The sequence below is a fragment of the Stomoxys calcitrans genome, chromosome 1 (genome assembly GCF_963082655.1).
Source record: "Stomoxys calcitrans chromosome 1, idStoCalc2.1, whole genome shotgun sequence".
Lineage (NCBI taxonomy): Eukaryota > Metazoa > Arthropoda > Insecta > Diptera > Muscidae > Stomoxys > Stomoxys calcitrans.
In genome coordinates, this window is record NC_081552.1 from 267,136,044 (window position 1) to 267,208,132 (window position 72,089).

At 39.0% G+C, this 72,089-nt stretch overlaps 6 protein-coding genes across 6 annotated transcripts in view; 3 read left to right on the top strand and 3 right to left on the bottom strand.

Annotated features, from left to right (window-relative positions):
* The window catches only part of LOC106091897 (arylalkylamine N-acetyltransferase-like 2), a 705-nt gene extending 699 nt beyond the window's left edge, over nucleotides 1–6 (bottom strand). Inside the window, exon 1 of the mRNA XM_013258590.2 lies at nucleotides 1–6. This exon is cut by the window's left edge and continues 699 nt beyond it. Coding sequence (XP_013114044.2) covers nucleotides 1–6 — 6 coding nt within the window.
* Nucleotides 7–7,144: 7,138 nt separating this feature from the next.
* On the bottom strand, nucleotides 7,145–8,294 carry LOC106091901 (arylalkylamine N-acetyltransferase-like 2). The gene has a single exon (XM_013258595.2). The coding sequence runs from the start codon at nucleotides 8,153–8,155 to the stop codon at nucleotides 7,493–7,495; it is 663 nt and encodes a 220-aa protein (XP_013114049.1). The 5' UTR covers nucleotides 8,156–8,294; the 3' UTR covers nucleotides 7,145–7,492.
* A 5,570-nt stretch (nucleotides 8,295–13,864) lies between these two features.
* On the bottom strand, nucleotides 13,865–14,741 carry LOC106091900 (arylalkylamine N-acetyltransferase-like 2). The gene has a single exon (XM_013258594.2). The coding sequence runs from the start codon at nucleotides 14,688–14,690 to the stop codon at nucleotides 14,052–14,054; it is 639 nt and encodes a 212-aa protein (XP_013114048.2). The 5' UTR covers nucleotides 14,691–14,741; the 3' UTR covers nucleotides 13,865–14,051.
* Nucleotides 14,742–29,450: 14,709 nt separating this feature from the next.
* Nucleotides 29,451–30,416, top strand: LOC106091902 (uncharacterized). The gene has a single exon (XM_013258596.2). The coding sequence runs from the start codon at nucleotides 29,568–29,570 to the stop codon at nucleotides 30,234–30,236; it is 669 nt and encodes a 222-aa protein (XP_013114050.2). The 5' UTR covers nucleotides 29,451–29,567; the 3' UTR covers nucleotides 30,237–30,416.
* A 7,830-nt stretch (nucleotides 30,417–38,246) lies between these two features.
* Nucleotides 38,247–38,612, top strand: LOC106091898 (uncharacterized). Its single transcript, XM_013258591.2, has one exon. The coding sequence runs from the start codon at nucleotides 38,247–38,249 to the stop codon at nucleotides 38,610–38,612; it is 366 nt and encodes a 121-aa protein (XP_013114045.2).
* Nucleotides 38,613–41,298: 2,686 nt separating this feature from the next.
* Nucleotides 41,299–41,970, top strand: LOC106091899 (arylalkylamine N-acetyltransferase-like 2). The gene has a single exon (XM_013258592.1). It carries the CDS (start codon nucleotides 41,299–41,301, stop codon nucleotides 41,968–41,970), a length of 672 nt encoding a protein of 223 aa, XP_013114046.1.
* The last annotated feature ends 30,119 nt before the right edge of the window (nucleotides 41,971–72,089 follow it).

Sequence of the window (72,089 nt, forward strand, 5' to 3'; positions counted from 1 at the left end):
ACACATGGCAGCAGAAGTTTAGAACAAATTTAATAAGCTATTACCAAGTCAAGTTTTTATATTAGTTTTAGTTAATTTCTTTATTTAAATTAAATTATCTAGCAACTTTGGGGGAACTAAATACTACTTTGAACATGATTTGGCCGTGTTAACTCAATATTTATACGATTTCATTTTCATTTGCAAAGTAAGGAAGGAAATAAATTATTCGCATAGTAATTTGCAATGCGGGTAGTTGCTTCTCCCTGGAAGTATAATTTGTGGGATACATTGACTGCAAAAATATCAATGAATAATAATTAGGTTGCCATCTAAGCAAGAACATTAAAACAAGTAAAAACGTGGCTGTACCGAACTTTGGATACCCACCACCATGTATATATTAATCATCCTATTATAACTTCACTGCCACATGCATAGTTATATCCAATCTAGCTGACCCGGGCCACTAATTGGTCACTAGTGTTGATATCAGATATGTGGTCTACTCCCACATACCTTTAATTTGAGCCCCATATTTCCATAGTCGGCAAACATGACTGGCTTGGGGGATGTTTTGGGTGATGGGCGGCCACTCAGTGAGTTGGTCTTCAAAATATATATCAGATTCGTGTTCCACTTTAAAAACCCTCCTATTTGAGCCTAATATTGCAATAGTCAGCAAATAGACACTTTTCCCGAATATTGATATCAAATTCATGCTCTACTCCCAAAGACCTTTCATTTGAGCCCCATATTGCAATGGACGTAAATTTGTCCCCTTATGGGGGATGTTTTGGGTGAGAGGCGGCACCCCAAACACTTGGTCCTATATTTGGATATCAGATTCTAATTCTACACTCAAATACGATTTATTTAAGCCCCATATTCCCATGGTTAGTAAATAAGGCCTGTTTGGGGGGTGTTTTGGGGAAGGGATGGATCCCCAGAAATGTGGTCCCACATTTGGATATCAGATTCGTATTGTAACTGCAAATACCTTTCATTTGAGTCCCATATTGCCATGGTCGGTAAATATGTCCGATTTAGGGGTGTTTTGGGGCTTGGGGTAGTCCCCCTAGCACTTGGTCCGACAATTTGTTATCAGATACGTTTTCTTATCCTAAATACCTTTCATTTGAGTCCCATATTGTCGTGATTGGTCTAAATATATGTTTGGTAGGTTTTAGGGTGGGGCAGCCCCCCTAGGTACCCCATCCGAAATTTGGATACCAAATTTTTATTTTTAGGGTACTATATGAGAGCACACAAAATTTCGCTTAAATCGCACCACCCATCTCCGAGATCTGGCGTTTCTGAAAATTAGGATAAGGGGGAGGGTCCGCCCCCCCTTTCTGAGTCCATAAGGAACACACAAACATACAAACAAACAAACTAACAAATCTACAAACAAACAAAAATTGATTTTTATATATAAGAAGAAGATGGGTATGGTAGTGGAGTTATAATAAAACAGAATGATTAATATTCTCATGGGGGTGGGTATCCAAAGTTCGTCACGGCTGAACTTAACACGTTTTTATACCCACCACCGAAGGATGGGGGTATATTCAATTTGTCATTCCGTTTGCAACACATCGAAATATCAGTTTCCGACTCTATAATGTATATATATTCTTGATCAGTGTAAAAATCTTAGACGATCTAGCCATGTCCGTCCGTATTTCCGCCCGTTTGTCTGTTGAAATCACGTTACAGTCTTTAAAAATATAGATATTAAGCTGAAACTTTGCACAGATACTGTTTTGTCCATAAGCAGGTTAAGTTCGAAGATGGGCTATATCGGACTATATCTTGATATAGCCCGACCCGCCAATTTAGGGTCTTAGGCCCATAAAAGCCATATTTATTATTCGATTTTGCTGAAATTTGGGACAGTGAGTTGTGTTAGGCCCTTCGACATCCTAATTATACCCTCCACCATAAGATGGGGGGTATACTAATTTCGTCATTCTGATTGTAACTACTCGAAATATTCGTCGGAGACCCCATAAAGTATATATATTCTTGATCGTCGTGAAATTTTATGTCGATCTAGCCATGTCCGTCCGTCTATCCGTCCGTCTGTCTGTCGAAAGCACGCTAACTTCCGAAGGAGTAAAGCTAGCCAATGGAAATTTTGCACAAATACTTCTTATTAGTGTAGGTCGGTTGGTATTGTAAATGGGCCATATCGGTCCATGTTTTGATATAGCTGCCATATAAACCGATCTTGGGTCTTGACTTCTTGAACCTCTAGAGTGCGCAATTCTTATCCGATTGGAATGAAATTTTGCACGACGTGTTTTGTTATGATATCCAACAACTGTGCCAAGTATGGTTCAAATCGGTTTATAACCTGATATAGCTGCCATATAAACCGATCTTGGGTCTTGACTTCTTGAGCCTCTAGAGTGCGCAATTCTTATCCGATTGGAATGAAATTTTGCACGACGTGTTTTGTTATGATTTTCAACAACTGTGCCAAGTATGGTTGAAATCGGTCCTTAACCTGATTTAGCTGCCATATAAACCGATCTTGGGTCTTGACTTCTTGAGCCTCTAGAGTGCGCAGTTCTTATCCAATTTGAATGAATTTTGGCACGTAGTATTTTGTTATAATATCCAACAACTGTGCCAAGTATGGTTCAAATCGGTTCATAACCTGATATAGCTGTCATATAAACAGATCTGGGGACTTGACTTCTTGAGCTTCTAGAGGGCGCAATTCCTATCCGATTTGGCTGAAATTTTGCAAGACGTTTTTTATTGTTACTTTCAACAACTATGTCAAATAAGGTACAAGTCGGTTCATAACCTGATATAGCTGTCATATAAACCGATCTGGGATCTTGACTTCTTGAGCCTCTAGAGGTGGCAATTATTATCCGATTTGCCTGAAATTTTGTACGACGGATTCTCTCATGGCCATTAACATACGTTTTTATTATGGTCTGAATCGGTCTATAGCCCGATACAGGTCCTATATAAATCAATCTCTCTATATTACTTCTTGAGGCCACAATTCTTATTCGAATTGGCTGACATTTTACACAGGTCTCAAACCTATAAATTTAATTGTGGTCCAAACCGGACCGGCTCGCTCTAATAGCAGAGCAAATCTTTTCTTATATCATTTGTTTGCGTAAAAAGAGATGCTGGGAAAAGAACTCGACAAATGCGATCCATGGTGGGGGGTATATAAAATTCGGCCCGACCGAACTTAGCACGCTTTTACTTGTTCAATTTGGCCCAGAACGTATGAGATTTGGATATAGCTGCCATATGGACCGATCTCTCGATTTAAGGTCGTGCGCCCATAAAAGGTGCATTTATTGTCCGATTTTGCCAAAATTTGTGACGGTAAGTTGTGTTAGGCCTTTCGATATCTTTCTTCAATTTGGCTCAAATCGGTCCAGATTTGGATATAGCTGCCATATGGACCGATCTCTCGATTTAAGGTTTAAGGCCCATACAAGGCGCATTTGTTGATTGATGTCGCCGTGAGACAGTGAGTTGTTTTGGGCCCTTCGAAATTCTTCTTCAATTTGGCTCAGATCGGTCCAGATTTGGATATAGCTGCCATGTGGACCAATATCTCGGTTTAAAGTCTTAGCCCCCTAAAAGGCGCATTTATAATTCAATTTCACTGAAATTTTACACAGTGACTTATGTTAGTCTTTGACATCCGCGTCGTATATGATTCAGATGGGTTTATTTTTAGATAACGGTACTAAATAGACCAATATTTTGTTATACGCAATTGAACAATGTCTTGTGCTTATAAGTATTTGGTCCAAATCGGAACACATTTCGGTATAACTGCTATGGGGCATAAGGTATGTATTTTCACCAGATTTTGACGAAAGGTGGTTTACATATATATACCCGAGGTGGTGGGCATCCAAAGTTCGGCCCAGCCGAACTTAACGCCTTTTTACTTGTTACTTATTTATTATTTAAACCATAACCTTTTCTATGAACTCAAGTATCGAGTTATTTAATACTTGTGTTGCGAAAGCAACTAAATAATGCTTAATATGTTTAAACCATAACAAATAACAAAAAACCTTTCATACATGCCCTTGGTGTTGTAAACAGCTTATAATACATTTTTAACTTATATCTTATATATGAGAATGATGGTCAATGTTTTTCTTCTTCTCGCTTATTGTTATTTTTAAACCCACCACCATATGATGGGGAAGTATACTTATTTCGTCATTCCATATGAAACACCTCAAAATATGCGTCTAAGATCCCATAAAGTATATATATTCTTGATCGTCATGACATTTTAAGTCGATCTACCATGTCCGGCCGTCCGTCTGTCTGTCGAAAGCACGCTAACTTTCGAAGGAGTACTTATTATTCGTGGAGGTCGGTTGGGATTGTAAATGGTCCAAATCGGTCCACGTTTTGATAAAGCTGCGATTTAAACCAATCTTGGGATTTGATTTCTTGAGCTTCTAGAGGACATAAGTTAGGTTAGGTTAGGTTTAAGTGGCAGTCTGCCATCAGACTCACTTAGACATTTTCGTCCATTGTGATACCACAGGAACAGAAGAAGAAAGATGCCTTCTAGTTCCTACCAGTGAACCCATGGCAGCCGGTTGTACGTACCGGATTGACCCGATGGAGATCTTCATCGGCAAGGGCTGCCGCCTCAGTGAACCAACCAGATCGCTTTAAAAAGGCCAATAACTTGCGAATGTTCACATCGGCTAAATCAGACAGGTTCTCAAAGAAATGAGAATCTAAAGTGCAATTCCTTCTAACTGCTAGTGCGGGACACACACACAGATGGTGTTCTATAGTCTCTTCTTCTTCGATGTCCTCACAGCTTCTGCAAAAGTCGTTACTGACAACCTTCAGTCTGTCAGCATGTTTTCCGATTAGACAGTGACCTGTCATGACGGGCACAATGACTGAGACGTCTGTTCTAGCCAATGACAGCAAAGCAGTAGACCTCTTCAAGTCTAGATGAGGCCACATAGTTTTGGAATGCTAACAACACCTTATTTGTGTCCATCTATCATTCGTTGCCCTTCGGGCCTGGTTCTGAAAACTTAGCTTACATGTCGCTAGAGGCAAACCCACAGATTTCAGTGTCCCGGGAATGTGTAAGGTAGTTCCTAGTCTCGCTACCTTGACCGCTTTACAATTCCCTGGGATATCTCTTTGGCCCGGCACCCAGAATAGGTGAATTTTGAACTGTTCAGCCATCTCTAGCGGTAAGGTCACGAACAGTCTTCCAGTGTAAGAAGTAGATTAACGCATTCTCTGAGGATGGGAAAATCCGCATCGTTTGGGTGCCGGGCCAAAACGCAGTAAGGGGAAATGAAAGGGCAGACGATTTGGAGTTGAAGGCTAGAGGACTGCCATCAATAAACTTGGTTAAACCGAAGCCTTTCGGGTCGATGCAGTCCGAGTTAAGGGAGTGGGCGACGAATGCGCATGCAACATTGTAGTACAGCGAAACGGTCGGTAGGACGGCGAAAATCCTATGGGGGATCCAGATCGTGAAAAGACGAGGCTATTACTGAAAGGAAGCATTAAGCAGGTCAGTATAGCTATTGGTATCATAATGCGACACATAGGACTACGAGCTCACTTTTGTAAAATCGGTGCGGCAAGTGATAGCCACCATGGATTGAATTTGTCGAGTTCTTTTCCCGGCATCTCTTCTTAGGCAAAAAAAGGATAAAAGAAAAGATTTGTTCTGCTATTAGAGCGATATCAAGATATGGTCCGATTCGGACCACAATTAAATTATATGTTGGAGACCTGTGTTAAATGTCAGCCAATTCGAATAAGAATTGCGCCCTTTGGGGGCTCAAGAAGTAAAATAGAGAGATCGATTTATATGGGAGCTGTATCAGGCTATGAACCGATTCAGACCATAATTCATGAGAGGATCCGTCGTATTTCAGGCAAATCGGATAATAATCGCGCCCTCTAGAGGCTCAAGAAGTCAAGACCCAAGATCGGTTTATACGGCAGATATGTCAGGTTATGAACCAATTTTAAACCATACTTGGCACAATTGTTGGAAATCGTCGTGCAAAATTTCATTCCAATCGAATAAGAATTGCGCCCTCTAGAGGTTCAAGAAGTCGAGACCCAAGATCGGTTTATATGGCAGCTATATCAAGTTATTGACCGATTTGAATCTAATTAGGCACATTTGTTGGAAATCACAGAAAAACACGTCGTGCAAAATTTCATCCCAATCGGATAAGAATTGCGCCCTCTAGAGGCTCAAAAAGTCAAGACCCAAGATCGGTTTATATGACAGTTATATCAGCTTATGAACCGATTTGAATCATACTTGGCACAGTTGTTGGATATCATAACAAAATACTTCGCTCAAAATTTCATTCCAATCGGATAAGAATTACGCCCTCTAGAGGCTCAAGAAGTCAAGACCCAATATCGGTTTATATGGCAGCTATATCAGGTTATAGACCGATTTAAACCATACTTGGCACAGTTATTGGGTATCATAACAAAATACTTCGCGCAAAATTTCATTCCAATCGGATAAGAATTACGCCCTCTAGAGGTTCAAGAAGTCGAGACCCAAGATCGGTTTATACGGCAGCTATATCAAGTTATTGACCGATTTGAATCTAATTAGGCACATTTGTTGGAAATCACAGAAAAACACGTCGTGCAAAATTTCATTCAAATCGGATAAGAATTGCGCCCTCTAGTGGCTCAAGAAGTCAAGATTCAAGATCGGTTTATATGGTAGCTATTTCAGGTTATAGACCGATTTGAACCATACTTAGCACAGTTGTTGGATATCGTAACAAAACACGTCGTGCAAAATTTCATTCCACTCGGATAAGAATTGCGCCCTCTAGAGGCTGAAGAAGTCAAGATTCAAGATCTGTTTATATGGTAGCTATATCAGGTTATGGACCGATTTGAACCATACTTAGCACAGTTGTTGGATATCGTAACAAAACACGTCGTGCAAAATTTCATTCCAATCGGATAAGAATTACGCCCTCTAGAGGCTCAAGAAGTCAAGACCCAATATCGGTTTATATGGCAGCTATATCAGGTTATAGACCGATTTGAACCATAACAGTTCTTGTTCAATATTCTTTGTTTGCCTAAAAAGAGATACCGCGCATAAAACTTGACAAATGCGATCCATGGTGGAGGGTATATAAAAATCGGCTCGGCCGAACTTAGGACGATCTTTCTTGATTTTATTTTAAACGGTTGGCTCAATCTATAACTCGGTTATATATAAAAATTTTATTGCAATTGTAATGAGTACTTGTGTTGGTGTAAAAAATAACAGTCATGAATCTTATAACTAAAAACAGTTTTCATGTATTTCTCACTTTGCTGTCACAACGAAATTCTAAGCAACAAAATTTTCTCTCAGTATATATTTTCTGCTCTATTTCATTTGAGTTTTCTATGGCACTCTTGATAAGATTTTTGGAAATTTCATATCTGCTTAAAGTGAGAAACACCATCGATGGACAATTTGTCAAAGCCGCACAGCGTATGTCTTACAACACTCATGGGGAGGTGGGGGGGTAATGATTGGCCGCTGGTTTTCATCGACATAATCTCTGTAGTAGGCAACATTCACACAATCCCAACCAAGTCGCTCGCACAATTTAGCCGAATAGTAACTGGTACAGTCGGCCGTTAAGAGTGCATAATTCAAGTTTTTTCCCAACTTTTGCAGCTCGCTCATTAATCGGCCTCCAATGTTGTGGCCACGCATTTTGCCATCTACGCCCAGAACATGCGCATGCAGAACTCTTTCGACACCATACCGTTTGCAAACGCTTGCGTCGCGTTCCACATAACCCAAGAACTTGAGGATTACACCCCACTTTGAGCCACCTTCCTGGGCGGCCTCTTCAAAGATATGTTCGGCCTCATCGGGACCTTTGGGGCCCGCTAAAACAGCCCCCACAATCTCTTCGCTTTGGGCGTGTACTGCCATCAGACAGGTGCCATGCTGAATGTTGGACATGTTGAAATCTTCATCGGCTTTGTCTTGTTGCTTTGGTGTCGTTCCCACAGTAAGAGGTTCCTCGGTGTAGTAGTGGATACGACAAAAATCCAAAACACGCTGACGATCGTCTGGCTGGATGAGGCATATGCGGTAATCGTTGTCTGTCATATTAGTCGACGTCATATTTCGAATACCTCTATAATTGACCAGCTGTTTTGCTAAGAGATGATGATATTGTCTCGCAGTCAGCGGCAAAGGCAGTGGCAGTGTAGCAGTCAGTGACCGATGAACGAGCGATACGCAATGCTGTTGCTGCGACCAGACCGTGAATGATACTAAACGTGGGCATAGCAAAATGCTGCGGAGACAGCACATGTTGACGTGAAACGAGAGAAAGAGAAATTCTATAATCGCATGTTTTAATTTATGAAGAGACTCGTGTGCCAGATGGAAGAAATTTTAAGAGAGCTTTGTCAGCATTTGTTGAATGTTTTTTTTTTTGTGTAAGTGTTTAATATGATGACGTAGCACAACGTGCTGTTCTATACATACACACCGAAAAAATTTTAATTAACCATAAACGAAGTTTTTGACAACGGAATTTCATTTGTGAAAAACGATAATTTGGAAGATCTTTAATGATGAATTAATCAAAGAATTTTTGACGAATACAAAGTTTTTCCAAAGTGAGAAAGTTACCGTTTGGCTTAGTGAATTGAAAACTTCTGTCACCAGTGAAGAAAACTTTCTCACTATAGTGAACTGTTATCAATTGGCACACACCCTGAGACGCTTAATCGGCAGATTGTTCTGTGTAGTTTTAATACAACTGACTGCTGCAATTTTAAGGTAAATCGGAGGAAACATAGCCTTTTTATGAAACCAAGACACAACTGCAAAGGGATCAATCTAGAATAAATATTTTGATATATTGCAAAAAAAATTACGGAATACTATTTAGTAAAACCCAAATATAATGATTACCCTTCCCCTTCGCAATACTCTGTGGTTATGGTACGAGCATGTTCATTGATTCGGCAACTGTCAGCAAGAAGACATGTTGCAGCATTGGCTTCTGCCTTATTGACAGCTGACAGCAGCAGCATTGCAGTCTATAAAATGATTGTATCAAAGTGTAACATCATTTGGCACCGTACATACTTGTGTCACTTACATTCGAGTACACTGATGAAAAGATGGTGCCTGGCAAATACCTGTTGGTATTATTTTATTCATCTTAGTGACAACTACTTTAAATACCATTTGGTATTACTCCAAAACCAGACGAATGGTGTTGCCGTCGGGGTGGAAACTCAATCAATGGCTGAATAAAACGAAGCGAGTTTGTCCAGATGTAACTTTATTTTTTGAAATTATTTTACAATGCACAAGCGAACTAAACAACATTGTGCTGTGGAATGATCAAGTTACAACTAGAATAGTATTAAAGCCATCACGGTTTGGTATTAAAACCAATAACTATTTGGTAATAAATCTAATACCATACGGAATTTTTCATTTCAAATTTTATCCATGCAAGTTGCTATTGTTTTGATGACATAAGGAATTGCTTCACTATCAATACCGTTGGTTCCGAAATAATCAGATTTGGTATCAATTTTTCTATTAGTGTATAACTTATGGAAAATCTTAAGAAAATTTAAAAGCCATAAACCCTTTTGTACTTCCACACACACACACACACATGTCGCATGTCATTACAGCCGTACCCTTTACTTCCCATTGATTGATGAACGTGCTGCATTTACAGTTCAGTTCATTCAAAGCGTGTGTGGAATACTTATTTGAAGGCTAATCGAGCACATGTGACAGCTCCATCTAAGAACTACAAAATGAAATGGAAAGAGTTACATCTAAACTGAAGTTTTAAAGATATAACATTATAAATATAAATGTACCCTAATTTGAGATACGGAATGGTATAAACTAACGAAAGAGCTGAAAAAGTTTAATTAAACGCATGCTAAGTCCGGTCGAACGAAATCTAGGACACACCACCATGGATTCTGCAAAAAGCTTACCCTTGTTAACTCAGTTTCTATTTTCCAAATCGGGCAAGAACTAAGGCTTCTACATCCAGAAAAATTAGTCTGCTGATATCAGCAAACACTGTCTGCTGACATTAAATTAAAAATGTTAAACCTTTTTAAAAAGTCCATTCAAAATTTCTGAACTTCTAAACAACTATTTTGGGCTCCAGACCCTTTATCGGGAGATCGGTTTATATGGCAGCTATATCTAAATATAGTCCGATTTGAATCATATTTGGATCAGATATCGGGAGGCCTAAAATACTCACTGTTTCAAATTTCAGCAAATTGGATGAAAAATTAGGTTTTTATAGGCATTAGACCCTTTATCGGAAAATCGGTCCATATAGCAGCTATATCCAAATATGATCCGATTTGGCCCGTTCAAGACGTATCTATGCCAAATTTCAGCTCATAATCTCAATTTTTGAAGCCTGTAAAGTGATTACAACAGACGGACGGACAGACACACGGACATCGTTAAATCGTCTTCGAATTTTACGACTATCCGAAATATATATACTTTTTAGGTTCGATGTGTTGCAAACGGAATGACTAAATGAATATATCCCTATCCTACGGTGGTGGGTATAAAAATTGGTAAAGATGTTGGAGGTCGCAGCATAAATTATCGTAGAAATCTTCTGTCAAATCGGTTAAGAATAAAAGCTCAGAGAGAAAATCGAACGATCGGTTTATATGGGGGATTTATTAAGCAATGGACAAATTTGGTTCAGGTGTCATAGTAGAAATCATAGAATAAAATTTCAGTCAATTCGAACAAACATTTTTGGCTCAAGAAGTAAAATCAGGAAATCGATTTATATCGTAGCTATATCAAATTATGGTCCAATTCAGATCATATTTGGGATGGATGATGGAGGTCATGTAAGTCATGGTGCAAAATTTGGTGTCAAATCGTATAAGAATTGCGTTCTGCTGAAAATGGGAAAGCAGACATTACTGCTATTTTAGCAAACATGATGCTGCTGTAGTTGCAAATAAATCGGTCAGCTAAATCAGCAAAAATTAAATCTGCCGTTTTATGTCCAAAAATCCGCTGACAAAAATCTTATTTTATTTGTCTACCCACTCCGTTTGCAACACATCGAAATATCCATTTTCGACTCTATAAAGTTTATATATTCTTGATCAGCATAAAAATCTAAGACGATCTAGCCATGTCCGTCCATCCGTCTGTCTGTTGAAATCACGCGATTTAGGGTCTTAGGCCCATAAAAGCCACATTTATAATCCGTTTTTGATGAAATTTTAGACAGTGAGTTGTATTAGGCCACTCGACATCCTTCGGTAATTTGGCCCAGATCGGTTCAGATTTGGATATAGCTGTCATATAGCCCGATCCGCCGATTTAGGGCCTTAGGCCCATAAAAGCCACATTTATTATCCAATTTTGATGAAATTTGGGACATTGAGTTGTGTTAGGTCCTTTGACATTCTTCGTCAATTTGGCTCCTATCGGTTCAGATTTGGATATAATTGGTATATAGACCGATCCTCCGATTTAGAGTCTTAGGCCCATAAAAGCCACATTTATTAACCGATTTTGCTACAATCTGGGACAGAGAGTTGTCTTAGGCGCTTCGACATCTTTTTTCAATTTGGCTCAGATCGGTCCAGATTTAAATATAGCTGCCATATAGACCGATCTCTCGATTTAAGGTTTTGGGCCCACAAAACAAGCATTTATTGTCCAATGTCGCCGAAATTTGGGACCGTGAGTTGTGTTAGGCTCTTCGACATTTTTCTGCAACTTGGCCCAAATCGGTCCAGATTTGGATATAGCTGTCATACAGACCGATATCTTGATTTAAAGTCTTGGCCCCATAAAAGGCGGATTTATAATCCGATTTCACTGAAATTTGACACAGTGACTTATGTCAGGCCTTTCGACATCCGTGTCGTATATGGTTCAGATCTGTTTATTTTTAGATATAGCTACTAAAAAGACCAACACAATTGGACAATGACTTGTATTAATTAGTATTTAGTCCAAATCGAAACATATTTCGATATAGCTGCTATGGGGCATAAGGTATGCATTTTTCGCCGAATTATGACGAAAGTTGGTTTACATATACACCCGAGGTGGTGGGTATCCAAAGTTCGGCCCGGCCGAACTTAAAGCCTTTTTACTTGTTTTGATTACTTTATGTATTTTTTAGAAATTATGTTGGAAGAGTTGTTTTTAATATGTGAAATTTTACTCTAAAGAAGATACTTTGTCCATGCATTGGCATACATTTCGACATGTGGCTGAGATCGCTAAGTGGTGATATAAACATCCACTGAGACACACATTTACATTTGTATTTTATTATACCCACCACCATAGGATGGGGGGGGGGGTGAAATTTTGCTCAAATACTTAACATCGATGAAGGTTGTTGAGGTTTGCAAATGTCCATATCGATACAGATTATGATATAGCTCCCATATAAACCGATCTCCCGGTTCGACTTCTTGAGCCCTTCCAAGTCCTAATGTTAGGTTGATTTGCCTGAAATTTAGCATGTAGTGGTTTGCTATGACTTCCAACAACTGTGTTAAGTACGGTTCAAACCGGTGTATAACCTGATATAGTTCCCTTATAAACCGATCGCCCGATTTGACTTCATGAGTCCATACAGGCCACAATTTTTGTCCGATTTGGTTGAAATTAAGCATGTAATGTTTTGTTATGACCTCCAACAACTTGTCAAATACAGTCCAAATTAGTTCATAACCTGATACATCTCCCATGTAGACTGGTCTCCTATATAAGCCGATCTGCCGATTCGACTACTTGAGCCCCTGGAAGCCCCAATTTTTGTTCGATTTGGCTGAAATTTTGCACGTGATGTTCAGTTATGACTTAAAACAATTGTGCAAAGTCCGGTCCGAAACGGTCTATAACCTGATATAGCTCCCATATAAACCGATCTCTCGATTTGACTTCTTGAGCCCATGGAAGCCGCAATTTTTGTCCGATTGGGTTGAAATTTTGCATGTCATATTGCGTTATGACTTCCAACAACTGTGTCAAGTACGGTCCGAATCGGTCTATAACCGGATATAGCTCCCATATGAACCGATCTGCCGATTCGACTTCGATTGGGTTGAAATTTTGCACGTGGTGTTAAGTTATGACTTAAAAAAACTGTGCAAAGTGCGGTCCGAATCGGTCCATATCCTGATATAGCTCCCATATACACCGATCTCTCGATTTGACTTCTTGAGTCCTTACAAGCCGCAATTTTTGTCCGAGAAGGCTGAAATTTTGCATGTCGTATTCCGTTATGACATCCAACAACTGTGTCAAGTACTGTCCGAATCGGTCTATAACCGGATATAGCTTCCATATAAATCGATCTCTTGATTTAAATTCTTGAGCCCTTACAAGTCTCAAGTTTTGGCCGATTTGGCTGAAATCTCGCGTGCGGAGTTACACATTCCTACAACTCTGTCGAGTACGGTTCTAGTCGGTCTATAACCTGATATAGCTCCCATAAAAGCCGATTTCCCGATTTGACTTCTTGAGTCTTTATAAGCGGCAATTTTTGTCCGAATTGGCTAATATTTAGCATTTGGTGTTCTGTTACGACTTTCAACACCTGATATATCTGACTTTGCACGCTTTTACTTGTTTTAAATAATAATGTTTTTATTTTTATAAAGTTATTTTTATAAGTCTCATTATTGTAATTTTTTTTTTTAATTTATGTTTTAATTGCTAATATTTGATATTTTATTTTTAACAAGTAATAAGTAGATTACAATTCAATGCTTGTTTTTCAAATTTAACAATTATGCTTTATTAGCACATAAATAAATTATTTTTAAAAATAGCACTTACAAATAAAATGTATATAAAAAAAATAACAAAATCATTCGTAAATATTTTCTGGTGAACATTCTAACGATTTCCAAAAACATCACTTTCAAAATTCTCAAAGAAAAAAAAATGAACAAATGTTTATATCAATGAGCTTCGCCAGAACGGGCAAACAAAGTTTGTTTAAAAAAAATCACAGTCGCAGGGCATAGGATTTACAGCTGACATGTGGTGCAGGGGGGCTAAATACAGGCACATTGTGCTCATCAACAAATTCCTTATAGTGAACGGTGTTGATACAGTCCCATCCCAATTTCTCTTTGATTTTTGCTGAATAGAAACTGCTGCAGTCGGACCTTAGTAGTTGATATCCTTTAGCCTTGCCTATATCACGCACTGCATTATAGAGACGACCTCCCAGATCTCTGCCCCTCATGGACGAGTCGACACAGGTGCCAACTATGTACAAAATGCGTTGGACACTATAACGTTCAGCCACTTTGGCTTCGTATTCAATGCGGGCAAGGAGACTCAATATCTTGCCCCATTTGGTATTCCCCTCCTTTTTGGCTTCATGAGCCAGGTGGTCAGCCTCATTTGCTCTTTGCGGTCCCGCAATACAAACTCCAACTGCTTTATTCGTTGTCCTGTCTATGGCCATAACGCAGGTGCCATGTTGTATGTTGTCCAAAATGAATTCCTCATCGGCGGGAGAGGCCGTGCCAATAGGTTCGAGGTTGCCCGTCAAGGGTTCATCAGGATAGAAGTATTTTCTTAAGAGTTTCGCGACTTGTGGCCTATCCTGCTTCGTAACGACCTTAAGTTCGATCATTTCGTTGAGTTTTTCTACCGGCGCCTTTGGATTGGAATCGCAATTGACTAATAGAATGTTATGTGCGCTTTGAGATGTTAAATGCCAACTGATGGTCGATGACAATTGCGAGCTTTTATTGGAAGCGAGGGAAATTCTGGTTCTGCTGTTGCATTTCGCTTTCAACACTCTCTTATCAGTGAAATTTAGATGGCTTTCAGTTGGAATACACGTTCGCTAAAATAACAATGCCTTTAGAAATGAGGCAATGGGTTGTAGAACTTAGAGAAATGCAATTCTGATAGATTCCTCTGCGCAATAAGACCTGGCGAATTTTCTAGAATATAAACATCATTCACATTGCTGCTTGCTTGTGGGCACTGTCTGGTTGCATATTGTGGTAGGTCTTTCGTAAGCTTCTGCCATCGTTCATCGTTCAAGCTGTTATCGGTGGCAGGAGTCTACATTCTCAGAAATAAATTACGACTAATTTTTATACCCACCACCGAAGGATGGGGGTATACTCATTTTGTCATTCCGTTTGCAACACATCGAAATATCCATTTGTGATCCTATAAAGCATATACTCTTGATCGTCGTAAAAATCTAGGACGGTCTAGCCATGTCCGTCCGTCTGTGCGTCTGTCTGTTGAAATCACGCTACAGTCTTTAAAAATATAGATATTGAGCTGAAACTTTGCACAGATACTTTTTTTTGTCCATAAGCAGTTAAAGTTTGAAGATGGGCTATATCTAGTGGCTCAAGAAGCCAAAATTCAAGATCGGTTTATATGGTGGCTATATCAGGTTATGAACCGATTTTAAACTTATTTGGCACAGTTGTTGAAAGTCATAACAAAACACGTCGTGCAAAATTTCAGCCAAATCGGATAGAAATTTCGCCCTCTAGGCGCTTAAGAACTCAAGACCCCAGATCGGTTTATATGACAGCTATATCATATTATGGACCAATTTACACCATATTCAGCACAGTTGTTGGAAGTCATAACAAAACACCACGTGCAAAATTTCAGTCAAATCGGACGAGAATTCCGCCCTCTAGAGGCTCAAGAAGTCAAGACCCAAGATCGGTTTATATGGCAGCTATATCAAACCATGGACCGATTTGGCCCATTAAAAATCCCAACTGACCTACACTAATAAAAAGTATTTGTGCAAAATTTCAAGCGGCTAGCTTTACTGCTTCAAAAGTTAACGTGACTTCGACAGACAGACGGACGGATGGACGGACAGACGGACGGACATAGCTAGATCGCCTTAAAATGTCATGACGATCAAGAATATACATTCTTTATGGGGTCTTAGACGAATATTTCGAGGAGTTACAAACAGAGTGACGAAATTAGTATGCCCCCATGGCATACCCATGGTGGAGGGTATAAAAACCTTCTACATATCCTAAAGCTTGCGGGCACTTGCAGTAGGTCTTTCATAAGTTTTTGCCATCATTCAAATAACCCCTCATCTTCTATGGTAGTAGTCAACATTCTCAGAATACATTGCCATTGTACTAAACTAGCACTTATTATCCATGCACATTACTTTGCATTGAACAAAAATAGATATCGCCTTTGTTATTTCTTTGACTGACTCTTTGAGTTAAACTTCTTATCATTTAACAATTACAATGAAACAACTGATATGTAAGTACTCGGATAAAATGCACTTTATTTACAAAACTGATAACAATGATTGATTGTGATTGTTTGTCATTCAGCCTATCTAAACACTTATAGGCTTTTAAAACAAAATACGATACTAGAAAAACTGAACTTTTTCAAATATGTGTACGATTCTATAACTGGGCTAGGTTGAGTTGAAACAAATAAAGGCGTACTATGTTCGGACGGGCCGAATCTTGGGAAACCATCACCATGGAGTCTACATCAGGAGCTTTATCAGGTTATAAACCGATTTCGGCCGTACTTGACACAGTTGTTGAAAGTCATAACAGAACACCACATACAAAATTTCAGCCAAATCGGACAAAAATTGCGGCTTGTATGGGCTCAAGTAGTCAAATCGGGAGATCGGTTTATATGGGAGCGGTATCAGGTTATAGACCGATTCGGACCGTTCATGACAGAGTTGTTTTAAGTTCTAACAGAACACCGCATGCAAAATTTCAGACAAATCGGATATACATTTCGGCTTTCAGGGGCTCAAGAAGTCAAATCGGGAGATCGGTGTATATGGGAGCTATATCACGTTACAGACCCATTTGGACCGTGCTTGACACAGTCGTTGGAGGTCATAACCGAACACCACATACAAAATTTCAGCCAAATTGGACAAAAATTGCGGCTTGTAAGGACTCAAGAAGTCAAATCGGGAGATCGGTTTATATAGCTATACTTAAATCTGAACCGATATGGCCCATTTGCAATCTCCAATGACCTACATCAATATTAAGTACCTGTGCGAAATTTCAAATGGCTAGCTTTACGCATTCGAACGCTATCGTGATTTCGACGCAGGGACGAACGGAAGGATATGGCTAGATCGACTCAGAGCGTCGAGATGATCAAGAATTTATATATTTTATGTGGTCTTAGATGAATATTTCGAGGTATTACAAATGGGATGACTAGATTAGTACAGCCCCATCCTATGGTGGTGGGTATAAAAATATATTCAACATAAACAAGTGAAAAGGCGTTAAGTTTGGCCCGGCTGAACTTCGGATACCCACCACCTCGGGTATATATGGAAAGCATCTTTCGTCATAATCCGGTGAAAAATGTATAATACTAATTAGTACAAGTCATTGTTCAATTTTGTAGGACAAAATTTTGGTATTTTTGATAGCCATACACCAAATATAGACCATCTGAATCATTGACGACACGGATGAGTCAAAATTCAACTAAATCGGATTTTAAATGTGACTTTTATGCGGCCAAAACCTTAAATCGAGAAATCGGTCTATACGGCAGCTTCATCCAAATCTGGACCGATTTGCGCCAAATTGAAGACGAATGTTGAAGGGCCTAACACGACCATTGTCCCAAATATCGGCGACATCGGACAATAAATGCACCTTTTATGGGCCCAGAACCTTAAATCGAGGGATCGGTCTATATGGTAGCTATATCCAAATCTGGACCAATCTGCGCCAAATTGAGGAGACTGTTGAAGGGCCTAACATAAGCCACTGTCCCAAATTTCAGCGACATCGGACAATAAATGCGCCTTTTATGGCCCCAAAACCTAAAACCGAGAGATCGGTCTATATGACAGCTTTATCCAAATCTGGACCGATGTGGGCCAAATTTAGAAGAGATATAGAAAGGCCTAATAAAACTCACTGTCCCAAATTTTGGCCAAATCGGACAATAAATACGCCTTTTGTTGGCCCAAAACCTTAAATCCAGAGATCGGTCTGTATGGCAGCTATATCCAACTCTCGATTGATCTGGGCTAAATTGAAGAAGAATGTTGAAGGGCCTAACCCAACTCACTGTCCCAAATTTAGGCGACATCGGACAATAAATGCGCCTTTTATGGGCCTTAAACCTTAGATCCAAAGATCGGTCTATATTGCAGCTAAAGGGTGATTTTTTTGAGGTTAGGATTTTCATGCATTAGTATTTGACAGATCACGTGGGATTTCAGACATGGTGTCAAAGAGAAAGATGCTCAGTATGCTTTGACATTTCATCATGAATAGACTTACTAACGAGCAACGCTTGCAAATCATTGAATTTTATTACCAAAATCAGTGTTCGGTTCGAAATGTGTTCATTCACCGTAACGTTGCGTCCAACAGCATCTTTGAAAAAATACGGTCCAATGATTCCACCAGCGTACAAACCACACCAAACAGTGCATTTTTCGGGATGCATGGGCAGTTCTTGAACGGCTTCTGGTTGCTCTTCACTCCAAATGCGGCAATTTTGCTTATTTACGTAGCCATTCAACCAGAAATGAGCCTCATCGCTGAACAAAATTTGTCAAAATTTGAACACATTTCGAACCGAACACTGATTTTGGTAATAAAATTCAATGATTTGCAAGCGTTGCTCGTTAGTAAGTCTATTCATGATGAAATGTCAAAGCATACTGAGCATCTTTCTCTTTGACACCATGTCTGAAATCCCACGTGATCTGTCAAATACTAATGCATGAAAATCCTAACCTCAAAAAAATCACCCTTTATATCCAAATCTGGACCGATCTGGGCCAAATTAAAGAAGGTTGTTGAAAGGCCTAACACAACTCACTGTCCCAAGTTTCAGCAAAATCAGATAATAAATGTGGCTTTTATGGGCCTAAGACCCTAAATCGGAGGATCGGCCTATATGACAGCTATATCTAAATCTGGACCGGATAATAAATGTGGCTTTTATGGCTCTAAGACCTTAAATCGGAGGATCGGTCTATATGGCAGCTATATCCAAATCTGGACCGATCTGGGCGAGATTGAAGAAAGATGCCGAAGGGCCCAACACAACTTACTGTCCCAAATTTTGGCAAACTCGAATAATAAATGTGGCTTTTATGGGCCTACGACCCTAAATCGGAGGATCGGTCTATATGGCAGCTATATCCAAATCTGGACCGATCCAGGCCAAATTAACGAAGGAAGGGTCCAAAACAACTGACTGTCCCAATAAATGTGGCTTTTATGGGCCTATGACCCTAAATCGGCAGATCGGTCTATATGGGGGCTATATCAAGATATAGTCCGATATAGCCTATCTTTGAACTTAAACTACTTATGGACGTAAAAAGAATCTTTGCAAAGTTTCAGCACAATATCTCTATTTTTAAAGACTGTAGCGTGATTTCAACTGACATACGGACGGAAATGTCTAGATCGTCTTAGATTTTTACCTTGATCAAGAATATATATACTTTATAAGGTCGGAAATGTATATTTCGATGTGTTGCAAACAGACTTAAAAACTGAATATACCCCCATCCTTCGGTGGTGGGTATAATAAAAAGACAAAACAAGATCGGGCAGAGATGGCTAAGTTGGGATACACCGAAGGAAACAATGATTGTTTTTGAGAGATCTCATTACGAAATTTCACATTTTGTGTACGGCCAATCAGATATGAACTTAGCCATTTTAACACCGAATTACTGAAACCATATAAATCTAATTTCAGCATCAGAAGTGTATCGAATGCTTTACTAAAAGCCGTGTAGACGGTATCAGTCTGTCTATTGCCCCTGAAAGCATCATTGACAAAACATATAACAGATTTGTTATGGTTGAGCGTGATTTTGTGAATCCGTGTTGACATGAAGAGAGCAATGAGGAAGCCTGATGAGAAATAGATGCAGTCAATATCTTTCCCATTAACTTGAGAATAGCACAAAGTATGTATTTTGTTGCTTTAAAATTAAAATGAATGCATTTGCGCCCCCTTAATAGTGAAATAAGGCCACACAGTAAAATGAAAATCGTCCCCAATCAGTCTATATGGTAATTATATTCTAGTAATTTCCTATCTGGACCATATTGAACAAGGAAGTGCTGCTGCTCGGCTCTCATTTGTTTAAGACGCTACATTCATACTCGATCTCAGCGAATAAGTCTATAAGCAATATTATATCAAATTTGCTAAAACAACATAAACAATATCCATTTAGGAAAGAAAAAAAAATTAAATTTTCCAAACCTCACTAGAAATTTTGTGATGTTTCTCCAGAATAGTATTTTTGAATCTAAACTCAATGAATACGAAATAATATTCAAAATGATGGAATGGACAACTTGTGACTTGCTACTCACTTAAGTAGCTTACCCAAAACAATAGAAATTGCCATTGTGAAACGTGAGTCTGTCTTCTTTCGATGACAATAAACAAACTTTCCGACATTAACTACAACATAATGATGCTATTTTTCTTAATTTATAACTGGTTCTACCATTCATTTGACACAAATGTATATTCCGAATTTTATTTGACTTAAAATTTTTGTCACCAAGAAGCCGTGTTTATTGCACACGAAGCACTGGCTAATTAACATAAATGCTGCGTAAAAACAAGTCTTCATCGTTTGTATTCTAAACACTCTGGTAATGAATAATTTTGAAGTTTAACACGTTTAAAACTGCATTATTATCATTATTATTGATGGGACAGACGATTGAATAAATATGGGCAGACTCGTCTATCGATATGCGGGTGAGCTTCTTACTATGTATAAAAATTAATCCAGTTATGTCGCGTGCCTTTGTGACACGCTGGATCTATTTAAATACAGCAAGAAACCAGTAAGGAAAGGCAAAAGTCGGGCGGAGCCGACTATATAATACCCTACACCTACCCTACAATTATAAATTCGGGCAATATTGAAATATACATGTATATGAGGGCTATATCTGAACCGACTATTAAACAGATCGTTTGAAAATTGTTGTTACTACGGCCATATACAATAAGTGCAAATCTGGTGATAATAAGGTAGGGTGCTACATCCAAGTCTGAACCGATTTTGATGAAATCTAGCAGATACGTTAAGATCAGTAGCAAACCAATCAGTGCCAAATTTTCTGCAGATCGGTTGAAAATTGTAGCTTCTATGGTCATTAAAGTGGAAATCGGCTGAAACATCTATATGGTAGCTATATCTAAATCTGAACCGATTTTGATGAAATTTCGCACATATGTTAATATCTGCCAGAAAACAATCCGTGCCAAATTTTGTGCAGATCGGTTGAAAATTGTAGCTTCTACGGTCATTAAAGTGGAAATCGGCTGAAACATCTATATGGTAGCTATATCTAAATCTGAACCGATTTTGATGAAATTTTGTGGATATGTTAAAATCAGTAACAAAATAGTCCGTGCCAAATTTTGTGAAAATCGGTTGAAAATTGTAGTTAATACGGTCATTTAAGTGCAAATCGGTCGATACATATATGTGGGAGCTATATCTATATCTGAACCGATTTTGATGAAATCTTGCAGAGATGTTAAAATCAGCCAGGAAACAATTCGTGCCAAATTTTGTGCAGATCGTTTGAAAATTGTAGCTACTACGGCGATTTAAGTGCAAATCGGGCGATACATATATATGGGAGCTATATCTAAATCTGAACCGATTTTTACCAAAATCAATACCGTTCGTCCTTGGGCGAAAAAAGTTATATATGCAAAATTTCGTGATGATTGGATAACAAATACGACCTGCACTTTGATTACAAAAATACATGGACGGAAGGACGGACGAACAGACAGACGGACATGACTAAATTGAATCAGAAAGTGCTTCTGAGTAGATCGGTATACTTATCAGTCTTGCTCTTCTCCTTCTGAGCGTTGCAAACAAATGCACAAACTTATAATACCCTGTACCACTGTGGTCGTGTAGGGTATAAAAAGTCTTATTCGACTTTTCTAAAAGATGAAAAATTGTTTCATACATATGCTGCAGCCAATGTTGAGGCCACCGCAGCGCAGAGGTAAGCATGACCGCCTATGACTCTGAACGCCTGGCTTCGAATGCTGGCGAGAATATCAGAAAAAAAACTGTTCAGCTATGGTTTTTTCTACATAAATCTGGCAACATTCCTGAGGTACTATGCCATATAAAAACTTCACTCCAAAGAGGTCTCATACTGCGGCACACAATCGGTTTATAACCTGATATAGCTGTCATATAAACCGATCTTGGGTCTTGACTTCTTTAGACTCTAGAGGGCGCAATTCTTATCCGATTGGATTGAAATTTTGCACGACGTGTTTCGCTATGACTTCAAACAACTGCAAATCTTTTCCTATATCCTTTTTTTTGCCTAAGAAGAGACAAATGTGATCCATGGTGGAGGATATATAAAAGATTCGGCCAGGCCGAACTTAGCTCGCTTTTACTTGTTTGTTTTTTATATGGTAAGAATATGGAAATGGGATTGGACAACCCTTGTGTTGCAATCTGTCAACTGACAGCTCTAATGTAAAGCATGACATTTTTTTGGTTATAAGTACTCAGAACGTTTTGACATACGAGCGCTATTTGTGTTGTTTACAGTAAATTAAAAACATAGTCTCCTCCAAAAAATGGAATTAAATCGCGAACATTTTCGTGCTATTATTTTTGACAATTTTCGACTTGGATTAACTCAACATAATTCCATGAAGATCCATCAATCGATCCAGTGTTTATCGATGGTGTGGTGAATTAAATCGAGGTCGTAGTTCACTACAAAACGAATTTCTCGAAGGTCTTCCAAAATCAGTTGTTCTTCTAAAAACCATTGATGCTGTGGGACAACAGATGTTGCAAGATTGTCCTGTGACCTATCGTGAGATTGAGGCAACCTTAGGCAATAGTTGGACCAGCATTCAATATTGCATGAACCGTTTGACCATCAAAAAAATTTGTTCTCGTTGGATCCCACACAATGTGTCAATCACTCAAAAACAGGCTCGTGTCGATTGGTCAAGAGAAATACTCCAAAAATACGAAAGAACTCCATTTTTGAGCATTCAAAACATCGATTTGATGAGTCAACCGCCGTATAGTCCTGACTTGCCACCAAGTGAGTTCTTTTTATTCCCGTACGTAAAAAATAAAATGAGAGCTCAATGTATTTCGACATCTGGAGTAGCGGTTGATGTATTCAGAATGCATGTTTTGAAGATACAAGTACCTCAATCAGAGTGGCAAAAGTGCTTCGACAATTTGTTCAAATGCATGCAAAAGTGTATAGATCTTAAGATCTATATTTGAAAAGCTATCAAGCGATTTTCGATGATTAATATTTGATTTTGTTTTCTCTAATCGCGAAGTAGAAAAGGCAGCCCTATGAGCTATTTCAAGTTATTGACCGATTTGGACCGAACTTGTCATGGCTGTTAGATGGAAGTCATAGAAATATACCATCTCCAAAATTTCAGGCAACTCGTGTATAAATTGTGGTTGGAGAGTCAATTTGGGATATGAGTTTATATCGCAGCTATATCAGGTTATCAAACGATTTAGACCATGCTTAGAACAGTTGTTGGAAAACATACGTTGGGGTCTTAAACGCATATTTCTAGATGTTACAAACTGAATGACGAAATTGTCATTGGGTGTCCAACTAGCCCCTTCCTCCCCTCTGCCAAATGTGGCAGGACCACATAAGACCACATTAGAACATAGCACATATAAGTTAATGGTACACTACCCAACCCATATCATTGCTCCCATCTATATTTGGTATGCACATGCTCCGCGATTCAAAACATGATAGCAATGCAGACCAAATGTAAAGTGGGAGCATTGATATCGGTTGCCATTATCTTATATATAGGCAGATCATCCGATTTCACTTCTCGATAATATTTGGAATGATAAACTCTATAAGACCCTTCTTACAATAAGCATAATCCCACTTAGTTCTAAATTTGAGCTCCAGTGTTAATCGAAATCTTGAAATTCATAGAAATCGTCGGTCATCGCTCTCAATTGCTCTGCCGAAAAGCTATTACCAACTAAATGATAACATTGCCAGATCAGTTTGAATTTTTGTTTCATCTTTCGTCGTCAATTTCATAATGGGTGTCTGATCTTTGCAACCATGTCAATTATTCTTGCAGATAACAAGTTACCTTGACATTCAAAGTACAAGGTTTATGACATAACAGAGAACGCCACCAAGTTGAAGGGGGGAAGTTAATAAATGAAAGTAAATCATTGTGGTTCTATTGCGCCAGATAAACATGAAGATTTCAATAAGAGGCATACGGTTTTTACAATTGTAACTTCCGTTTCCACGGATACTTTTAAACTTGAATTTTTCCATTCCAAAATATCAAATGGTGATATCTCCTTAACTAAGCCTTGTACAGCAAAACTAAGATTAATTCGTGATCACTTCGAAAACTTGGAATTTTTGATGAAAATTGGCCAAAAAATCAATTTTTCCCTTCCAAAAGTTAAAATGGTCATATCTCCTTAACGAAGCCTCGTAGAGCAAAACTAAGGTTAGTTCGTGATCACTTCGAAAAATTAGAATTTTTGATAAAAATCGACCAATAAGTTAATTTTTCCCTTCCAAAACTTAAAATGGCCATACCTCCTTAACTAAGCCTCGTAAAGCAAAACTAAGGTTAATTCGTGATCACTTTGAAAAATTGGAATTTTTGATGAAAATCTACCAAAAATTTGATTTTCCCATCCAAAACTTAAAATGGCCATATCTCCTTAACTAAGCCTCGTACAGCAAAACTAAGGTTAATTCGTGATCACTTTGAAATATTGGAATTTTTGGTGAAAATCGACCAAAAAGTTTATTTTTCCCTTCCAAAATTAAAATGGCCATATCTCCTTAACTAAGCCTCGTAGAGCAAAACTAAGGTTAATTCGTGATCACTTTGAAACAAAGGAATTTTTGATGAAAATTGACCAAAAAGGTAATTTTTCCTTTCAAAACTCAAAATGGCCATATCTCCTTAACTAAGCCTCGTAAAGCAAAAATAAGGTTAATTGGTGATCACTTCGAAAAATTGCAATTTTTGATGAAAATCGACCAAAAAGTTAATTTTTTCCTTCCAAAACTTTAAGTGGCAATATCTCCTTAACTAAGCCTCGTACAGAAAAACTAAGGTTAGTTCGTGATCACTTCGAAAAATTGGAATTTTAGATGAAAATCGACCAAAAAGTTAATTTTTCCCTTCCAAAACTTAAAATGGTCATATCTCCTTAACTAAGCCTCGTAGAGCAAAACTAAGGTTAATTCGTGATCACTTCGGAAAATTGGAATTTGTGATGAAAATTTTGCAAAAAGACTAAGCTTGATTCGTGATCACTTTGAAAAATTGGAAATTTTGATGAAAATCGACCAAAAAGTTAATTTTTCCCTTCCAAAACTTAAAATGGCCATATCTCCTTAACTAAGCCTCGTAGAGCAAAACTAAGGTAAATTCGTGATCACTTTGAAAAATCCGAATTTTTTATGAAAATCGACCAAAAAGTTAATTTTTCCCTTCCAAAACTTAAAATTGCCATATCTCCTTAACTAAGCCTCGAAGAGCAAAACTAAGGTTAGTTCGAGATCACTTCGAAAAATTGCAATTTTTGATGAAAATCGACCAGAAAGTCAATTTTTCCCTTCCAAAACTTAAAATGGCCATATCTCCTTAACTAAGCCTCGTACAGAAAAACTAAGGTTAATTCGTAATCGCTTCGAAAAATTGGAATTTTTAGATGAAAATCGACCAAAAAGTCAAATTTTCCCTTCCAAAACTTAAAATGGCCATATCTCCTTAACTAAGCCTCGTAGAGCAAAACTTAGGTTAATTCGTGATCATTTCGAAAAATTGGAATTTATGATTAAAATCGACCAAAAAGATAATTTTGATCTTCCAAAGCTTAAAATGGCCATATCTCCTTAACTAAACCTCGCAGTGCAAAACTAAGGTTAATTCGTGATCACTTCGGAAAATTGGAATTTGTAATGAAAATTTTCCAAAAAGATAATTTTTCTCTTAAAATGACCATATCTCCTTAACTAAGCCTCGTAGAGCAAAACTAAGGTTAATTCATGATCACTTCGGAAAATTGGAATTTGTGATGAAAATTTTCCGAAAAGATAATTTTTCTCTTCGAAAACTCAAAATGGCCATATCTCCTTAACTAAGCCTCGTAGAGAAAAACCAAAGTTAATTCGTAATCACTTCGAAAAATTCGAATTTTTGATGAAATATATTTCTTAAGTGATTTATTTTTTTTTTTATTTTGTGGACGCGCATTTTTGTTTCACACACCAACTCATGGATTGTTAAGTAAAAAGCAACAACAATTTGTTGTGTTTCTGCTTCTTATTCTTGTATTATACCCTCCACCATGGGATGGGGGTATACTAATTTCGTCATTCTGTTTGTAACACCTGGAAATATGAATCTGAGACCCCATAACATATATAACATATATACGTCATGTCTTTAAGTCGATTTAGCCATGTCCGTCCGTCCGTCCATCCGTCTGTCGAAAGCACGCTTACTTTCGAAGGAGTTAAGCTAGCCGTTTGAAATTTTGCACAAATGCTTCTTATTAGTGTAGGTGGGTTGGGATTGTAAATGGGCCAAATCGGTCCATGTTTTGATATAGCTGTCATAAAAACCGATCTTGGGTGTTGACTTCTTGAGCCTCTAGAGGGCGCAATTCTCATCCGATTTGACTGAAATTTTGCACGTAGTGTTTTGGTATCCTTTTCAACAACTGCACTAAGTATGGTTCAAATCGGTCCATAACCTGATATAGCTGCCATATAAACCGATCTTGAGTCTTGACTTCTTGAGCCTCTAGAGGGCGCAATTCTCATCCGATTTGACTGAAATTTTTTACGTGGTGTTTTGGTATCACTTCCAACAACTGTGCTAAGTATGATTCAAATCGGTTCATAATCTGGTATAGCTGTCATATACGCCGATCTTGGATCTTGATTTCTTGAACTAATAGAGCGCGCAATTCTCATCCGATTTGGTTAAAATTTTGCATGTGGTGTTTTGTTATTGCTGAAATTTTAAACAGTGACTTATGTTAGGCTTTTCGGCATCCTTGTTGTTTATGGTTAGTATCGGTCTATATTTGGATAAAGCTACAAATACCAATATTTTGTTCTACAAATTGTTCTACAAATTGAACAATGACTTGTACTTATTAGACCACGCAATGTCTGTGCCGTAATTGGACTAAGTTCTACCATATTTCGATATAGCTGCTATGGGGTCACAAATTATGAATTTTTCATCGGATTAAGACAAAAGATGGTTTTCATATATACCTGAGGTGGTGGGTATCCAAAGTTCGCCCGGCCGAACTTAACGCATGTTTACTTGTTTGTATTGTTGTGAAGCCTTGCAAAACTTATACAAACAACAACATAAAAAATCCAAATGCCATGCACGCCAAAGCCGATCTTTAAAGAATTGGCTGACCTACATGCCAAGTAGGGCCAGGCATCCCCAGAACACCCTCACCTAAATAGTGATATTCTTTACCCCGCACCGTTTGTTTCCCTTACTCTCATCACTAATACTCCCACCTATGCCTTTGCATTCACACCCATAACAAATGCATTAGAAAACAAGTAAAAAGCCATTAAGTTCGGCCGTACTGAACTTTGGATACCCACCACCTCGGGTATATATGTAAACCACCTTTCGTCAAAATTCGGTGAAAAATGCATACCTTATGCCCCATAGCAGCTATATCGAAATATGTTCTGATTTGGATCAAATACTAAAAAGTACAAGTCATTATTCAATTTTGTGGAAATAAAATATTAGTCTTTTTGGTAGTCATCTAAAAAAAAAAAAACATCTGAACCATATACGACATGGATGCCGAAAAGCCTAAAATAAGTCACTTTGTAAAATTTCAGTGAAATCGGATTACAAATGCGCCTTTTATGGGGCCAAGACTTTAAATCGAGATATCGGTCTATATGACAGCTATGTCCAAATCTGGGCCGATTTGGGCCAAATTGAAGAGGAATGTTGAAGAGCCCAACACAACTCAGTATCCCAAATTTCGGCGACATCGGGCAATAAATGCGATTTTTATTGGCCCAAAACCTTAAATCGAGAGATCGGTCTAAATGGCAGTTATATTCAAAACTGGACCGATCTGTGCCATAATGCAAAAGTAAGTCGAGGGGCTTAACTTAACTCACTGCCCAAATTTCAGCGACATCCGACAATAAATGCGCCTTTTATGGGCCCAAAATCTTAACTCGAGAGATCGGTCTATATGGCAGCTATATCCAAATCTGGGCCGATCTGAGCAATATTGAAGAAAGATGTCGGGTGGCCTAACATAACTCACTATACCAAATTTCAGCAAAATTGGGTAATAAATGTGGCTTTTATGGGCCTAAGACCCTAAATCAGCGGATCGGTCAATATGGCAGCAATATCCCAATCTGGATCGATCTGGGCCAAATTGAAAAAAGATGTCGAAGGGTCTCACACAACTCACTGTCCCAAATTTCAGCAAAATTGGATAATAAATATGGCTTTTATGGGTCTGAGGCCCTAAATCAGCGGATCGGTCTATATGGGGGCTGTATCAAGATATAGTCCGATATATATATCTTCGTACTTAACCTGCTTATGGACAAAAAAAAAAAAAAAATCTGTGCAAAGTTTCAGCTCAATTTCTCTATTTTTAAAGACTGTAGCGTGATTCCAAAAGACAGGCGGACAGACGGACGGACATGGCTAGATCGTCTTAGATTTTTGAGCTGATCAGTATATACTCTATATGGTCGGAAATGGATATTTCGATATGTTGCAAACGGAATGACAAAACGAATATACCCACATCCTTTGGTGGTGGGTAGAAAAACCAACAATTTTCTGTATTTATGCTTCTTCTTATTTTACTGAAAATTAATTCCTCATTTTCATGACCTTCATTTAAGGAAAATTAATTTTCATATATACTCGTCGCTTTTCTGGAAAAATATCTTTCGATTGATGTGAATGTCATTAAAATCCCTTCATACGTTTGGCCGTATACGTACCACAAAATCGCCTTTTTAATAACCTTGGCCCTGTAATAATATATATATTTGGACCGTTTTTCCATACAAGTGTGACCACAATGCAATGGCACATTTGAGTATTTCGACAACTTTAGATAAGAGGCAGGCGGCAATCAGTATTATCAGTTGAAACGATTATTGCTACAATGCGTTTCATGTTAAACGGTTTCACTTTGCATTTCAAATGTCTCGCCTTTCGCACACTTTTAAGGCAAATGATAACATTCTCTAATCTAAGCATTTTAACGGTCAAATGCAATATGATGAATTCAGTATAGAATTGTTGATCGTTTATTTCGTATGTTGTTGCCCGCAGTCCAGTGAAAATATTTTACCTAATATTACTCATAAAATTGATTTGGAAATATAAAAACCTCCGCAAAATGGTGCCCACACCAAATAGTTCTCTTAAAGAGGAAGACATTGAAATTCGAGTGATCACACAGCAGGACTACAAGAGGGTGTTGGACTTCTTGTCGCTCTATTTTTTCGGCAATGAACCGTTGACGAACAGCAGCGAACCCAAGGATGAGGTGGTGGTGGGCGTTGACTTTGTAATGAGCAACATAGAACATGGCACCTGTCTGATGGCCGTTCTGAAGGGGTCAGATGAAATAATGGGTCTTACCATGACCGGCCCAAAGGGCCCCGATGAAGCTGAACACATGCAAAAAGCAGCCGATGCCGAGGGCAATACCAAATGGGGCAAGATTTTACAATTTCTGGCAAAGGTCGAAAGGGATTCCAATGTCTACGAACGCTACAATGTCACCAAGGTGTTGCATGTTCTGGCCACATGTGTGGATGTCAAAATGCGGGGCATGAACCTGGGAGCTCGCCTCTATAATGCCGCACTCGAAATGGCCAAATCGATGGGCTACGAATTGTTGACAGCCGACTGCACCAGCTTCTACTCGGCTCGCATAAAAGAAAATCTAGGCTGGGACCGCATAAATGTGGCTCCCTACAAAGATTTCTATGTGGACGGCAAGCAGGTGTTTTGCCCCGATCCTCCACATGAGAGCTGTACAACGTATGCCATTCGAATTTGAAGATAAGATGTCACACATCTTATCTTGGGGAGTGTGAAGAAGTGATTGTTTGTAGCCTTAAGCATTACAAATTGATAAACAAAATGAGCAAAGTGTTTTAGTGTGTGTGCTTTAGTAATAAGCTTAAAATTTTTAAAAAGTAATACATAAATAAAAAAATCAAATTCTATTGGTTAAGAATCGTCAAATGTCAAACATTATAAAAAGAAGGAAATTTTCCTAATTTGCAAATTGTCTGCCGGCTACTGTTGGATATTTTTATACCCTCCACCATAGGATGGAGGTATACCAATTTTGTCAATCTGTTTGTAACACCTCGAAATATGCGTCTAAGACCCCGTAAAGTATATATATTCTTAATTGTCATGTCATTTTAAGTCGATCTAGCTATGTCCGTCCGTCCGTCCGTCTGTCTGTCGAAAGCACGCAAACTTTCGAAGGTGTAAGGTTAGCCGCTTTAAATTTTGCACAGATACCATTTGTTAGTGTAGGTCTGCTGGGATTGTAAATGGGCCAAACCGGACCATGTTTTATATAGCTGCCATATGAACCGATCTTTGGTCTTGACTTCTTGAGCCTCTAGAGGGCGCAGTTCTCGTCCGATTTGACTGAAATTTTTTACGACTGGCGGACAGACGGACGGATAGGGCTAGATCGATTTAAAATGTCATGACGATCAATGATATATATATATATATATTATGGGGTTTTAGATGCATATTTCGAGGTGTTACAAACAGAATGACCAAATTAATATACCCCCATCCAATGGTGGAGGGTATAAAAATGGTATTCTATGAGCCAACATGTAAAATTGTGAGATCGGTCTAGATGGCATATGTATCCAAATAAAGTCTGACTTGGACTTTATTTAGACAGGCTTTCGTAATTCCATGAAATCAAGATGCTAAATCTGGAAATCGTAATGGAATAAAGTCCCTTTGGGCCGTAGTGTTCATGAGTGTCAAATGTTTTATCCAAAAAATAGGTATTTATAATATAGTGTGATTTTTTAAGAGCTATAGAAAAGTTATTAAAAAAAAAACAAGTAAAAAGGCGTTAAATTCGGCCGGGCCGAACTTTGGATACCCACCATCTCGGGTATATATAAACCACCTTTCGTCTTAGTCCGATGAAAAATGCATTATTTATGCCCACATAGCAGCTATATCGAAAAGCAACTCACTGTTCCACATTTCGGCGACAAATCCTTAAATCGAGAGATCGGTCTATATTCAAATCTGGACCGATCTGGGCCAAATTTAAAAAATACGTCGAAGGGCCTAACATAATTCACTGTCCCAAATTTCGACGACATCGGACAATAAATGTGGATTTTATGGGCCTAAGACCCTAAATAGGAGCATCGGTTTTTATGACAGCTATATCCAAATCTAGTCCAATCTGGGCAAAATTTCAGAAAGTTGTCAAAGAGCCTAATGCAACTCACTGTTCCACATTTCGGCGACATCGGACAATAAATCCTCCTTCTATGGGCCCAAAACCTTAAATCGAGAGATCGGTCTATATGGCAGCTATATTCAAATCTGGACTGATCTGACCGATCAAATTGAAGAAAGACGAAGAAGGGCCTAACATAATTCACTGTCCCAAATTTCGACGACATCGAACAATAAATGTGGATTTTATGGGCCTAAGACTCTAAATCGGAGCATTGGTCTTTATGACAGCTATATCCAAATCTGGACCGATCTGGGTAAAATTGACGAAAGATGTCGAAGGGCCTTACATAAGTCACTGTCCCAAATATCATCAAAATCGGATAATAAATGTGGCTTTTATGGGCCTAAGATCGCAAATCGGAGGATCGGTCTATATGGGGGCTATATCAAGATATAGTTCGAAGTTAACCTGCTATTGGACAAAAAAGAATCTGTGCAAAGTTTCAGCTCAATATCTCTATTTTTAAAGACTGTAGCGTGATTTCAACAGACAGGCGGAGAGACGGACTGATATAAATATCTACATCGTCTTAGATTTTTACCTTGATCAAAAATACATTGGGTTGCCCAAAAAGTAATTGCGGATTTTTTAAAAGAAAGTAAATGCATTTTTAATAAAACTTAGAATGAACTTTAATCAAATATACTTTTTTTACACTTTTTTTCTAAAGCAAGCTAAAAGTAACAGCTGATAACTGACAGAAGAAAGAATGCAATTACAGAGTCACAAGTTGTCAACGCCGACTATATGAAAAATCCGCAATTACTTTATAGGGTCGGAAATGAATATTTCTATGTGTTGCAAACGGAAATGACAAAATGAATATACCCCCATCCTTCGGTGGTGTGTATAAAAAATAAAACAAATATAATTCAGAAAAAAAGCATGAAATCTTTATTTGAATCGATAGTACGGTCATGCGAATGTTGACCGTGACTGCGCCTCAAATGGTCCATCTGCTTAATCCAATTTTGGCATACTCTTTCCAAAATTTCGACCGGTATCTCACGAATAAATGTTCAATGTTGTCTTCCAGTACATCAGTTGAAGCGGGCTTGTCATTATAGACATGCACGATCAAGGCGGTCAATTGACCGGTCGCGAACGTGAAATTAAATGTTCACCGAACTCGCTTCTTAATAAGTTCACTGTTACGCGTGCTGTATGGCATGTGCACCACAGCATGTGTTGAAACCACATCCCATGCAAGTCAATCTCTTTCATTTTGGGCTAAAAAAAGTTAGATAACATCTCACGATAGCGCTCACCATTCACAGTTATGATACGATTCGCATCATCTTTGAAGAAGTACGGTCCAATGATGACACCAGCCCATAAACCGCACCAAACTATGATTTTTTTTCTGGATGCATTGGTAGCTCTTGCAATGCTACTGGCTGATCTTCACTCCAAAATCGAAAATGTTGCTTATTTATGTACCCATTGAGCTTCGTCACTGAACACAATTTTGATGACGATGAATTTTCTTAACTGAATACGCATTTTTAGAGCAAAGTTCAATAATTTACAACCACTGTTCATTTGTAAGACGATTCATGGTTAAATTATAGACGAAACTGAAGATGTTTGATAGTAAAAAAAAAACACGAAAAGTGCGTGAGCTGTTTAACCAGTGTTGCTGAAAAGATAATAGCAAAAAATCACCCTTTACTACGAAACCAAAGTATATGTATATGGAATTTAAAGCTGATGCACCAACTGTACCCTGTGCCACTACTGCGACTGTAATAAAATGTACGGTTTGACTCATGTGGAGTTCTTTATCCACTCTAGTGAAATGCCTGATTACATAAAAAAAGCCTGATTACATTTCTAATAAAAATAAAAATTAGCATAAAGCTGTACTCCTTTGAAAGCTATTAAAGTTTCGAATACAGACATTACTATATCAAGACATTTCTCTGAGTGTAGCTTAATTAAATCACCCCATTAATTATACTAGAATGCGAATATTTTGTCCCATTCAATTTGGGCTTAAAAACTTGCTCCTCAAGACCGTATTCTATTTTTAACCATATTTCTATTCAAAGTACGAATAGTACTGCGGTATATCCAACTCTTTGATTCGTTTGTAGCAACTAGTTTAGGGAAGTTTAATGAAGATGCTAAACATGGCACTGTGGGTGAAAATCAAAACAATACATGTTTTGTTTGGTTAAAGGGAGGGGGTTAAGGCAAAGCCGACCTTTTGATACTTTAGCATCAACGAGAGATGGAAAGTTCACTATGGAGTGTAAATGAGCAGCAAGAAACGGGTTGAGAACCAACCCAAGGAAGGCGAAGCTTCTGCTCTTCACTCGGAGATATAAGATACCGGATTTCAGACTCCATATTTTTACGGGACCAGGAACAGGAACTTACTTACGGTTCCCCTCAAGACTAGAAAAGTGTCCCCTAGATCGAAACCGTGGTTCTCCCGGGATATTCGTTCGGCTATTCACAAGAGGAATATGTCGCATCGCAGATGGAGACGTTTCAGGACGCATGAGTAACATGATGCCTTTCGCTCAGCAAGAGACCACGTCAATAAGTTGATTAAGATAGCGAAGAAAGACTTATTACAGACGCTTTACTTCTGCAATAGGCTCCAAGAGAACGTGGAAGGTTATTCGAGACATAAGAATTGGGAAGGATACTAATAAATGTTCAACAAACTTGGACATCAATGGGTTTAATGATGCCTTTGTTAATGTCCTACAGATCCCAATTTCTATGGCTTCGATATCTTCCCCTCTCTCGATGACGACTCTGGTTTTGGCTTATGCTGTATTGGTCCCGCCGATGTCCTTGAGTGTGTAGCGACTGTAAAGTCTAACGCTGTCGGATCTGATGGCATTGATCCTAGATTTGTAAGACTCTTGCTCCCCCTTATTATTCTTCATGTAACCTAAGTTTTCAATAGGATTTTGACCACGAGTTACTTTCCATTAGCGTCGAAACATGCCAAGGAATATAAACCAATTGGGATTCTTTGTTACTTGTCAAAGGTCTTTGGGAAATTGTTGTATTTGCAAATGTCTTCTTTTGTCAACGAGAACTCTTTGTTATAAAGGGTGATTTTTTTGAGGTTAGGATTTTCATGCATTAGTATTTGACAGATCACGTGGGATTTCAGACATGGTGTCAAAGAGAAAGATGCTCAGTATGCTTTGACATTTCATCATGAATAGACTTACTAACGAGCAACGCTTGCAAAGCATTGAATTTTATTACCAAAATCAGTGTTCGGTTCGAAATGTGTTCATTCACCGTAACGTTGCGTCCAACAGCATCTTTGAAAAAATACCACACCAAACAGTGCATTTTTCGGGATGCATGGGCAGTTCTTGATCGGCTTCTGGTTGCTCTTCACTCCAAATGCGGCAATTTTGCTTATTTACGTAGCCATTCAACCAGAAATGAGCCTCATCGCTGAACGGTGAATGAACACATTTCGAACCGAACACTGATTTTGGTAATAAAATTCAATGATTTGCAAGCGTTGCTCGTTAGTAAGTCTATTCATGATGAAATGTCAAAGCATACTGAGCATCTTTCTCTTTGACACCATGTCTGAAATCCCACGTGATCTGTCAAATACTAATGCATGAAAATCCTAACCTCAAAAAAATCACCCTTTACATATGTGAGACAGTCCGGGTTTCGACCTAACCACAGCTGCATAACTGAGAGGCTACTGAGAGGATCAAGGTCAATTTGGAGAATCACAAGATGAATTTCCTTGTTCTTCTTGATCATTCTAAGGCATTTGACACTGTGGATCATTCCTTGTTATGTAATAAGATGAGACATCTTTACAATTTTTCTTCTACGTCCGTTCGTCTTATTTTGTCGTACCTGTCACACCGCACTCAGTTCGTCAGTTATAAGTCTTCTGTATCATCACCTCTGCTTGTTTCAAAAGGTGTTCCTCAGGGAACTTCTCTCTTCTCTTTTCATTGTACAGTAATGACTTGGCGAGTCAATTGTCTTATTGTGAGGTACATACATATGTACGCTGACGATGTACAAATATATATCGAAAGTCCGAGGGATGAGATTGCTAAAAGCACACGTCTGCTTAATCATGATCTGTCAAGAGTCAGCACGTGGGCGAAAGCCAATGGCCTGTGTCTCAACCCTTTAAAGTCCAAGTGTGTTGTTATCAGAAACAGGCTGTCTCGTTTTTCATGTGATGTCGGTATATTCATTAACGACTCTAGATTGGAAATCGTTCCTCATGCAAAGAACTTGGGCGTGGTTATTAACAGCACTCTGACTTGGAGTAATCATATCGACTCTGTCGTTGGTCAGGGATATTCAAAATTGCGTGCTCTCTGCGCCACTCAGTCGGTAAGATCTCTCTTGGCAAAGACTTATCTTGTTCCTGGCATTCTCTACGGCTGTGAGTTGTTTGCTTATTGCGTCTTGGTAAGTAGACGTTAGCGAAACGCCTTTTTTTAATAGCGTTACTCGTTATTTATTTCGCTTGAGACGGCGCGATTCCATCTCTGAATACTCTTTATCCCTGTTGGCGTCTCCTTGCAGCACTTGTTGTACCTGAGATCGCTTACTTTCCTGCATAAACTGATCTACACGCAGGCACCACAATATCTGTATGGATTCATTGATTTCGCCAGATCTATTAGAGGTAAAAAAAATCATTCCCAAAATTTATTGGAGGCTTGTTTCTGAATAGAATATGTTCATATTCGCTATACGTCTCTAGAACTCACTTCCTAACGATCTGCAATTACTCATCTGCATTTAAAACCAGACTTTGGAAACATTTTACTGCATTAAGTTGATGAATATTAAGACTCATTTATTTATTTTTATTCTGGTATACTTACCTTAATTTCTTTTTTTTTCGGATCAACTAAGTCTTTTAATTCCTCTCTAATTGATGAATTCATTTTTGTTTTTTTTTTTTTTAAACAGTCATTTATAAACCGATCGGCTGGATTACTTTTAAAAGATAGAACTCGTGCCAATCTACAAAAAACAAGCTGAAAAGTGTGGAATATCTCTAATGGTTTATAAGATTGGACTTAAAATAATTTTGTATACCCTCCACCATAGAATGGGCAGTAAATGGGCCAAATCGGTCCATGTTTTGATATAGCTGCCATATAAACCTATCTTGGGTCTTGACTTCTTGAGCATCTAAAGGACGCAATTCTTATCCAATTTTGCAGAGATTTTGCACGTGGTGTTTTGGTATCACTTCTAACAACTGTGCCAAGTATTGTTAAAATCGATTCATAATCTGATATAGCTGCCATATAAGCCGACCTGGGGTCTTGACTTCTTGAGCCACTAGAGGGCGCAATACTCATCTGCTTTGTTGTTTGTTATGACTTCCAACAACTGCGCTAAATTTGGATCAAATCGGCCTATAACCTAATATAGTTGCCACATAAACCGATCTTGGATCTTGACTTCTTGAACCACTAGAGGGCGCAATTCTTATACGATTTGGCTGAAATTTTGCATCAAGTGTTTTATTTTGACTTCTAGCTGTGACGCGAATGATCTAAATCGGTTTATAACCTGATATAGTTCCCATATTAATCGATCGCTGATTTAGCTTTCTTCAGCCTCCAGAGGGTACAATTATTACCCGATTTGGCTGAATCACTAGAGGGCGCAATTCTTATACGATTTGGCTGAAATTTTGCATCTAGTGTTTTATTTTGACTTCTAACTGTGACGAGAATAGTTTAAATCGGTTCATAACCTGATATAGTTCCCATATAAATCGATCGCTGATTTTGCTCTCTTCAGCCTCCAGAGGGTGCAATTATTACCCGATTTGGCATGAGGTGTTTTGGTTAGACCATCAATAACTGTGCCAAGTATGGTCTATATTGGTTCTGGTTTAGTTGCAATTTTGAATGAAGTGCTTTGGTTAGACTATCAACAACTGTGCCCAGTATGGCCCTTATCGGTTCATAACCTGATATAGCTTCCATCGGTTTATTACCTGATATAGTTCCCATATAAATCGATCTCGGATCTTGCCTTCTAGAGCCGCTGGAGGGCGCTTATATTAACCGATTTGGCTGAAATTTTGCATAAAGTGGTTTGATTCGACATTCAACAACTATGCCAAGTATGGTCTTTATCGGGTCACAACCTGATATAGTTCCCATATAAACCAATCTCCCGATTATAGTTCTTGAGCCTCAAGAGGCAGCAATTATTACCCGATTGAGCTGACATTTTGCACAACAACTTCTTGTGTGACTTTTAAGATACGTGTTAAATATGGTCTAAATCAGTCTATAAGCTGATATGTCTCACCCAATGTGCCATGAGTCTTCTAAATCATAAAATTTTAATTCTTCAATTTCGCAATATATTTAACGTTATTCGCTTTCATTTTGCATTTTTAATCAGCCACTTTAAGCTGTCTAGTCAAATTCATGCTAATGTCTAGTTCATAGTAGTTCTCTGCTCATACCAAACGTTATATACATTTTGCTCCCGAAATAGATTTTTTCGCCTAAGTTATTCACGATTATTATCATATAACAAAGTGTAATGACTCCGAATCCAAATAATTCCTTGAGTGAAGATGATGACATTGAAATTAGAGTGATCACGGAGGCAGATAGTAAGAAGACCTGGGATTTGATGAGCACTTATTTCTTTCCTGATGAGCCGTTGGCATACAGCAGTGAACCCAGGAATGAGCTTTTAGTAGGCAAAGCCCACAAAGACCATGGTACATGTCTGATGGCTGTACTTAAGTCAACCAATGGAATAGTTGGCGTCTGTATTTGTGGACCAAAGGGCCCTGAAGAAGCGGAACATATGCAAAAAGATGCTGATGCGGCTGGCAAAACCAAATGGGGTAAAATTTTTTATTTTCTGGCAAAGCTTGAGCGAGATGCGAATGTCTACTAGAGCTACAATGTAACAAAGGTGCTGCACCTCATCACCACTTGTGTGAATGCCAAAATGAGGAGCTACCATATCGGAGCTCGACTCTATAATGCAGCCCGTGTCTGGCTATTGCAAAGGATATTGAGTTTTTGGCAGCCTCCGACAATCCGCCTCCGACAATCCGCCTCCGACAATCCGCCTCCGACAATCCGCCTCCGACAACAAGCAGGAGTTTTGTCCTGATCTCCCACACGAGTGCTGTAAGACATATGCTAAACGTATCCCAAGAGGGGCGTAATTCGTTATTTGTGATGATTTTGTTTTATAAATTGCATTTAAAATAAAATTAATTAAAAAGAAGTAAAAGCGTGCTAAGTTTGGCCGGGCGGAATCTTCTATACCCTCCACAATGGATCGCATTTGTCGAGTTCTTTTCACGGCAACTCTTCTTAGGCAAAAAAAGGATATAAGAAAAGATTTGCTCTGCTATTAGAGCGATATCAAGATATGGTCCGGTTTGGACCACAATTAAATTACATGTTGGAGAACTGTGTAAAATGTCAGCCAATTCGAATAAGAATAGCGCCCTTTGGGGGCTCAAGAAGTAAAATAGAGAGATCGATTTATATGGGAGCGGGCTATAGATCGATTCAGATCATAATAAACACGTATGTTGATGGTCATGAGAGGATCCGTAGTACAAAATTTTAGGCAAATCGAATAATAATTGCGACCTCTGGAGGCTCAAGAAGTCAAAATCCCAGATCAGTTTATATGGCAGTCATATCAGGTTATGAACCGATTTGAACCTTATTTGACAAAGTTGTTGAAAGTAAGAATAAAATACTTCATGAAAAATTTCAGCCAAATCGGATAGGAATTGCGCTCTCTAGAAGCTCAAGAAGTCAAGTCCCCAGATCGGTTTATATGGCAGCTATATCAAAACATGGACCGATACAGCCCATTTACAATCCCAGCCGACCTACATCTATAAGAAGTATTTGTGCAAAATTTCAAGCGGCTAGCTTTATTTCTTCGAAAGTTAGCGTGATTTTGACAGACAGACGGACGGACGGACGGATGGACGGGCAGACGGACCTACATGGCTAGTTCGACTTAAAATGTCATGACGATCAAGAATATATATACTTTATGGGGTCTCAAACGAATATTTCGGGGAGTTACAAAAAGAATGACGAAATTAGTATACCTCCATCCTATGGTGGAGGGTATCAAAATGTTGCAATGCAATTTTTTGCTAAGTGTTTTTATACCCACCACCGTAGGATAGGGGGTCATTCCGTTTGCAACACATCGAAATATCAATTTCGGACCCTATAAGGTATGTATACTTTGGATCGTCGTAAAATTCTAAGACGAATTAACGATATCCGTGTGTCTGTCCATCCGTCTGGTCAAATCGGACCATATTTGGATATAGCTGCTATATAGACCGATCTGCCGATAAAGGGTCTAATGTCCATAAATGCTTTATTTTTTATCCGATTTCGCTGAAATTTTAAACAGTGAGTAGTTTAAAGCTTCTCGATAACTGACCTAAATATGGTTCAAATCGGATGTTATTTAGCTATAGCTGCCATAAAGACCGAACTGCCGATAAAGGGTCTGAAGACTAATTTGCTAATTTTGCCCATAAACATTCCACTAAAGAACAGGGGAAAACTTCTCATATATCAAATGAATGCAGTCCGATTCAAGTTTAAGCTCAATGCTAAGGGGTCTCCTTTTTATAGCCGAGTCTGAACGGCGTGCCGCAGTGCGACATCTCTTTGGAGAGCAGTTTAACATGGCATAGTACCTCACATATGTTGCCAGCAATAAGAGGGGAAAACCACCGCTGAAAATTTTTCTGATAGTCTCGCCAGGATTCGAACCTAGGCGTCCAGCGTCATGCTATGCGGACATACTAACCTCTGCACTACGGTGGCCTTCTCCGGGTCTGAAGACTATAAAAGACTTATTTATTATCCGATTTCGTTGAAATTTGCAAAAATGGGTTATTTTAAGCTTCCCGACATCTGACCTAAATATGGATTAGATCGGTCCATATTTAGATAGAGCTGCCATATAGACCGATCTCCCGATAAAGGTTCTGAATGTCATAAAAGCTTTATTTATTACCCGAATTTGCTGAAATATAAAACAGTGGGTTATTTTAAGCTTTCCAACGTCTGACCTAAATAGGGTTCTGATCGAGCTAATTTAGATATAGCTGCCATATAGACCAATTTCCCGATAAAGGGTCTGAGGGCCATTAAAGCTTTATTTATTACCCGATTTCGCTGAAATTTACAACAGTGGGTTATTTCAAGCCTCTCAAGATCTTACCTAATTATGGTTCAGATCGGATCGGACTCAACTGTGAATAATTTCGAAATGCCTCAACCGTTGCACAATTTAAAATTTGTCAAATTTGCTCGTTTCTCCCATTGTGCGATGGATTTGCCAAATCGTTAAGTTAGCATTTTTAATTTTGCAATATGGCTATGCTACCGCTTTCATTTTGCATTTTTAATGAATCTCTCTTCGCTGGCTGAACAACAGGTCTTACCAGAATAGAATCCCAGTGAAGTGGTCAATTTCATGCTGACATTTATTTCAGAATAGTTCAGTGATCATTCTAAACGGCACCAGTGTTATTTCTGCTTTTCTTTTCGGTCTCTTTGTTTCTAATACTAAACAAATAATGGCTCCGAATCATAGTCATTGCTTGAGTGAAGATGACATTGAAATCAAAGTGATAACCCAGGCGGATAGTAAGAGGACATGGGATTTAATGGGTGCCTACTTCTTTCCTGATGAGCCGTTGACGTACAGCAGTGAACCCAGAGATGAGCTCTTGGTTGGCAAAGAATTTCTATTATCCAATATAGACCATGGCACTTGTCTGAAGGCTGTTCTCAAGGGAACAGATGAAATAGTTGGTCTTTCCATTTGCGGACCAAAGGGACCCGATGAAGCGGAACACATGCAAAAAGAAGCCGATGCGGCTGGCAACACCAAATGGGGTACAATTTTAAATTTCCTGGCAAAGGTTGAACGAGATGCGAATGTCTACGAGCGCTACAATGTAACAAAGGTGCTGCACGTCATCACCACTTGTGTGGATGCCAAAATGCGGGGCAATAATATCGGAGCTCGCCTCTATAATGCTGCTCGTGAAATGGCCATCGTAAAGGGCTACGAGCTATTGACAGCCGATTGCACCAGTTTTTACTCGGCTCGCATAAAGGAACAACTTGGATGGGAACTTGTGAATGTTATTTACTACAAGGACTACCTTGACTCTGACAACAAGCAGGTGTTTCGTCCTCATCGGCCACACGAATGCTGTAAGACATATGCCATACGTTTCTGAGGATGCAAGTTGATGTGGTTTTAAAAATGTATTTATTGTTTAAGTGTTCAAAATATAACAATTAAAAAAATTTAAAAAAAAACCTGAAAGAAGGCTATATATTGGTATAAACAACAAAATTAGTATGAACAGTCTTATTCTATTGCTATGTCTTCATTAACTCGTTTTGGTTGTGTCGTTTTGAAAAACATCTCAACCGTTCGGACTAGTTGGTATGACCCAAATTTCGGCGACATCGGACAATAAATGCGCCTTTTTTGGGACCAAAACATTAAATCAAGGGATCGGTCTATATGACAGCTATATCCAAATCTGGACCGATCAGAGACCAAATTATAGAAATATATCGAAGGGCCTTAGACAACTCATTGTCCCAAATTTCAGCAAAATCGAATAATAAATGTGGCTTTTATGGGCCTAAGACCCAAAATCGGAGGATCGGTCTATATGGCAGCTATGTCCAAATCTGGACCGATCCGGACCAAATTGACGAAGAATGTGGAAGGGCCTAACACAACTCACTATTTCAAATTTCAACAAAATCGGATAATAAATGCGCCTTTTTTTGGGTCTAAGACTCTAAATCGGAGGATCGGTCTATGTGGCAGCTATATGCAAATCTGGACCGATCTGAGCCGAATTGAAGAAGAATGTGGAAGGGCCTAACACAACTCACTGTTCCAAATTTCAACAAAATTGGATAATAAATGTGGTTTTGTTGGCCTAAGACCCTAAATCGGGGGATCGGTCTATATGGGGGGGCTATATCAAGATAAAGTCCGATAGAGCCCATCTTCGAACTTACCCTGGTTTTGGTCAAAGTTTTGTGTAAAGTTTCAGCTCAATATTTCTATTTTTGTAGACTGAAGCGTGATTTCAACAGACAGACGGAGAGACGGACGGACATGTCTAAATCGTCTTAGATTTTTACGCTGATCAAAAATTTTTATCTCTATAGGGTCGGAAATGGATATTTCGATGTGTTGCAAACGGAATAACAAAATTCATATACCCCATCCTTCGGTGGTGGGCATAAAAATAGAGATATTGAGCTGAAACTTTGCACTGATCCTTTTTTGTCCATTAACCGATTAAGTTTGAAGATGGGCTATATCGGACTATATATTGATATAGCCCCCATATTGAACGATCCGCCGATTTAGGGCTTTACGTCGATAAAAGCCACATTTATTATCTTATTTTGCTGAATTTTGGGACAGTGAGTTGTGTTAGGCCTTTCGACATCCTTCTTTAATTTGGTCCTGATCGGTCTGGATTTGGATATAGCTGCTTGTGTTAGGCCCTTCGACATCCTTCTTCTACTTGGCCCAGATCGGTCCAGATTTGGATATAGCTGCCATATAAATCGATTTCTCGATTTAAAGTCTTGGCACCTTAAAATTCGCATTTATGATCCGATTTCACTGAAATTTTACTATTTTGGCTAGTACGTATCACATACCAGCCACATAGCATCCCATCATTTGTATTATAGCTGTAGTTTCTTCCCATATAGCCTTCTCTTGAGTCTACAGGAGTTAGTTTTTTGGTTTCAGAATCGCCTAATACACGTGATAGCAAGTTTTAGTATCAGTTAATATCAATAATGTACTGTTTGAACACAAAAGTTGCATCATAATAGAAACTGGTGAACTGACGCGAAAGGGTTAAACTTAAAATTAATTTTTTTTTATATGTACAGGTGCTCATTGTTTGTATGCACAGTCATTTCTGATAGCAAATCAATTGAATTTAATGTTACCCTTCCACTTTAGATTTGTTCAAGTATGCCAATAGAGGAAAAATTTATTGTTTACACACATTTTTTTATATTTGGAAAAAAATAACGGGTATTAAATCCGATATATGTTACAAAACTATTCAACATTTTGTCTTCAGTAAAAGTAGAGCGAATGAAAACGTTCTTATCTCTGCCTGCAAGCAAATTTCACACAAACTATCAATTAAAAAAGTCAACAACTCCACTTTTCTCTACAAATATCTAGGACATTTTGTATCGTTCAGATCAATATACAACATAAACATAAAGAACAGCTCTCTCTCGCACTGAGAGAACAAATTACCGAATAAAGGCGATGACTCCTTTTAGCGCCATTTCAAAAAAAAAACACGTCGTGCAAAATTTCATTCCAATCGGATAAGAATTGCGCCCTCTAGAGGTTCAAGAAGTCAAGACCCAAGAACGGTTTATATGGCTGCTATATCGAAACATGGACTGATTTGAACCATAATTGGTACAATTGTTGAATATCAGAACAGAACACGTTGTGCAAAATTTCATTCCAATCGGATATGAATTGCGCCCTCTAGAGGCTCAAGAAGTCAAGACCCAAGATCGGTTTATATGACAGCTATATCAGGTTATGGACCGATTTGAACCATACTTGGCACAGTTGTTGGATATCATAACAAAACACTTCGTGCAAAATTTCATTCCAATCGGATATGAATTGCGCATTCTAGAAGCTCAAGAAGTCAAGGCCCAAGATCGGTTTATATGGCAGCTATATCAAAACATGGACCGATATAGCCCATTTACAATCCCAACCGACCTACCCTAATAAGAAGTATTTGTGCAAAATTTCAAGCGGCTAGCTTTACTCCTTCAAAATTTAGCGTGCTTTCGACAGACGGACGGACAGACGGATAGACGGACGTGCATGGCTAGATCGACATAAAATGTCATGTCGATCAAGAATATATATAGACTTTATGGGGTCTCAGATGAATATTTCGAGTAGTTGCAAACAGAATGACGAAATTAGTGTACCCCTTTCTTATGGTGGAGGGTATAAAAATGCTGCGCTAAAAAACTGTAAGTGACCTTTTCAACAGACTGCTGTTTATCTCGGATCCTATATGGATACCCACCACCTCGGGTATATATGTAAACCACCTTTCGTCAAAATCCAGTGCAAAGCTCATACCTTATGTCCCATAGCAGAAATATGTGGAAGGGCTTAACTTAACCCTTTGTCCCAAATTTCGGCAACATCGGACAATAAATGCGCTTTTTATGGCCCCAAAACCTAAAACCGAGAGATCGGACTATATGGCAGCTATATACAAATCTGGACCGATCTGTGCGATAATGCAGAAGTATGTCAAGGGGCTTACCTTATCTCACTGTCCCAAATTTCAGCAAAATCGGATAATAAATGTGGCTTTAATGCACCTAAGATCCTAAATCGGAGGATCGGTATATATGGCCAAATTTGTACCGATCAAGGCCAAATTGACGAAGGATGCCGAAGGGCCCAACACAACTCACTGTCCAAAAAATCGGATAATAAATGTGGCTTTTATGGGCCTTAGACCCTAAATCGGAGGATCGGTCTATATGACAGCTATATCCAAATTTGGACCGATCTGAGCCAAATTGACGAAGGATGTCGAAGGGCCCAACGCAACTCCCTGTCCCAAATTTCAGCAAAATCGGATAATAAATGTAGCTTTTTTTTGGGCCTAAGACCCTAAATCCGATCGGTCTATATGGGGGCTATATCAAAATATAGTCCGATATAGCCTATCTTCGAACTTAACCTGCTTATGGACAAAAAAAGAATATGTGCAAATTTTCAGCTTAATATCTCTATTTTTGAAGACTGTAGCTTGATTTCAACAGGCAGACGGACGGACGGACGGACAGACGGGCATGGCTAGATCGTCTTAGATTTTTATACTGATCAAGAATACTTTATAGGGTCGGAAATCGATATTTCGATGTGTTGCAAACGGAATGACAAAATGAATATACCCCCATCCCTCGGTGGTGGGTATAGAAATTATAATCAAGCTCATTCATGCAAGAAAAACAGTTTTTCTCATTGTGCATCGAGTTGAAAAATGTTTTGCTGAAAGTAGTGACAGAACTTCACATTTAGAATTTCAGCCAAACCGGCCCTGTGCATTCCAGGGACTCAATAAGTCACATTGAAGAATACGTTGACATAGGAGTTATATATCTTAGAGAAAGTACAACGCCCCGGTAGCTGAGTTTTCGAAAAACTATTGCGGGGACACGTCATGCGAAATTCTCTCAAATAACATATTGCTCTAGAACTTAAATCTTTCATATTGGAAGTACGTCCAAATCTGTTCGGCCCATTCAAACACAACGCCTTTGAATTTCTTCGACTCAAGCTTCAAATGATTCTACCTCAATATGAGCACTATTTAACATTTGCATATCTTCGCCAAAATTTAAACTTCAAGAAACCAAAAACCTTAAAGTGATTCCCAAAATATCTTTGCATTTGAATAAAGGAGTATAGGTTACAGCAGACCAGTTAGATGGGAATATGAGTAAGCCACACAACCACAAAGGATGTAAGTGAGAGTGTGTGCTTGGAACCCAGAGAAAGGATATAATTTACAATATGATAATCAGTTTTAATAGAATTTCCCTGAATTGTTTCAAAAATGTCTGGATATGATGCAAAGCAAAGTCAAGTCGAGTTATTTACTTTATATTCTTGAGGGTGTGGGGGCATGTGTATATGTGTGCTTATTTACCCCTTTCCATGCGAGCGTATGTCCTTTGCGGGTTTAGGTATGTTTGCAGATGTCGGTGTAGGTGTACGCGCGTCTGATTGTTGTGTGGGAGTGGCAATGTTGTTTGTGTGCTTGACTTTGATTGTGGACTGTATGCAAATATGATGATGTTGATGAACAAATGAGACTATTTACTTAATTTGTTAAATGTAAAATCCGTTTCCCAATTTAACTTAAGGTCAAAAACAGATTTGTTTACGTCTGATTCTCATTTGCCCCCAACGTCGTGCCTGCAAGCACAGAGGTATGCGAGTGAGCAGTGGGGCAATACAACTTCCGTCTTCCGTTTGTGCTTCTACTTTGTTCGTCAACATCAGCAGCATCTTCATCACAGCCACCACAACTCACGTTCTCCCCCGCTTGCCTCTTCATTTAAAGGTCTGATGCAAAACTCAGATGTTGCTGCTTCTTTGATATGGAAATTTTGGTCGAAACACACAAACTCTCACATAGCCATTCACCAGTGAATGTATCTCCTACTCTTACCCATGCATGGGAATTGGAAAATCTTAGTCAAGCAGGAAATGTTAACAGATTTCTTTCAGATGTTCTAGGATTCTAAGGTTGGATTTGAGGTTGAATTTAATCATTTAACAAAATTTCAATTTGGTTATAACAAAATATTTGCCGTAGTTTTTGTTGTCGTTGTCCTCCGGTTGTTGGAATTTGTAAAGATTTTAACACCCTCCCACACTGCCTCAACCAGATGGCTGTGCTGGTTGTGTCTCCATGGCCATTGAGTGAGTGAGTACGTTTTCTTTTGCATTTCTGACCGAACGTCCATCTAGTTAGGCTAACAGCAACAGTTATTTGCCCTTTCCCAGATTTGAAGAGGAGCTTAACGAGAAATATTGGAATTGCTACCAAAACCGACGGGCCAGGCAGTGATGGACAACCCTTGAGGCCATGCTGACATTAACACAATTATCTTCAAGTTATTTACCTTGGGGTTGGCAGTTGTACACATGTATATCGACATTCGGAGCATAGCTACAAAAGAATCATTTAAATAAATTGGACAAGGGATATGAGAAAGAAGCATGACCACGGAAGGGGTTTGTGAGGCAATAGATCTTAGGAGTTTTTAAACGCATGACTTCTGACAACATTTTAGAGAAATTCCATATTTAAGTTAAAAAATGTATCGCTAGTTAAATTTTCAACATTTGTTGTTGTAGGTAGTTTTAAAATTGGAATAAAAAATTTTACTTTCTAGGGCTTAAGACCAAACAAATCGAGTTCTATGCGCGGCATCTCTTTTTTTGGCAAACAAAGAATATTGAATAAGAACTGCTATATCAAGTTACAGTCCGATTCGGACCATAAATGAATGCCGAACATTGTAGAAGTCATTGTGTAATAAAGGGTGATTTTTTTAAGGTTAGGATTTTCATGCATTAGTATTTGACAGATCACGTGGGATTTCAGACATAGTGTCAAAAAGAAAGATGCTCAGTATGCTTTGACATTTCATCATGAATAGACTTACTAACGAGCAACGCTTGCAAATCATTGAATTTTATTACCAAAATCAGTGTTCGGTTCGAAATGTGTTCAAATTTTGACAAATTTTGTTCAGCGATGAGGCTCATTTCTGGTTGAATGGCTACGTAAATAAGCAAAATTGCCGCATTTGGAGTGAAGAGCAACCAGAAGCCGTTCAAGAACTGCCCATGCATCCCGAAAAATGCACTGTTTGGTGTGGTTTGTACGCTGGTGGAATCATTGGACCGTATTTTTTCAAAGATGCTGTTGGACGCAACGTTACGGTGAATGAACACATTTCGAACCGAACACTGATTTTGGTAATAAAATTCAATGATTTGCAAGCGTTGCTCGTTAGTAAGTCTATTCATGATGAAATGTCAAAGCATACTGAGCATCTTTCTCTTTGACACCATGTCTGAAATCCCACGTGATCTGTCAAATACTAATGCATGAAAATCCTAACCTCAAAAAAATCACCCTTTATTTCAGTTCATCCGGATAAGAATTGCGCCTTGTAGAGGCTCAAGAAGCGAAATCAGGATATAGTTTTATATGGGAGCTGTATCAAGCTTTAGATCGATTTAGACCATATTAGACACGTATATTGAAGTCAATGAGAGAAACCTTTGTTCAAAATTTCTTCCAAATCGGATGTGAATTGCGTCCTCTAGAGAAGTCTTAAGAAGTCAAAATTCCAGATCGGACAATAAATGCGCCTTTTATGGGCCCAAAACCATAAATCGAGAGATCGGTCTATATGGCAGCTATATCCAAATCTGGTCCGATTAAGTCCAAATTGAAGAGAGATGTCGAAGGGCCTAACACAACTCACTGTCCCAAATTTCAGCAAAATCGGATAGAAAATGTGGCTTTTGTGGGACTAAGACGCTAAATCGAAGGATCGGTCTATATGGCAGCTAAATCCAAATCTAGACCGACCTGAGCCAAATGAACGACGGAAGTCGAAGGGCCTAACAAAACTCACTGTCCCAAATTTCAGGAAAATCGGATGATAAATGTGGCTTTTATGGGCCCAAGACCTTAAATCGACGGATCGGTCTATGTGGGGTCTATATCAAGATATAGTCCGATATAGTCCATCTTCGAACTTAACCTGATTATGGACAAACAAGTAAGAGCGTGCTAAGTTCGGCCGGGCCGAATCTTATATACCCTTCACCATGGATCGCATCTGTCGAGTTCTTTGCGCAGTATCTCTTTTTAGGCAAACAAAGAATAAGTTATAGTCCGATTCGGGGCTCAAGAAGCAAAATCGGGAGATTGGTTTATATGGGAGCTGTGTCAAGCCATTCATCTATTCGGACCATATTGCACACGTATGTTGAAGGTCATGGAAGAAGCCGTTGTACAACATTTGTGCCAAGTCGCATGAGAATTGCGCTCTCTAGAAGCTCAAGAACTCAAGATCCCAGATCGGTTTATATGGCAGCTATATTAGGGTATGGACGGATTTGGTCAATACTTCGCATAAATGTTGGAAGTAATACCAAAACACCACGAGCAAAATTACAGCCAAATCGGATAGGAATTGCGCCTTCTAAAAGCTCAAGAAGTCAAGACCCAAGATCGGTTTATATAGCAGCTATATCAGGTTTTGGACTGATTTAAACCATACCTCGCATAGTTGTTAGAAGTGATATCAAAACACTATGTACAAAATTTCAGTCAAATTGAATGAGAATTGCGCCCTCTAGAGGCTCAAAAAGTCAAGGCCTAAGACCGGTTTATATGGCAGATATATCAAAACATGGACCGATTTCGCCCATTTACAATCCAAACCAACCTACACTAATAAAAAGTATTTGTGCAAAATTTCAAGCAGCTAAAATTTGGGACAGTGAGTTGTCTTAGGCCCTTCGACATCCTTCTTCAATTTGGCCCTGATTGGCTTAGATTTGGATTTGGATATCTGCCATATATACCGATTTCTCGATTTAAGGTTTTGGGCCCACAAAAGGTGCATTTATTGTCCGATGCCGCCGAAATTTGGGACAGTGAGTTAAGTTGAGCCCCTTGACATACTTCTGCAATATCGCACAGATCGGTCCAGATTTGGATATAGCTGTCATATAGACGGATCTCTCGGTTTTAGGTTTTGGGGCCATAAAAGGCGCATTTATTGTCCGATGTCGCTGAAATTTGAGACAGTGAGTTTAGTTAAGCCCCTCGACAATCTTCCTGAATTTGGCTCTGATCGGTAAAGATTTGGATATAGCTGCTATATAGACCGATCTCTCGATTTAAGGTTTTGGGCCCATAAAAGGCGCATTTATTGTCAGATTTCGCTGTAATTTGGGACGGTGAGTTGTGCGAGGCTCTTTGACATATTTTCGGCAATTTGGCCTAGATCGGTCCAGATTTAAACAACCTGTCGTTCTCTCGATTTATGGTTTTGGGTGCATAAAAGGCGCATTTATTGTCCGATTTCGCCAAAATTTGGGACTGTGCTTTGTGTTAGGCTCTTCGTCATTTTTCTGCAACTTGGCCCAAATCGGTCCTGATTTGGATATAGCTGCCAAGTAGACCCATATTTCGATTTAAAGTCTTGGCCCCATAAAGGGCGCATTTATAATCCGATTTTACAGAAATTTGATACAGTGACTTATGGTAGGCTTTTCGATATCCGAGTCGTATATGGTTCAGATCGGTTTATTTTAATATTTAGTTACTGTACTTATTAGTATTTGGTCCAAATCGGAACATATTTTGATATAGCTGCTATGGGACATAAGGTATGAAATTTTCACTGGATTTTGTTGAAAGGTGGTTTACGTATATACCCGAGGTGGTGGGTATCCAAAGTACGGCCCGGCCGAACTTAACGCCTTTTTAGTTGATCAAGAAAACTTCTGTCGTTTTTATGGAAGTGGTCATTAATTTCCAGAATTAACAGTTATATAATTTTATTTCAATATGGGCGTAATAAATTGTAGTTGTTTAAAAGAAATACTTCAATATGACATTCAAATACACCAACAGAAAATATTCCCTTTGGGGGATTGCCCACTTCAGAACATGGCACTTGCATTGGCATTATACTTGGTAATGGTCCTTGTTGCCATTACCCATTTAAACTGTTTCGCATGCAAGCAACTTCTCACTCACATGGCGGGCGCATAACATGAAGAAGGATGAAATTTAATTTCCTTTATTGTAATGCCATCATGTCCATCATGGAATGTTGTTTTGCATTTTGATAATCTGTCGCATTGGGATGTAATTTCAGATAATGCACCAAGAGCAACATGTATGCTCCGTTCTGTTCTTTTATGTTGCATTTGTCCTGGCTGCCACTGTCAATGCCACTGCCATCGTCACAGCCAAATACGATTTTAGAGTACAACGACGACGAATGGCTAGCCATCCGTCCAACTGCCGCCCAATTGCCATTCTCGCTGTAGAACGACTTGAATGAATTCATTTGCATGTGTGTTGGCAATGATGAATAGGCTGAAATCATGGTATGGTCCAAGGATATTAGGAAACTTTGTTTTACTCCTCAAAGTGTATTTCTTCAGCAATGATGTGTAGAAAATCGGAGCAAAAGAAAATCCTTTAACATGCTGACATTTTTGGTGATTTTGAAGAGGTTTTGTACTTGGGAAGAACACAAGAATTTTCGAGCAGAGTTTTTAAGCAATTTTTTAAGAGGTTTTTACATCTCTTCACAATGATTTTCATACTGCGAATTGAGTATGATCAATTGGTTTATAAATCGCTTGAGTTTGCATTTGTCCAAAACTTCTTTTACAATACCTCTCCTTAGTTCTTTGAGTCACTTCTCAGGAACTTTTCTTGAAGATTTACATAAAACTCTTCCAGAAGAATCATTTTTAAGCCGCAGCTAAACACGACGAAAATGAATATATCTCTGACAAACTGAGTTTGTCTCTGCAGGATGGTAAACGACTTTGCTTATTAGTGTTTTTGACCCCAAGGATGTATTACTCACCACACTAGATTTAAGGCCTTTATTGCAGTAACAAAAATTGCCCTAACATTGAGGATGCTCTTCAGGCACTCGTCGTTACGATGCTTTAGACTGCACTGCGGCTGGTATGGATGAAGCTTAGGGCTGTGTTCTTTATTTGCGACTTTAAAAAAATCGAATTCGACAGGTTTTTTAATTAAATGACTGGTGACTGTAAAAGATCAAAATCTTAGCTTGAGCCAATGTGTGTTCACCGATTGCTGATGTGTTGTGCCCTAAGAGTTGTGTGTATGTGTTGTCGTAAATTTAACAACACAATGCAAAACAGTTACAAGGGCATCATGCCACTGCTGCATGAGCAGTGCAGCAACAACCACTTTATGAACTTCACCGTAAGATGATATTGGCTTCCAGCTTCAAGCAACCCAAGGGCAACAAAATGGAACGCACAGTTGTACAAATAAATTCGTAAACGAGCATTCTCCGAGCATGCCTTCACTCATATGTGCTTAAATGTAAGTGACCTTAGTAAGTGGCAGGGGTGGCTTGTATGCATAAACAAGGATTGTTGCATCGTAGCTGATGTTAATGTTTAAAGCAAACAAAATAAATTGCATGCAATTACAATCAAACACATCTTTACTATTTTCTGTTGTCTGGGTGCGTGGAATGGAAAAATCGTTATTGGAATGATTCTGGCTGCAAGTTGGTGAGTTTTAATATTCATCAAAAAAAAAAAAAAAATCTGTGAAAATGTTAGTTGTCGTAAAAGTGGTTTTATTTTTCTCACTCTAATCATTTGAATATCAATTGTGTGTATATGGTATTGTAATTTTTATATCCCGCCAAACAATGTGTCGAGTTAGAAATGAATATAAGAGAGGGATAGACATTGCAAACTTTCTCTAACTAAAGTTTAAGTTCGTCCCAGTGTAGGGGAACCTAAACAAGTAAAAAGTCGTTAAGTTCCGCAGGGTCAAACTTTGGATACCCACCACCTTGGGTGTATATGTAAACCACCATTCATCAAAATCCGGTGAAAATTGCATACCTTATGTCCCATAGCAGCGATATCGAAATATGGACCAAATTCTATTAAGTACAAGTCATTGTTCAATTGTATATAACAAAATATTGGTTTTTTATTGCTATATCTAAAAATAAACCGATCTGAACCATATACGACGCAGATGTCGAAAAGCCTGACATAAGTCTCTGTTTTAAATTTCAGTTAAATTTGATTACAAATGCGCCTTTTATGTCTCCAAAATCTTTAACCGAGAGATCGGTCTTTATGGCAGCTATATCCAAATCTGGACCGATCTGTACCATATAGCAGAAGTATGTCGGGGGGCTTAACTTAACTGACTGTCCCAAATTTCGGCGACATCGGACAATAAATGCGCCTTTTATAGGCCCAAAACCTTAAATCGAGAGATCGGTCTATATGGCAGCTATATCCAAATCTTGACCGATCTGAGCCAAATTGAAGAAGTATGTCGAGGGGCTTAACTTAACTCACTGTCCCAAATTTCGGCGACATCGGACAATAAATGCGCCTTTTATGGGCCCAAAACCTTAAATCGAGAGATCGGTCTATATGGAAGCTATATCCAAATCTGGAATGATCTGAGCCAAATTGAAGAGGGATGTCGAAGGGTCTAACACAACCCACTGTCCCGAATTGCGGCGACATCGGACAATAAATGCGCTTTTTATGGCCCCAAAACCTAAAACCAAGAGATCGGTCTATATGGCAGCTATATCCAAATCTGGACCGCTCTGGGCCAAATTGAAGAAGGATATCGAAGAGCCTAACACAACTCACTGTCCCAAATTTCAGCAAAATCGAATTATAAATGTGGCTTTTATGGGCCTAAGACCCTAAATCGGAGGATCGGTCTATATGGCAGTTATATCCAAATCTTTACCGATCTGAGCCAAATTGACTAAGGATGTCGAAGGGTCCAACTCAACTCACTGCCCCGAATTTCAGCAAAATCGGATAATAAATGTGGCTTTATGGGCCTAGAGCCTAAATCGGAGGATCGGTCTATATGGCAGTTATATCCAAATCTGGACTGATCTCAGCCAAATTGACGTAGGATGTCTAAGGGCCTAACACAACTCACTGTCCCAAATTACAGCAAAATCGGATTATAAATGTGGCTTTTATGGGCCTAAGTCCCTAAATCGGCGGATCGGTCAAAATGGCAGCTATATCCAAATCTGAACCGATATGAACCAAATTAACGAAGAATGTCGATGGGCCTAACACAACTCACTGTCCCAAATTTCAGCAAAATCTGATAATAAATGTGGCTTTTATGGGCCTAAGACCCTAAATCGGAAGATCGGTTTATATGGGAGCTATATCAGGATAGAGACCGATTCAGCCAAATCGGATAATAAATGCGACCTCTAGAGGCTCAAAAAGTCAAGATCCCAGATCGGTTTTGTATGGCAGCTATATCAGATTATGGACTAACTAAAACCATATCTGACACCGTTGTTGAAAGTCATAACAAACCACGTCGTGCAAAATTTCATTCCAATCGGATGAATCAAGAAGTCAAATCCCAAATCCGTTTATATGGCAGCTATATCAGGTTATGCACCGATTTTCATCATACTAAGCTCAGTTGTTGGAAATAATAAAATACAAATACAATACAATACAATACAATACAAATGATACCAAAACACTACGTGCAAAATTTCATTTAAATCGGGCGAGAATTGCGCCCTCTAAGGGCTCATGAAGTCAAGACCCAAGATCGGTTTATACGGCAGCATTATCAAAACATGGACCGATTTGAACCCTACTTAGCGCAGTTGTTGGAAGTGATACCAAAACATCACGTGCAAAATTTCAGTCAAATGGAATGAGAATTGCGCCCCCTAGGGGCTCAAGAAGTCAAGACCCAAGATCGGTTTTTATGGCAGCTATATCAAAACATGGACCTATTTACAATCCCAACCGAACTACACTAATAAAAAGTATTTGTGCAAAATTTCAAGCGGCTAGCTTTACTCCTTTGAAAGTTAGCGTGCTTTCGACAGACAGACGGACGGATGGACGGACGGACGTACATGGTAGATAAAATGTCACGACGATCAAGAATATACTTTATGGGGTCTCAGACAAAAAATATATCTGCCCAATGGTAGGCGAAAAGCTTCATTCGCTATCCTACTTTTGACAAAATCAAAATCAAGAAATTTTTATAGAGTTGCATATGTATTTCCGAGCATTTATAACCGGAATGACTTCACCTGTATATCCCCTAACTATGGTGTTGGGTATAAAATACAAAATGGCATCTTAAATTCGTAGACCAATTTGTGCAATACCGAATATTTAAGTTATTGTCCAAACGAATTGCACATCAAAGGTTTCGTCTTGTGTCATTATCACGTAATGCTTATACAGCTGGGGAAAACTGCTCCAATTGTTGTTGTTATGAGCTTAGATTTTAATGCAATAGTTTGTCGGTTTTCCAAACATTACACGGACTTATTTAATGTTGACACATTGCATTTAATATCTTTAAATGTCAAAGTGTTGTTATCCTTGGATTATAACAAATACAAATATACGCAGCATATACGTATATGCACTCCCACACATACACTTACACTTACTATGGGGCACAAAGAGCCGAAGCACTTGAAGCTAACCATGCATCTTGGGTTTCCAAACAATTTCCTTCTTCGATATTGATATTGACCATCATCTTCATCATCCTCTTCTCAAACGCTGTTTTCGCTCTCCGATGGCCTTTGAGGGTGAAATTTGAACTTGTGTGTTCAGATTTGAGTTCCTCGAAACATCCACAAATGCATTACGCAAAACATTCATATGGGTAAATTTGGAGTGAAGATGGTAAAACCATAGACCATAGACCAATCATGTTTGTGCATTGGTACATCGTATGATTTGAACAGTTAGACAAAACGTATGTGCCGTAATACACCAATCGGTGTGGTACGTTTCTCGCTAGACGGATAGCCTCAGACAAAATGAACAATTAATGTTTTTTTATTTGCGAGTAATCTTTTGTTCATAGTCTGATCAATAGTGTTTGACCTATTTCATGATCTCCGGCCTTATACTTAGTCTTTTCATAGTTTATTCTTACATTACCATCTTATCGGAGGCCACCGTAGTGCAGAGGTTAGCATGTTCGCCTATGACGCTGATCGCCTGTGTTCGAATACTGGCGAGACCATCAGAAACAAGTAAAAAGCGGCCGGGCCGAACTTTGGATACCCACCACCTCGAGTATATATGTAAACCACCTTTCATCAAAATCTGATGAAAATGCATATCTTATGCCCCATAGCAGCTATATCGAAATATGTTCCGATTTGGATCAAATACTAATAAACTTGGGCAAAGTTGCATAAAAATGTCGAAGAGTCTAACACAACTCACTGTCCCAAAATTCGGTGAAATCGGACAATAAATGTGCCTTTCATAGCCCCAAAACCTTAAATCGACAGATCGGTCTATATGACAGCAATATCCAAATCTACACCAATCTGCGCCAGATTGAAGAAGGATGTCGGATAGCCCAACACAACTCACTGTCCCAAATTTCTTCGAAATCGTACAATAAATGCGCCTTTAATGGGCGCAAAACCTTAAATCCAGTGATGGGTCTATATGGCAGCTATATCCAAATCTGGACCGATCTGGGCCAGATTGAAGAAGGATGTCGAAGGACCAACAACTCACTAACCAAAATTTTGGCAAAAGCGGACAATGAATGCGCCTTTTATGGCGCTAAAACCTTAAATCGAGAGATCGGTCTATATGGCAGATATATCCAAGTTTTGATCGATATAGGCCAAATTGAAGAAGGATGTCGAAGAGCCTAACACAACTCACTGTCCCAACTTTCAGCAAAATTGGATAATAAATGCGCCTTTTGTGGGTCCAAAACCTGAAATCGAGAGATAGGTCTATATGGCAGTTATATCCAAATCTGAACCAATCTGTGCCATATTGCAGAAGTATGTCCAGGAGCTTAACTAAACTCACTGCCCTAAATTTCGCCGAAATCGAAAAATAAATTCGCCTTTTATGGCTCCAAAACCTTAAATCGAGAAATCGGTCTATAGAGCAGCTTTATCCAAATCTGGACTGATCTGGGCCAAATTGAAGAAGGATGTCGAAGGGCCTAACACAACTCACTGTCTCAAATTTTAGCAAAATCGGATAATAAATGCGCCTTTTGTGGGTCCAAAACCTGAAATCGAGAGATAGGTCTATATGGCAGTTATATCCAAATCTGAACCGATCTATGCCATATTGCAGAAGTATGTCGAGGGGCTTGACTTAGCTCAATACCCCAAATTTCAGCGAATCCGGACTATAAATGCGCCTTTTATGGGCGCAAAACGTTAAATCGGGAAATGGGTCTATATGGCAGCTATAACCAAATCTGAACCAATCTGGGTCAGATTGAAGAAGGATGTCGAAGAGCCTAACACAACTCACTGTCTCAAAATTCAGCAAAATCAGATAACAAATGTGGCTTTTTTGGGCCTATGACCCTAAATCGGAGGATCGGTCTATATGGCAGCTATAACCAAATTTGAACCGATCTGGGCCAAATTGACAAAGGATGTTGAAGGGCCTAACACAACTTACTGGCTCAAATTTCAGCAAAATCGGATAATAAATATGGCTTTATGGGTCTAAGACCCTAAATCGTCCGATCGGTCTATATAGGGGCTATATCAAGATATAGTCCGATATAGCCCATCTTCGAACTTAACCTGTTAATGGACGAAGAAAGAATCTGTGCAAAGTTTCAACTCAATATCTCTATTTGCAAAGACTGTAGCGTGATTTTAACAGACAGACGGACGGACATGGCTGCTCTGAGATCTAAATATCAGTGGGGTTCTTAATATGAGTCGCGGAGTGACATAATTAAGTGTCAGTGCAACCATTCGTTTGTGGTTGTGTGGGTATTTTATAGTATCCGCGGTTTGTTTGTTGTCCATTGCACTTTTTATCGGAGTTGTACGACCCTTAACACTCCCTTCTTTAGGAGGAGTTGTATCAGGTTGTAGGCCCATTTGGACCACACTTACCTCGGATGTGGGAAGTCATAACAGAACATTACACCCCATTCAGATTACAATCGTGGTCGCCAGCGGAGCAAGATTTTAATTGAGAATTGTACTTTATCGATGCAATCACATACCACAAACCTTGGGTTACCCACCTTACGACACCATCATATGCATCTCTTGAGATATTTGTTGACTTCGTATATGCGATAGTGTGCATTACGTCCTTCTATTCTTGCCACTATGATGGTCATTGTTGTAATTGTTGTGTGTACATGGTGCTCTTGCCCGGCAGTGGCAGTAATGCATTGTAATGAACTTAGCTTTGCCTAATTTAACATAAAGCCAGAGCCATGGTTAATTTGTATATTTAAGGACATTGTCTGACCCTGTCCGCAACCACGACTCTTGAGATTAAATACTCGTCATAATGTTGGTCAACAATATAGCATCAATGACCAGAAGTAATCCTGCGGTGCAGGCACATGTGGTCATCTTATCGTTATTGTCGACCATATTAAATGAAGCTCAGACCCAAACTTGACAATACTACAACGATTTGTGCGATTTGTATATGACGCCTGACTCAACATGAGCACATTTGATATGGTAAATGCAAACGTTTGTTTAATTAAAGTTAAACAATAGAAGAATTACAACTGATTTGCTGGCATCTCTTTTTATTGGGTTTTGTTATGATTTTGCAGACATAACTTAAAAATATTTGAAAACTGATTTTAGTTTGGACCATAAATGCGCCTTTTATGGGCCCAAAACCTTAAATCGAGATATCGGTCTATATGGCAGCTATATCCAAATCCAAAATTGGATCAAATTAAAGAAGGATGTCAAAGGGCCTAACACAACTCACTGTCCCGAATTTCTGCAAAGTCGGATAATAAATGTGGCTTTTATGGGCCTAAAACCATAAATCGGAGAATCAGTCGATATGGCAGCTATATCCAAATCTGAACCGATCATAGCCAAATTGACGAATGATATTGAGGGGCCTAACGCAACTCACTGTCCCATATTTCAGCAAAATCGGATAATAAATGTGGCTTTTATAGGCCAAAGACTCTAAATCGGAGGATCGGTCTATATACCTGATCCGATCTGGGCCAAATTTACTAAAGATGTCGATGCGCCTAACGCAACTGACCGCCAAAAATTTCAGCAAAGTCGGATAATAAATTTGGCTTTTATTGGCCTGCAACCCTAAATCGGACGATCGGTCTATATGGGGGCTATATCCAAATCTGGACCGATCTGCGCCAAATTGACGAAGGATATCGAAGGGCCTAACACAACTCTTTGTCCCAAATTTCAGCAAAATCGGATAATAAGTTTGGCTTTAATGGGCCTTAGACCCTAAATCGGCCGATCGGTCTATATGGGGGTTATATCAAGATATAGTCCGATATAGCCCATCTTCAAACTTAACCGGCTTATGGACAAAAAAAGAATCTGTGCGAAGTTCCAGCTCAATATCTCTATTTTTGAAGACTGTAGCGTGATTTCAACAGACAGATGGACGGACATGTCTAGGTCGTCTTAGATTTTTACGCTGATCAAGAATATATATACTATATAGGGTCGGAAATGGATATTTCGATGTGTTGCAAACGGAACCCCATTATACCCCAATCCTTCGGTGGTGGGTATAAAAAGAAAGCGCAAACAGACAAACCAAACATAATAAATTTTGTTGAAAGGCATAATTTTATCTTTTTGTTATTTACCGTACTTGGCACAGTTGTTGGAAGTCATAAGGAATGGGGCTAAAGGGGTCAAATCGGGAGATCGGGTAATATGGCAGCTATAGCAGGTTATAGACTGATTTGAACAGTATTTGGCACAGCTGTTGGAAGTAGTAGTAGAACATCGCATGGAAAATTTCAGTCAAATCGGACAAAAATTGCAGCTTGTAAGGACTCAAGAAGTCAAATCGGGAGATCTGTTTATTTGGGAGTTATAGCAGTTTATAGACCATACTTATCACACTTGTTGAAAGTCATAGCAGAACACTACATGCGAAAATTCAACCAAATCGGACAAAAATTGCGGCTTCCAGAGGCTTAAGAAGTCAAATCGAGCTATAGGCTTATATGGGAGCTATATCTAAGTCTAAACCGATATGGGCTATTTGCAATTCCCAACGACCTACATCAGTATTAAGTTTCAAGCAGCTAGACATACGCGTTCGACCGCTATCGTGATATCGATGGAGGGATGGACCGACGGACATGGCTATTTCGAATCAGAACGTCGAGACGATCAAAAATATATATACGTTATGGGGTCTTAAACGAATATTTCGAGGTGTTACAAACGGAATGACTAGATTAGTATACCCACATCCTATGGTGGTGGGTATAAAAAAAATTCTCTCATTCTCTTTCTCTCTAAAGAGAAAAGCTTAAAATTAAGATGCTTTCTCAAATAAAATTGAAAGAGCAGTATTCTTTTTTTTTTGTGGTCATACACGTTCAAGTCCTCCTTGACATATGGCCTTCTGTGAGCCCTATTTGGGGATGTGAGAAGGTAAGGCCTTACTTTTGTGGCCATCGCTTGTTATCCGCGTACAAAATAAGGCCTTTGAGAAGCAAATTGTAGCATTGAAGCATTTTCGAAGCTCCTAAAAGTATGCAATTTCATCATAGATTTGCACAGCATAAAATTAAATACGTTTTACCTTAGTGATAACCATCCTGTCTTTTGGAAGTTATCAACTGCTGCATATGCGAGGATGGCTTTCTCTATTAAAGGCGCTATTACACGGCATGTATATGTCTTATGACATGTCACTTTTTGTATTAACATGTTATTTAAAATGTTTGTCAAACTTGTCCATTTACATACAATTTATCAGTTTGCTATCACACCTGTACGTTGTTTTCGTATGACATAAATTAAAAATTTGAGCAAAAGCTAATTTTTTTATGCGTAAAAATGTTTAAAGTTGTGAGAAAGCTGGTTGAATCATAAATTTGGGAAAACAATTTAAGTGGGAGTTGCTTTCATTTGACTGACAACAAAAACTTCTGATTTCTTTATGTAATTGTCAGAAGGACTAGAGCACGCTCCAATAGAAACAAGTAAAAAAGGCATTAAGTTCGGCCGGGCCGAACTTTGGATACCCATCGCCTCGGGTACGCATGTAAAGCCCCTGTCGTCACAATCCGGTGAAAATTGGATAACTTAAGCACCTAAATTCGGCACGGACATTGAGTGGTGTGGAACCATATTAAGGTCGTATGTTGGGAAGTCTTAACATACTCGCCGTTTCAAATTTCAGCGAAATCGGGTAATAAATAAAGCTGTTATGGGCTTCAGACCCTTTATCGGGATTCGGCCCGGCCGAACTTAATGCCTTTTTACTTGTTTTCTAGTCATTTAGGTAATTTCAACATTCCCTTCGTAACATAATTAATGGTCATTGCAATGTGTTATCAAAAATTTGCAGTGATTTACAATCGTCCATAATTAACCAAAAATCAAGCAACACCATTCCAATCAGTAACGATTTTTCTCTCTCTCTAAATCATCATGACATTCGATTTGACACCAACAACCTACAGCTCAAAGCTGCTGCCGACTTGACTAACTCGCTTCGGAAATTGGCAATTTCAATGGGATAGTATCAAGACAGCGTCTAATTCCAATTCAAATGTGGAAGTAATAAAATTAATTGGATTTAGAGATCAGAGTTGCTTGAATTCACACAAACAAACGCCATAAAACTACAAACGCACACACCGATACAACCATACTAATCGTCAGCTTTGACAAATCCATAATGAGTAGAGAATTAGAGTCCACTCGACTTAGTTATCCATGACCACACTATGGCAAATATGGCCACACATGGCCAAGTAAGGATCTCAAATCAAGTCAAATAACGAGATTTGAGTCATCACCATCCCCACCATATTGGAACAAGCGTTACATCCCACCCAGTCGTATGTTCCATCGAATGTGTGTAATCCTTGTTTGTTATGTGTTTTAATCTTGTTCATAGAGCAAGTGTGCCTACAACTCCCCTCCATGTCCTTGGCAAGGATATCTATGGGTATTGGTCAGCCCCTTTGGTTGTTTCCATAGAACTCATCATTTCACTTATAATTAATACAAATTGTGGTCAAACTAACACAAGTATCCGGTATTAACCGCACTTAATTCACATGTTAATTGAAAAGTCCTTCAGTTGACAGTTTATGGTAGTCCACACAGTCAGTGTTGGTGTCGCAGTCACGGCCCAGCACATACCCTTGGTCGCTGCTACACAGCCTTTATGTTGGTGGTGATTTTTCTTGTTTTTTTGTTTTTGTTAGTGTTTGTCATTGTGTTAATGCTATGTGGCGCCCATATAGACATATTGACATTAGCGTCCTTTGGACATGTGAACACATAGGACAACACACCCTAATTTATAATGACAACTTTCTTAAAAAAATCTATAATAGACGAAATCATCTAATATTGGTATGGGTCTCTTTAATCTTCAGCATCCACCCTCATACCAGGCAGGGTGATTTTTTCAACGAGAAAGGGAAAATAATTCGATAAAGTTTGGTAAGGCAAAAAAAAAACTAAACCCAAACAACTAAAAGTGTGATAAGTTCGGCCGAGCCGATTTTTATATACCCTCCACCATGGATCGCATTTGTCGAGTTCTTAGATCGAATTGTCGAAAAGCTTAACATAAGTCACTGTGTCAAATTACAGTGAAATCGGATTATAAATGCGCCATTTTCGGGGCCAAGACTTTAAAACGAGATATCGGTCCATATGGCAGCCATATGCAAATCTTGATCGATCTAGACCAAATTGCAGATATATGTGAAGTGGCTTAACTTAGTTCTCTGTCCCAAATTTCGACAACATAAAACAATAAATGCGCCTTTTATGGGCCCAAAACCATACATTGAGAGATCGGTCTATATGGCAACTATATCCAAATCTGGACCGATCTGAGTGAAATTGAAAAAGGATGTCCAAGGGCCTAACACAACTCACTGTCCCAACTCGGCGACATCGGATAATAAATGCGCTTTTTAAGAGATCGGTCTATATGGCATCTATTTCCAAATTTGGACCGATCTGTGCCATATTGCAGAAATATGTCCAGGGGCTTAACTTAACTCACTGTTCCAAATTCAAAATCTTAAATCGAGGGATCGGCCTATATGGCAGCTATTTCCAAATCTTGTCCGATCTGGGCCAAATTGACGAAAGATGTCGAAGGGCCCAACACTGTGGCTTTTATGGGCTTAAGACCCTAAATCGAAGCATCGGTCTATATGGCAGCTATAACTAAATCTGGACCGATCTGGGCCAAATTGACGAAGGATGTCAAAGGGCCTAACACAACGCCCTCAAGAGGCTCAAGAAGTCAAGACCCACGATCGGTTTATATGGCAGCTATATCAGGTTATGGAGCGGTGTGAACCATACTTGGCACAGTTGTTGGATATCATAACAAAATGCGTCGTGCAAAATTTCATTCTAATCGGATAAGAATTGCGCCCTCTAGAGGCTCACGAATGCAAGACCCAAGATCGGTTCATATGGCAGCTATATCAGGTTATGAACCGATTTCAACCATACTTGGCACAGTTATTGGATATCATAACAAAACTCGTCGTGCAAAATTTCATTCCAATCGGATAAGAATTCCGCCCTCTAGAGGCTCAAGAATGCAAGACCCACGATCGGTTTATATGGCAGCTGTGTCAAAACATGGACCGATATAGCCCATTTACAATCCCAACTGACCTACACTAATAAGAAGTATTTGTGCAAAATTTCAAGAGGCTAGCTTTACTCCATCGAAAGTTAGCGTGCCTTCGACAGACAGACGGACGGACATGGCTAGATCGACATAAAATATCACGACGATCAGGAATATATATACTTTATGGGGTCTCAGATGAATATTTCGAGTAGTTGCAAACAGAATGACGAAATTAGTCTATCCCCATCCTGGTGGAGGGTATAAAAATCTGCGGTGGCTACTAATGCTGGCTACATTTGTAGGGTATCTTGCCAAGTCAATACTACTCTACCAAGTTGTGTCGCTATGCGGCACGCCGTTCGAACTCGGCATAAAAAATGTCATGTGGCATTTGGCAAAATCTCTTTGAAACCACATGTCATGCAAGCTCTTTCATTTAGGGCAAAAAAAGTTGGATATCATCTCACGGTAGCGCTCACCATTCACAGTTTCATTACGATTCGCATTATAATATTTGCAGAAGTACGGTCCAATGATGCCACCAGCCCATAAACCGCACCAAACAGCAACTTTTTCTGGATGTATTGGAAGCTCTTGCTTCACTCTGAAATCGACAGTTACAAGAAAAACTTAAAATTAAAAGGCTCTCGAATAGTCAATATTGACTTCAATGTAAAGTGTGAGCGGAGTTTTACACTAATCATCGAACGTCACTGTCAATTTATTCAGTAAATTCAATATTTTCATCATGGTAAAGTGCACGAGGGAACAACATCTGCAAATCATACAAATTTACATTTGTTTTTTCATCAGCCCTAACCGAATAGGGAACTTTCTTTACTGGTTTCTATTTTTTCGAAATTTTGTATTTTACCAAAACTGTTCATATCTTCCTCGCTTTCATCATGACACAAATAATGTGGCAAACAAGCTCATGTTTAACCGTGTCCATATCCTTATTTATGTCATTGTTTTTGTGTCCCGTTTGGACAGCGAAAAAGTTTCAGACCGTTTCAACAAATCCTTGATAAAAGTCAGCACAAAGAAAAGTGTGTAAAAACTGAAGCCAGCTCTAACGAGTCACGCGTGTATCGCAATCAAAGTCCGTGTTCATGTGTGAATGGTGTGTGTCGCAATGTCAGTACGTTGTGATGCTTCGGCACACACACACACACACACATCCCATCACTAGTTCTAGTTCGTGTAAGCTAATGGTGTTGATTTGATGTCCAGCATGTTGTTGCTCACGGTCTGCGTTGTCCATTGTCGCATGACTTGGTGTTTGGGTTATTGTCGATTTTCCTTTCCTCGACGACGTCTTCTTGTTGCTTGCTTTTATTATCGTTCTTTATTTCATGCTCACCATGTGAAGTTTGCCTGTGTCTAGGTAGTATGCCAGAGGGGGTTTTGCGGTCACTCTAATGTTCAGTGACACTGTGATTGTGTGAGTGCCTCTGGTAATCCAATCAATTAATTTCAACTACTTTACTTATGTTCAATACCAAAACTAATAGCAGCAGCAGGATGATAGCAAACGACACTGCCACAGCTATGACACCATCTTCATGGCATGAGTGAGTGTGTGTGTATGTGTATGTCCTGTCCAACGTAGTGGTGTTAGTTGCCAATCTCACATGTTGATGATGATGATTTTATTGACTGTAATGCTGAAAGTTAAAACGGTAATTATTCTCTCTCAATTCTAGTTAGGTCATAATTAAAAGCTGTAACTTTGTTAAATGGAATGAATGAATTGAACGAGTGAACGGCTGATTATTTTCGATTATTACAAATGGAAATGGCAGCTGTGGTGAGTAAAGTTTTGCGACTAACGGTGGCTGGCGGAAGGTAGGTCACACGAAGAGATGTACCAAAACTTTTCGTAACATTTGTCAATGGCAATGTGAGGACTTTTGCAATGTGTTCTCGGTAATAGGTACAAACGGATAAATCATTGTTGTACTCTCCACTATAGGATGGGGGTATACTAACATCGTAATTCGGGTTGTAACTCATCGAAATAAAGATTTGAGACCCAATATAAATTCTTGATCATCACGACATTTTAAGTCCAACTAGCCATGTCCGTCCGTCCGTGCGTCGGTCTGTCGAAAACACGCTAGCTTTCGAAGGAGCAAAGCTAGCCGCTTGAAATTTTGCACAAATACTTTTTATAAGCGTAAGTCGTTTGGGATTGTAAATGGGCCATATCGGTCCATGTTTTAATATAGCTGCCATATAAACCGATCTGGTGTCTTGACTTCTTGAACCACTAGAGGGCGCAATTATTATCCTAGTTAGCTGAAAATTTTCATGAGGTGTTTTGTTATGACTTCCAATAAATGTATTAAGAACGATTCAAATCGGTCCATAACCTGATAGAGCTGTCATATAAACCGATATGGGATCTTGACTTCGTGAGCCTCTAAAGGGCGCAAATATTAACCGATTTGACTGAAATATTGCATGACGTATTTTGTTATGACTTCCAACAACTGTATTAAGAATGATTCAAATCGATCCATAACCTGATATGCCTGCCAAATAAACCGATCTGGAATCTTGACTTCTTGAGCCACTAGAGCACGCAATTATTATCCGATTTAGCTGAAATTTTATACAACGGCTAAAGGCCATGAGACCTTTAACATACGTGACCTATATGGCATGAATCGGTTTATAGCCTAATACAGCTCCTCTGTAAACCAATCTCCCTATTTTACTTCTTCAGCCCCTAAAGTTCGCAGTTTTTACTAGATTTGGCTGAAATTTTACTCAATGACTTTTACTATGGTCTCCAATATTCAGTTTTTATACCCACCACCGAAGGAGGGGGGTATATTCAATTTGTCATTCCGTTTGCAACACATCGAAATATCCATTTTCGACCCTAAAAAGTATATATATTCTTGATCAGCGTAAAAAACTAAGACGAACTAGACATGTCTGTCCGTCTGTCTGTTTAAAAATAGAGATATTGAGCTGAAATTGTTGCACAGATTCTTTTTTATCCATAATCAGGTTATGTCCGAAGATGGGCTATATCGGACTATATCTTGATATAGCCCCCATATAGACCGATCCGCTGATTTACGGTCCTAGGCCCATTAAAACTACATTTATTGTCCAATTTTGTTCAAATTTGGGACAGTGAGTTGAGTTAGGTCCTTCGACATCTTTTGTCAATTTGGACCAGATCGGTCCAGATTTGGAAATAGCTGCCATATAGACCGATCCTCCGATTTAGAGTCTTAGGCCCACAAAAGCCACATTTATTATCCGATTTTGCTTAAATTTCGGAAAGTGAGTTGTGTTGGGCCCTACGATATTCTTCGCCAATTTGGCCGAGATCGGTCCAGATTTCGATATAGCTGCCATATAGACCGATCTCTCGATTTAAGGCATTGGGCCCCTAAAAGGCGCATTTATTGTCCGATGTCGCCGAAATTTGGGTTAGTGAGTGAAGTTAAGCCCCTTCACATACTTTTGCAATATGGCACAGATCGGTCGAGATTTGGATATAGCTGCCATATAGACGGATCCGCCGATTCAGGGTCTTAGGTCCATAAAAGCCACATTTATTATCCGATTTTGCAAAAGCTTCGGATAGTGAGTTGTGTTGGGCCCTTCGATATCCTTCGTTAATGTTGCCCGGATCGGTCCAGATTTGGTCATAGCTGCCATATAGACTGATCTCTCGATTTAAGGTTTTGGGCCCATAAAAAGCGCATATATTGTCCGATTTCGCCGAAATTCGGGACAGTGAGTTGTGGTAGGCTTTTCAACGTCTTTCTTCAATTTGGCCTAGATCGGCCCAGATTCGAATATAGATGCCATATAGACCGATCTCTCGATTTAAGGTTTTGGGCCTATAAAAGGCGCATTAATTGTGCGATTTCGCCGAAATTTGACACAGTGACTTGTGTAAGGCTTTTCGATATCCGTGTATGGTTCAGCTCGGTTTATTTTTAGATATAGCTACTAAAAATACCAATATTTTCTTATACACAATTGAACAATGACTTGTACTTAATGGAATTAGAAACAAATCGGAACATATTTCGATTTAACTGCTATGAGACATAAGGCATGCAATTTTCACCCAATTTTGATGAAAGGTGGTTTACATATATACCAAAGGTGGTGGGTATCCAAAGTTCGGCCCGGCCGAACTTTACGCCTTTTTACTTGTTTTTTTTTTCGTAAATAATTCTAGTTTACGGTGGCAAATTGCTAACTTTATGCGCTACATTGATTTAGAGTTTTAAGAACTTTCTATAAATCCACTGAAAGCTATTTCAATTTTACAATGGGTCGTAAATAAAATTGTCATTTGGAAATATCCCTGTTTATGGTAAATTTAAGAATTCGGCAATTCTCTTCAATTGAAATTGAATGTGGTAGCAACGATAATCATACAGCTTCGACGTCAACTACCATTGGGAATCATCCCTTGGTAGCCTGATTAATTCCACAATTGCTTTAAAGTCAGTCTCTTTAGTGTCTCCAGTTGCCAGTTCTGTAACAAATTAAATTTCTTGTATTTATTACAAAACGTCTGGCAAATGAAATGGAAGAAGGAAAAAAAAAAACGAAAACTTCCAGCAAGGGGCGAAGGGCAAAACAAAAACAAATTTAAAGTGAGTTCAAGAGTAATTTATTGACAGTTGTTTTATGTCATTGTGAGCTGTGTTTTGCTTCCCTTTTTACCATTCTCTATGGTGTGTTTCGGTTTGTTGTTGTTGTTGTTGTATTTTTGCATTTTTTATATTTCTGTTGCTTTCTTATGGCACATTTAAAAAAGAGAATTGTTAAACATATCATTGCTTCCGTTTCCTCCCCCTGCCAGTCATGTCCTTTTTTGCCGAGATCCTTGACATTCATTGTTTTATGCCGCTGCTGTTGCTACTGCTAAACACCCTCGCTCTTGTTGAGCTGTCTAGAATATCCAGCGAGAGAATGAAAAAAAAAACATTTGCTGTAAAACCAGATTCATTTGGCTAAAAAATAATGCTAAAAGTATAATTTTTAAATTGAAATAATGAAACGAAAAAAGTCATTACATTTTCATGCGCAGCCCCACCCACCACCTCGGCAGAGTGCGGGGCCATATCCCTTTCTTTGGTCTTTGCAACTTGAATCCATTTCAATCTTTCGAAATGGAAACAAGTGTGATTTACTCTATTTCCTTCCGCTCATTTCACTTGCGACGCGAACAAAGTGTTGCTCATTATGCCAGAAAGGCAGACAGTGAGTCCAAACGATTTCGAGACGATATACTTTTAAAAAATCCGCAATTACTTTTTGGGCAACCCAATAGTACGACAGAAGGAGCAGTATGGAAATATCGTTTGGCCACCAAATCCAGGTATGTCCGTTCGAATGTCTAAAATCAAGTTAAAGTCGAGTGGTTTCAACTATTATTTGTGCCAAGTTTTACAAGTGTTTACTTGGTGACAAATTGCATACCTTATGCCCCATAGCAGTTATATCGAAATATGATCCGACTTGGGCAAAATACTTATAAGTACAAGTCATTGTTCAATCTTAAAATAAACCGATTTGTACCATATACGACACCAATGTCGAAAAACCTAACATAAGTCACTGTGTCAAATTTCATTGAAATCGGATTTTATTGGGCCAAGACTTTAAATCGATATATCAGTCTATATGGCAGCTATATCCAGATCTGGACCGATGTGGACCAAGTTGCAAATAAATGTCAAAGAGCCTAACACAATTCACTGTCCCGAATTTCGGCGAAATCGGACAATAAATGCGCTTTTTATGGCCCCAAAACCTTAAATCGAGAGATCGGTATATATGGGAGCTATATCCAAATCTGGACCGGTCTGGGCCAAATTGATCAATGATGTCGAAAGTCTTAAAACAACTCACTGTCTCAAATTTTAGCGACATCACAATAAATGCGCCTTTCATGGACCTAAAACATAAAACCGAGAAATCGGTCTATATGGCAGCCATATCCAATTGCATATCCATATATATCCATATATCCATATCCATATATCCATATCCATATTGCAGAATTATGTCGAGGGGCTTAACTTAACTCACTGCCCCAAATTTCGGCGACGTGGGTCAATAAATGCGCCTTTTATGGGCCCAGGACCTTAAATCGAGAGATGTCGAAGGGCCTAACACAACTCACTATCTGAAATTTCAGCAAAATCGGATAATAAATGTGGCTTTTATAAGCCTAAGACCCTAAATCGTCAGATCGGTCTATATGGCAGCTATATTCAAATCTGCACCGATCTAGGCCATATTGCAGAAGTATATTGAGGGGCTTCACTTAACTCACAGTCTCAAATTTCGGCGACATCGGACAATAAATACGCCTTTTATGGGCCCAAAACCTTAAATTGAGAGATCGGTCTATATGGCAGCTATATGCAAATCTAGACCGATCGGTACCATATTGCAGAGGTATATTGAGGGGCTTAGTGCGACTCACTGTCCTAAATTTTAGCAAAATCGGATAATATATGTGGCTTTTATGGGCCGAAGACCCTAAATCGGCAGATCGGTTTATATGGCAGCTATATCCAAATCTGGACCGATCTGGGTCAAATTGATGAAAGATGTCGAAGGGCCTAATACAATTCACTGTCCCAAAATCCAGCAAAATCGGATAATAAATGCGGCTTTTATGGGCCTAAGACCTTTAATCGGAAGATCGGTCTATATAGCAGCTATAACCAAATCTGGACCGATCTAGGCCAAATTGACGAAGGATCTCCCACAACTTACTGTCCAAATTTGAGCAAAATCGGATAATAAATGTGGGTTTTATGGGCCTAAGACCCTAAATCGGCGGATCGGTCTATATGGGGGCTATATCAAGATATAGTCCGATTAAGCCCATCTTCGAACATAACCTGCTTATGGACAAAAAAAAAATTGTGCAAAGTTTCAACTCAATATCTGGAATTTTAAAGATTGTAGTATGATTTCAACAGACGGACGGACATGGCTAGATCGTCTTAGATTTTTACGCTGATCAAGAATATATATACTTTATAGGGTCGGAAATGGATATTTCGATGTCTTGCAAAGTGGAATGACAAAATGAATACACCCCCATCCTTCGGTGGTGGGTATAGAAAGGAAATTGAAAGACGTGAGAGTGAGCTAATTGAGATGTACTGGAGTCAGAATGAAGTTCGGAAATTCTACTAAAGAATTAAACATCAAACCGATGGCATTGGTGCAGGCACATCATCCTGCAGAGACAAAGAAGGAAATCTGGTAACTGACTGAGATAACATGCTGAGGATATAGAAAGAACATTGTATCCAACTGCTTGTGTCCGATGTTGGCGGCGAAGAGGATACCGCAGAACCAATCCCTGATGATGGTATAGAATTTTAACCTCCTAGTCAGAATGGGGTCCAAGTAGCAGTGACCCGACTAAAGAACAACAAGGCAGCAGGACGGCTCCTGCAGCCTTGCCTTATAGTTGCCATACAACAAGACGGCAGGACGTCTCCTGCTACCTTGTTGTTCTTTAGTCGGGTCACTGCTACTTGGACCTAATTCTGACTAGGAGGTAAACATTCTATACCATCATCAGGGATTGGTTCTGCGGTATCCTCTTCGCCGGGTTACCCGCAGAACTGTTTAAGACCGGAGACAACACGCTGATAAGGCGTATGCGCAATCTGGCTAGAAGAATGCATACCCGATGATTGGAACCTCAGCATACCATGTCCCGTACACAAGAAAGGAGACAAGACGGAATGTGCCAACTACAGAGGAATAAGTCTCCTTCCCATTGCATACAAGATGCTCTCGACCGTACTGTGTGAAAGATTGAAACCTCAAGTCAATGAGATAATTGGGCCCTATCAATGCGGCTTTAGACCTGGTAAATCCACCCTGGACCAGATATTCACACTGCGCCAAATCCTGGAAAAGACCCAAGAAGGACAAATCAACACCTACCATCTCTTTGTTGACTACAAAGCCGCCTTCGATACTCCTTTACGTTCAAAGGTATTTCAAGTCATGTCTGAGTTTGGTATCCCTGCAAAATTAAAAAGACTCTGCAGGACGACACTTGCTGATACGCGTTCCTCAGTAAGAATAGGAAGGAATCTCTCCGAACCATTTAATACCAAACGAGGTTTCAGACAAGGAGATAGCCTATCGTGTGATCTTTTTATATGGCCCACTAATCACAAGAGAACACATGCTACTCGCCTACACCGACGGCATTGATATCATAGGTCGGTCACCGGAAATAGTAGTAGA

Excerpts from the sequence above, each read along its gene's own strand:
- LOC106091902 (XM_013258596.2), top strand. The coding sequence starts at position 29,568 with ATGGTGCCCACACCAAATAGTTCTCTTAAAGAGGAAGACATTGAAATT.
- LOC106091901 (XM_013258595.2), bottom strand. The coding sequence starts at position 8,155 with ATGACGTCGACTAATATGACAGACAACGATTACCGCATATGCCTCATC.
- LOC106091898 (XM_013258591.2), top strand. The coding sequence starts at position 38,247 with ATGACTCCGAATCCAAATAATTCCTTGAGTGAAGATGATGACATTGAA.
- LOC106091899 (XM_013258592.1), top strand. The coding sequence starts at position 41,299 with ATGGCTCCGAATCATAGTCATTGCTTGAGTGAAGATGACATTGAAATC.
- LOC106091900 (XM_013258594.2), bottom strand. The coding sequence starts at position 14,690 with ATGATCGAACTTAAGGTCGTTACGAAGCAGGATAGGCCACAAGTCGCG.